General features: G+C 39.8%; 2 protein-coding genes, 2 long non-coding RNA genes and 1 pseudogene across 9 annotated transcripts in view; 4 read left to right on the top strand and 1 right to left on the bottom strand.

Annotated features, from left to right (window-relative positions):
* The window catches only part of LOC145789924 (myosin-1-like), a 5,893-nt gene extending 4,281 nt beyond the window's left edge, over positions 1-1,612 (top strand). The window contains exon 4 of the mRNA XM_082867561.1: positions 1,334-1,612. Coding sequence (XP_082723687.1) covers positions 1,334-1,543 — 210 coding nt within the window. The 3' untranslated portion in view covers positions 1,544-1,612. The remainder of the gene's footprint in view (positions 1-1,333) is intronic.
* Positions 1,613-19,706: 18,094 nt separating this feature from the next.
* LOC145789925 (uncharacterized) lies at positions 19,707-22,079 on the top strand. Its single transcript, XR_014328418.1, has 4 exons — positions 19,707-19,841; positions 20,741-21,272; positions 21,459-21,557; positions 21,867-22,079. It is a non-coding gene; the product is annotated as an uncharacterized LOC145789925 (long non-coding RNA).
* Positions 22,080-27,100: 5,021 nt separating this feature from the next.
* On the top strand, positions 27,101-30,208 carry LOC114312850 (uncharacterized). Its single transcript, XR_003646978.2, has 3 exons — positions 27,101-27,438; positions 28,371-29,627; positions 29,720-30,208. It is a non-coding gene; the product is annotated as an uncharacterized LOC114312850 (long non-coding RNA).
* A 26,691-nt stretch (positions 30,209-56,899) lies between these two features.
* Positions 56,900-57,908, top strand: LOC114312880 (putative LRR receptor-like serine/threonine-protein kinase RPK1; annotated as a pseudogene).
* A 12,477-nt stretch (positions 57,909-70,385) lies between these two features.
* LOC114312849 (uncharacterized) overlaps positions 70,386-72,089 on the bottom strand; it is a 4,742-nt gene continuing 3,038 nt past the window's right edge. For 3 of the 6 annotated variants that reach the window (XR_014328417.1, XM_082867563.1, XM_082867562.1), the window contains 2 exons: positions 71,035-71,100; positions 70,386-70,655 (listed from right to left, as the gene is read on the bottom strand). Coding sequence is in view for 2 of the 6 variants with exons in the window: in XM_082867562.1 (XP_082723688.1) it covers positions 70,473-70,655; positions 71,035-71,100 (249 nt within the window). In the remaining 4 variants the exon portion in view is untranslated. Of the gene's footprint in view, positions 70,656-71,034 lie in introns of all 6 variants that reach the window. The other 3 variants (XR_003646977.2, XR_014328415.1, XR_014328416.1) reach the window with 2 other exon arrangements.

The following is a 72,089-nucleotide window of genomic DNA, read 5'->3' as shown; positions in this document are numbered from 1 at the left end:
TCCCAAAGACTGATCATGGAATTTCACATTGTCGCCATTTATGCTAATTAGAATAGCATGAATGTCTGAGAGGCATTATGTGACATTTAGGGCACTTAAATTTTATTTCTTCTTTTATTTTTTTGCTTTCTGTGCGTATGTCTTTTGATTTGCAATTGAAGTAGCAAAACAAAGAAAAGGGTGTCTGGGCCATTTACATGGATAGTAATTTTCTTTAACAACCCATTCTATCAAATTAAAGAGGCACAACATGACTTATTTGAGGACATAAAATTTTTAAATACAAGATAGCGAATCAGAAATGTCACCAAGTAATGAGAGTATTAGTAGCATGGACACTTCTAGGGAGGACTTGTTTCCATTTTGACAACAGTTTTTAGAGTCTCTAATAAGACCTATGTGGTGAATCTCTTAGCATGGCAAAGGTTTGACTTTCTTGGGAATGCAACCCACCACCCCAAATATATTTTGAAACATTTCTAAGAGGTGTACATTATATATGGCATTTGTGGGATTTCGTCTTTCATATTTTGCATCAAATTTTTCTTACATTATATGCATCAAAAGTATATGAATAGTAATATGATTTGGTGTCCTTATCGTGTGCATGTCCTAGTTTCTTAGGAATTGTTGTGTTAGCATATTTGTGATGTTGTGTTTGTCCCATGTGTGCGCTACATTGATGAGAGAAAAACAGATAGTATTCCTAAGCTGTACTATAGTGGGTACCAATCCTGCATGGCTAAGACTTTTGGTTTCAACTCTTGTTAAGAATGCTTCAAGAATCGAAAGTGGTGTTAACTCAAAGGCATCATAAACCATAAAAGGAAGTTTTTGGACAAAAGCTTAAGCAGTGGCAAGGATGGATTTGAACTTCTTAGGTGAACTTCAATCATATTGAAAGCGATATTTTACTGAAGTTTAAAATAGTGGTGACTGATGAACCACTTATGGGGTGTATTGTTAATTAAGATCATGTACAAATTGATTACAGAGGTTTGGCCCATGTTTCTATGACTAGTCTTATTTATGATCCAGATGTAGATTCCAAAATGTAGGAATATTTCTTTATAGAATGTGAAATATGAATATTTTTCTATGTACATAAGAGTTGGAGGTTACATATGTTGTAGCCTTGAAATAAATAATCATCAAATTTGTGTCTTAAATTTGGGGTCTCTTGGTTTTTCATATGCACATGGGTTTGTGTCTGATACAAATGATGGATTAGAAAATTGTAGAAAATTTAGGGCCAATTGTTCGAATATCAAGATCTGGCTTTCAAGATGAGTTAGCTTCTTTAATTTGATTCATGTTGTTTGCTGATATTTAGGGCCAATTGTTCCAATTAATGCAACGTTTAGAGAGTACAACACCACATTCCATTCGTTGTATCAAACCCAACAACGTTCAATCTCCTGGAATGTATGAACAAGAACTTGTGCTGCAGCAACTAAGATGCTGCGGGGTCCTAGAAGTTGTTCGAATATCAAGATCTGGCTTTCCTACCAGGATGACTCATCAAAAGTTTGCCAGAAGGTAAAGAAATATGGTGTCATTTTATTTAATTTTTTTAGTTCTATTGACATGCTAAAAATTGTGTAATAAATTCTCAAGCATTTGATTTTTCTTGTCTCAATGATCCTTTTATTTTTATTTTTATAATGCCATCTTTTCATGAATCCTGCATTAGGTATGTGTAACAAGCCCGCGGGGGACCTCGCTACAGCTCGGACTCGACTTTTCGTTAGTCACGGTTCTAAGTCTGAACCAAAGAGTCCAAATCCGGCAAATCGTTTTGAGAAAACAGATTTTTGAAAGAAGTGCCAAACATGGACTGCTTTGCCAGATACAGAGTCGCCACCTAAATATTTTAATTTGGGAAATTTAGGAAACCCTGACTCGGTGCCAAAAGGCCACGTGTCCGTCATTACCAAAGTTGCCTCGGCTCGGGAACTTGGGTACGATTGGGGAAGGTCACTTCGTGAGCACCCCCGCTCGCCCGGTCATAGACCGGCCTCTACTAATCATGATATCAATTTTTGAAAACATTGTGAATTCTTATTTCGGTTTATTAGCCTAGGTTACTATGTGATGCGCACAGCATATAAATATAGACCAGGTCGCCTGGATTGGAATAAAACACTTCTTGTTTGTTTTTGAAAACGATTTGCTACCCGCAGGTAGGCTTGAAACATTTGATGATTTATTCCAATTCAGATAACCCAACCTTCACCCACAGGCATTCAGGCAGTTATATCAGATAAGCACATAGCCTCATGGTAAGCATGCTATTCATGGCAGTCACTCACACGCATGCAAGGATGCTAAAGCATAAAACTTACCGAGTACTCCAAGCCAAAAAAAAGGAAGTTAATTAGAAATCATGCATGATCCTAAGTATACAAAAATGCCTAATGCAACACATGCAAAATGCAACTATAGCAGGCTCGGCTATTCTAAGGTGGTATATGAAATGCTACAACTATCATGTATTCAATTTAGATTTGAAAGTACAATGCAGTTAGTATGATGTGCCGAGCCCGGTGCATGCAATACAGATGGATGATGCAAACATGCTGTCATACTGTATGCTAATTTAAATATGCCCTAATCTAACCATCATAAACGGATAAATAAAAGGGAGAAAGACGTGGGGTTGGAAGACATACATCACACTCACGCACACTTATTACAGTTATGCCCTCACTCGGAGGGTCCGAATAAATAATACAGTCCAAATATTACAGTCCCCAAAATAAAAGAATATTACAGTCCAAAATATTACAGAATTCTAATTAATTAATGAATTAACTAGAAAGCAAATAAACTGGCGTGCAAGCCAGGGACTGCCTTGCTTCTGGTGGATGATGCATGTCCGGACTGTCTTGCGCGGAAATCCACCGAAATGCCCCGATTAGCCTCTGTTTACACCTGTTCTTGAAATGCGTGCCAAGTTCCAAAAAGTTGCTGATTCCTCGTTTTGCTGCAATAGAGAGCAGAAAAGGGGCATAGCAATGTATTTGCACAAATATATGCATGTCTCGATCCTCGTGCCACCAATCACGCATACCGAGGCATGATGGCCGAGGAGTCGAAATGCACAACTCAATATAGGATGAATGCACATGAAACTACAGCTAAAACCTAACTCCATCATGGATAATCCGGAGTGTCGGTGACTGGGGAATTGAGACACATTCCGTCACTCGGAGTACGAAATGTACCTCGTTTCCCGTGCCCGGGCTAACTCTTATTCCGGACACGATGCAATATGCATGATATGCATGAAATGCAACTAAGATACAATCCTAACATACTCAATGCTATGAAAATGAGATGCCTCGAAATACGTGCACACGGGCACGCAAATCGAGAAAATGATATGTCTCGAAATGCGTGCACACAGGCACGCAAACCGAGGCGATAATATGTGTCTCGAAATGCGTGCACGCGGGCACGCAAACCGAGGCGACGATATGTGTCTCGAAATGCGTGCACGCGGGCACGCAAACCGAGGCGACGATATGTGTCTCGAAATGCGTGCACGCGGGCACGCAAACCGAGGCGATGGCGGAATGCAATGTAATGACATGAAAACGTGATGTGGGCTTATACCAACATGAGTGAGCCTCAGCCACACTCACATCGGATGCCGATGGCAGAAAATGAAGTGCCTCGAAATGCGTGCACACGGGCACGCAAACCGAGGCGATGATAAGATGTGATGAAATAACATGGAAATGACAAATGGGCTTATACCAACATGAGTGAGCCTCAGCCACACTCACATCGGATGCCGATGGCAGAAAATGAAGTGCCTCGAAATGCGTGCACACGGGCACGCAAACCGAGGCGATGATAAGATGTGATGAAATAACATGGAAATGACAAATGGGCTTATACCAACATGAGTGAGCCTCAGCCACACTCACATCGGATGCCGGCGGACGAAAATGAAGTGCCTCGAAATGCGTGCACACGGGCACGCAAACCGAGGCAATGATAAAATGATATGAAATGACATGGAAATGATATGCAAGCATACTAATGGAATTTCAGCAACAAAATATGAGGGAAAACAGTCCCGAAATGAAGCGAAATGACATGAAATGCAAGGAAATGTCCCGAAATGCAACATTAGGCATCCGAAATGGCCTATAGCCATACTAAACATGCACAACATGGACATGCAATGCAAAGACAGAAGCTAGACAGTCCCAAAATAAGCACTTTTCCAGTTATAAACATGGCCAAACAGCAAATATAGGTATGGCAAAAATAGCATACAAGAATAGGGGCCAAGATAGGGGTAATGAAGCAAGTGGTATAAGCTAAACCCAAACTGAAAAAATTCCTTCTACAACACTGAAGATGGACCAAAAATATGAACATTTACAGCATATGGCAGCCTCAAAATCAGTATACAAACATGCTAAAAATATGATGCAAAATAAGGCTCAAAAGGTGCTAAAACATGAAGTGTATAAAATAATCACCAAACAGAAAAAAAGTGTGAATGAAACATGAAGTATAGGCCAAAATAAGACCACTTTCAGTTCGGACCAAGGTCCAAAAACAGAAACAAAGAGGGCTACTAATTTATGCAAAAAAAGGGCCAAATAGGGGATATAACTACAAGTGACATATGGAAACACCAAACAATGTTGAGCCCTTCTCCAATGTTGAAGAGGGGCTCAAAATAAGCCCTAAATCAGTTTACCACATGCTCGAAAATAAATTACTCATGGGTCAAAAATAGCATGCAAAATTATGACATACAAGATGGTCAAAGAAGCAAGTGTATTATGGAGGGCTCAAACAGGGTTGAGCCCTTGATGAGAAGTGAAGATGAGCTCAAAATATGGCCCTTTTCAGTTAAGGCCGAAGCTCAACACAAAAAGCATGCATGGCTTACATATTGATTAAGAAAAAGGGTCAAAAGGGTAAAAGTGTAACTTACCCTTGAAGATCTAGACTTTGGTTGCTTCTTGGATGGATTTGCTGCTCCTTTGGCCTTCAAGAACCCTTCTTTGTTGCTGGAAATGAGATAGTGGTGGTAGGGCTTGGTGGTGTAGAAGAAATGAAGGTTAAGGAGTTAGGGTTTTTTGAAGTTTTGAGAGTTATAACAATGGAGTTTAGGGTTGAGCCTTGGAGATGAATTTTTCTAACCTCTATGAAGAAGACCCTCAGCTGGTTTATATGGTCAAGAAAGGGGTGTAAAAGGGGGGTCAAATGGAGAGGAAAACTCTCTCCCAAAATATCCCCCGGATACAGAAAATATCTGGGGGATATTGCCCCACAGCTGGAAAGGGCACAGTGAGGAGAGCACGGCCGGCCGCTCACTTTGGCCGGAGGTGGCCGGCCGGCCACACCCCCTAGCCGGCCGGCTAGGGGTCAAAAGGGTCAACCAGATTTACTGGCCGGCCAGGTATTGGGGAGGTAGCCCTATGTGTGTACAACACAACCATGTAATTGAAATTCCAAGAAAGTGGGCCCAAGGGGTTCAACAATGGCTCGGAAAGAGGGGGTCAAAAGGGTCAAGTTGACTTACTGGCCGGCCATGAACTTTTAGTGGCCTCCCAGGTGTGTAGATCACAGATATGTGGTTCAAAGTTCAAGAAAAAAGGTCCAAGGGGTTCAACATTAGCCCGGAAGAAAAGGGTCAAAAGGGTCAGGTGACCTTAATGGCCGGCCATGAACTTTTAGTGGCCTCCCAGGTGTGTAGATCACAGATATGTGGTTGAAAGTTGGCAACGCTAGCTCTAAGGTATTCAACATTAGCCCGGAAGTGCGAAAAACGGGCGCCGGGAGGCTCGGGAAGAGAGATAACTGGTTGCTGCAACAATTGCTGGCCTCCCACCCTTCAGTGACCTTCCTCGGGATAAAACAGAGGTACCTGCCAAAAATGAGCGAAAACCGTTGCAAAACGAATGTTCCGGAGCCAAAACACGCAGTTCGGGGTCCCGGAAATGGGCTGTTAAGCATCGAAAATGGCATTCGACCTCGAAGTGGGTTTCTCAACCCCCAGTGTCCCTCAACAGGGAGCAAATAGGAATTATGCCGAAAATCAGAGCAAACGGAGGTGGTTAGGCGGTCCCGAACCGAGGTACACGGCCTGACGGCTCCGAAAACCGGGAACCGGACTCCGAAATGGGCAAAATGGCCTACGGCCACCAAATGTAGCCTACGGACATTGAGAGATGGTCTACGGGACCTCTCCCTCCCCTCAGGAATAGAAACAGAGAAAACCGAGTCTGGTTCGCAAACCGAGACAAGGCACAGAAGAGGGTTCGGAAGTCTGGAGGCAGGGCTCACGGCCGCGATTCTGGAACTTCTGAACAAGCACATTATGCAATATCACCCAGCGCTCAATCGGTGACGTCTGAGTCTTAGGGTCGGTCAAAAATGGGGTGTCTACAGTTGCCCCTCTTTGACAGAACTCGGAAGTCACAAGTGACGGGAGTGAATGTCAAAGCCCAGAGACGACCCATTTTTGACAAGGCCGAAGGCTTAGACAAACATACAAGATAAACAGAAATGTGCCCGCAGGCATGCCCGCAGGCAGGGGGGGCAAGATGCAAAATGATATGCGAGAAGATTTTGAAGATTGGACTTATACGCTACGCGAAGCCGATTTTTGAAAGTTGGACTTATACGCTACACGAAGCCGGTTTTGAGAGTTGGACTTATACGCTACGCGAAGCCGGTTTTGAAAGTTGGACTTATACGCTACGCGAAGCCGGTTTTGAAAATTGAGGATTCATGCATGCAATGCACTGTAATGTAATAACTAAAATGCAATGTAATAGCTAAGAGGTAAAGGTACCTCACAGGGGCATTGGCAATGACTTACCTCATGCTGCTGGGGATCTTCCGCTTCTTCTTGGCTGAACTGCAGGTACTACTTTTCTCCCTGACCATGGTCGCAGCTTTCCCTATTCTCCAACGGGGTGACAGACTAGGTTGGTTCAGTATCCAGAATTGAGGTGCATACAGATGCTATCTCAATCTATGGGGCTGCCATACAGATTTCAAGCCGAGGATATACCCCTGGGTATTTAAACCAGACTTTAGTCTCGGAAATCCCGAACCTTTGCGTTCTAGGCATAAGCCATTCAAACTCTAGTTTCCACCGTCTCAGTTGGTCTCCTAGGAACTCCCCGCAAACACAGGCAGGTGGCTATACCAGACCACCGAAAGTCGTTCGGGCACGACAAACACCAAAGGAATTGCACCTTCAGAAGATTTAAGGTCTCCTAGACCAGGGGTGCTCAAGACAGTGCGAATAAAGATGCAGGATTTAAGGTCTCCGCAGACCGGAGGATTTAAGGTCTCCTAGACCAGGGGGTGCACAAGACAGTGCGATGCAGAGTGAATGCACAAAACAGTGCTAAACATATGCACAAAATAGTGCGATGCTAAAGGTGTACAAAACAGTACGAGCAAGGTGAATGCACAAAACAGTGCGATACAAATAAGGTGCGCAAGATAGCGCGATACAATGCACTAACAAGTACAGGTGAGATGCGCAAGATAGCGCGATGGAACGCATGCAAAATGCAAGTAAGGTGCACAAAACAGTGCAATGCGCAAGAAAGCGCGAGTTATTCTGAAATGCACTAAACAGTGCGAGTGATGTGCGAAATGTAAACTACATGAAATAGTGCAATGCGCAAAATAGCACGAATGATAAACTGCACAAAACAGTGCGATGCGCAAAACAGCGCGAGTGATTTTGAAATGCACTAAACAGTGCGATACGCTAAACAGCGCGATTGATTTTGAAATGCACTAGACCGTGCGATACGCTAAACAACGCGATTGAATGCACTATCAGTGCGATACGCTAAACAGCGCGATTGAAATGCACTAAACAGTGCGATACGCTAAACAGCGCGATTGAAATGCACTAAACAGTGCGATACGCTAAACAGCGCGATTGAAATGCACTAACAGTGCGATACACTAAACAGCGCGATTGAAATGCACTAAACAGTGCGATACGCTAAACAGCGCGATTGAAATGCACTAAACAGTGCGATACGCTAAACAACGCGATTGAATGCACTATCAGTGCGATACGCTAAACAGCGCGATTGAAATGCACTAAACAGTGCGATACGCTAAACAGCGCGATTGATATGCACTTAACAGTGCGATACGCTAAACAGCGCGATTGATTTGAAATGCACTAAACCGTGCGATACGCTAAACAGCGCGATTGAAATGCACTAAACAGTGCGATACGCTAAACAGCGCGATTGATTTGAAATGCACTAAACCGTGCGATACGCTAAACAGCGCGATTGAAATGCACTAAACAGTGCGATACGCTAAACAGCGCGATTGATTTGAAATGCACTAAACCGTGCGATACGCTAAACAGCGCGATTGAAATGCACTAAACAGTGCGATACGCTAAACAGCGCGATTGATTTGAAATGCACTAGACAGTGCGAGTGAGATACAACCACAAGATGCACAAGACAGTGCTAGTGAGATACAAAGTGTAAGTGCACAAGATAGTGCGAGTGAATGCATGTTCTATGCAAATGAGGTGCATTTTCTATGCAAATATGGAAGAGTGCATTTTCTATGCAAGTATGGAAGAGTGCATTTTCTATGCAAAAGATACGAGCATTTTCTATGCAAGAAACAAGAGCATATTCTGTGCAATATTGAAAGCAAATTCTATGCAGAATCGAAAGTAGGCATATTCTATGCATGAATCATAACGATGTGTGGCACGCATGCAACAGAAGTGTATATGAAAGTGCACATTCTATGTAGTAGAGGAGCATCAAATATGTACTCTGGTGCCTCTGATTTATCTCTTAGAGGACTTTGCAACACACTTAGCTCAAAGGGGCACACCCTGTTCATACTGGCGAGAGGTAACATCTGCTGCCGCTGCTTTAATTGCCATTCTGACTTGAAGCATGCTTAAGCTTGGAGTAGAGGCACGCTCATTCTTCAGGGCACTGGCAAGGCCTGAAGAGGTACATATGGAATGCAATCTCAGAATTTTCCGAAGGTGAAACACACTCAGATGCTCAAAATTTTCCCTATTTTCTTTTGTTTCGCAGTCCGGAACTTATATAGCTTCAGATAGGTCCTGGTTTTGCTGTTCTAACATGACCTGGGCTGAACCCTGCGGTTTTATGAAAGAATGAATCTTGTTTTGCACAAATGTGGAGAATGGCACCGCACTCTAAGCACAAGATGATTTTTTTTTTGGAAATTGAGAAATGAGTTCTCGACCGAGTATTGAGCCTACAATTGAACACAGCAAGACAACTCAACACGGAAATAAAAGGCACACAACCTAGACACATCGGGTAACACTCGAAACGACTCAAAACGAGAATCGAGATAAAACAAAAAGACACGACACTCAAATGTGCACAGGGAGCCTGTTTCACCGGGTAGTGTTTCCCACCCTTTCTTATTTGTGGTTCTCATATCACTCGGCCCTCAAGCTCTGTTTTTTCTGAAAAAGCCCCTTTCTCACTTTTTCTCTCATCGTACATCTCTCTATTTTTCAATCTCTCGTTTTTCATCCCTCCCCTGGGTGGTTGATGGATAAACAGCAAATTGTGGGCTCGTGCCCTTAGCATTCCGCTAGATTCTTCTTCTTGTTCACAACAGTGAGTTTCTCCCACAGAGGGGTTATGATCAGATCTGTCCAGATAAGGGAGTGGAATGTCTTGTCCCATTTTTGTTCGTGCTTCGCACTTAGCTTGATACCTCGTTGCTTGGAGGATGAGAGAGCTTTCAGCCCTTTGTTGTTAACTTCAGTTGTGCCCTCTTCTGGCAGGTAGAATGCCCTTCTTGGCAAGAATGTTGACAATGGGAAAGACAGGAAGCCTGACTCAACTGTGCCCGTAGTTCATCATTTTGACCATTTTTTGTTTTAGTTTTCTCCTAAAAAAATTTGACCAAAATGAGAGTTAGATTAATCATGCTTGTTCAATTTTCTGATTTAAAATCATGCAAGTTAGGCTATGAGCACTGAAAATTTTCCTCTTTTGGGTCCAAGAAATGGTCCAGTTTTGAAAATGGAATACTTTTCGAGAAGATTAGTCAACCTCAGTAAAAATTCTCAAAAACTATTTTCGTAAACGACCACTGCTCAACGAGCATGGGACCTACTCTTGAGATGCGCAACCTCGGATCCATGGCAATGGAAAATTGCCCCTTGTCTGAAGGACACTGCATGGCAACGGAATGTTGCCCCTTGTTTGAAATGGCACCGCGGCGTTCTGAATGGCAATGGAAAGTTGCCCCTTGTTTGGATAGCACCGCAGCGCATTGAATGGCAACGGAAAGTTGCCCCTTGTCTGAATGGCGCCACGGCGCATTATAATCAGTCCTCGAAGTGATGATTGCAACCGAACTCTCGGATACAGAGAAGGCAAAGATTATCAGAAACATTACATGGACATGATTGAGTTTGAAGTGTTTTACGGCTGGACTTCAGAATGAAGTTGCCTACGTATCCCAAAGATGGGAATCAAGCCTCACGTAGTTCGGGGTTAAGGTACACTCGGGTATTAACCTCTCCTTTTTAGGCTCTAACTTTTGCCAAGGCGCCCGTTGCGGGTTTTCGACCTTGCGAGCTTTGTTCTTCTTTTCTTTTCAATTCTTTTCATTTCTTTTTCCTTTTTTGATTTTTTCGTTCTTTTCTTTGCATCTTTCTTTTTGTTCTCTTTTTTTCTTTTTGCATTTTTTGCTTCTTCTTTTTTGTATTTTTTTCTCTTGCTCTAACTTTTGCCTGGGTCGCCCTTCCGGGTTTTCGGCCCAACGAGCCTCTCAAGGGTAAAAGTATAACAAGTCCATGCCAAATGGTTTTGAGATCCTGGAGTCATCTGAATCCAGGAGAATGGCTGCTGCTTTGCTTTGTAAGCTTCTTCTGATGAGATCTGATCTTCTTGACCTGACTTTGGTGCCTCTTGTTCGAGGGCTGCTTCAAATCTAGCCACACAGGCCTCACATCGTAGTTGACCGTCGAACCTTCTGATTTCAAGTTCAAGGTTTGGAAGCGAAGGGGTTGAGTCTCGAGGCTGAGAGTGATCCTAGGCTGTACAATCTCAAGAGCGATTCCACACAGGTCTTCGCAAGACCGCGCAAAACATTTTGTTTTTGAAAGTTTTTAAGAAAGCGACAAATTGCTCGCGCTGAAGGTAGTGTGAAACCAGTCTGGATCAAGCCAGGGTCCTTCTCAGTACTCACGCTAACAAGCATGATTTCATTCATTAAGGGCTTAGCATGCCTCTCTTTCTCTCAAATGATCAAAGTTTTGCGAATTCCGAGGAATTCCTTCCTCTTCGTTTTCACCGCAGTGTTCAAAAAGTTTTGAAAAATTTAGGTTAAATGCAATGATTTTGGGGTGCAGAAGAGTAGGCGAAAAGTACTGCCATTTCATTCAGATTCCGTCACAACTAGCACACGGCAGAAGCGAACATAGAAGTGCAAAAATTACTGCTGTTTCATTCAAATCTGTTGGTACAACTGGCTCCCTGGCAGAAACAGACTCAAAATAAAACGAAAAGACAAACACAAAACAAAATGGTGACGCCCGAGGTAACACCCCCCGGAATCACCCGACTCTTGTACAACAGGACTGACTCGATACAACAAGACAGATCCAAAATAAAAAGAGACTGACTCAAAACAAAAGGACAGACTCAAAACAAAACAACAAGACTGACCCAATACCCGAGTCGGAAACCGGCATTCGCAAATGCTCAAAACAGTGCATGCCATCCACCATATCTAGAGTAAACTGAGCGCTGCCCGCAGGTGGTTCATCCCTCCAATCGCATCATATTATCCCCTACAAGTTCACTGATCAAGTGCCGATAGACTTCGCAGGACCTGGTATGGGGATGACCCCATTGTCAAATAGATCCTGTACTTCATGGCGAAGACGGAAGCAGGCGTTGGTAGTATGGCCAGTTTGTTGATGGTACGCGCAGTACTGGGTAGTATCATGTGTAGCCGGAAGAGGGTTCGGGAGAGGCCGAGGCTCAAGGGGTTTGAGATGGCCTTGTCCAACAAGGATTTGGAGAGCTTTGGACAAAGGCATATAGAGGGCATGGAAGACCCTCCGACCTCGGGGTTGGTATTTCAAGGTTTGTGGATTTTTACTGGGCGCACCAGCAAAGGGATTGGCAGGCGCTGACTGGGTTTGCTGATCTCTTCCGAGTGGAGGATTAGGGCTGAAAGGAACATTCCTCGTACAAAGGCCCTTCTCTTGGCTTGCCCCTTGATTCAGACTGCTCTCATTCTGAGTGGCGAAAGTGTCATCCACAGCTTTTGCAACAACTGCGAGGACTTGCTCTTTGTTCAGTCCCTCAGCTTTCAAAGCCTCAATATCCCACCGAAGGTGTTCATGGGGACCAATGCCTGCCCCTACCTTGCTCCTCCCACTCGCCTCCACTTTGCCAAGAGATTGGCCTTCCTCAAATGCAGCCCGTCCCAACATCGGGGAGCCTTTTGACATGAAGTTCCCGGTATGTGGTGTGGTCGATGATAGAGCCAATGTCCCGGAGGCCAGATCCGTCACGGTTCTTTGAAGATCTTTAATCATTCCCATCAACTCAGAAGTAGTGGGTTCACGGGTTTGAGATGGTTGAGGTTCGGGTGTACCCATCATGCATAAGTCCATGCTTTCTGGGATAAACACCTCAGGCTTGGGTAGATGGGCCGGGGTGATGTATATGCTGGGGTCAAAGGTGGATGGCAGTATGTGGATGTGATTGAGGTAGGCAGGAGATGTTTGGTCATTGGGGTCCGAAGGTGGAGCTATCGTCCGGTTGTCGATGAGATTTTGGATCTCATGACGAAGGCGGTAGCAACGGTCGGTGCCATGACCGCGCTGCTGATGGTACACACAGTACTTGGCGGGGTTATGTCTGGCTGGGAGTGGGTTGGGAAGAGGTTGAGGATCGAGGGGTTTGAGATGCCCTTTTTCCATCACGGCTTTTAGTGTGCTAGTCAGGCTCATATAGAGGGGAGTGAAAGTTCTACCCTGAGTTCGGGCTGGGCCAGCTGTTTGTAGGCTCGGTTTGCCAAAAGGGTCGGCTATGGTGACCGTATTGATTTCAGTGGGTTTGGGAATGCTACTACCAGCGTTGGTACTCCTTGAAATTGCCTTCCTTGTCAGTTCCCTTGTCCTGGGAATGATCCCGCTGTTGAACGCATTCTCGACTTGAACCCCCAGTTCATGCAAATTTTTGAAAGTGAATAGTGGAACGACTATCAACTTTTGCAACATATCATGCTCGAGGTTTCGGACCATCATCTGCACTTGATCCTTCTCAGAAGGGCGACGATCTGTCATTTGTGCTGCCTTGGCTCTCCACCTTGCAATGAATTCCACAAAAGGCTCTGTTGGGTTTTGGCGAGTTGCTTCAAGCTCTTGGATGGTCATTTCAACTTGGGTATTGTAGGAATACTGATCGACAAAGGCCTCAGCCAGTTCTTCCCAGTTTTGCTTCACTGTATCCTCCAGTTTGGTATACCAAGTAGCTGCTACACCCGACAGGGTTCTTCCATACAGAGAGAGTTTCTGTGGCTTAGTCAGACCCATCGGCTTCAGGACATCCAAAAAAAGTCGGATATGTACCATTGGATCTCCAGACCCATCGAAACGGTCGATGTATGGCATTTTGAATCTGTCTGGGAGCCGGATGGCATCCTCGGTGTGCCCATCCTCAATGCCAGGAATGGAATTAAGGCCCTGTGCCCTTTTGAATTGCTTCTCCAGGTTTGCAATTTTCACTGCAGTCGGATTGAACTCATCAACATGAAAGGGTTGAGTTTTTTCATTAGGCCGCACCAGGGGTCTGAGCACCTGAGCTTGAGCCAAGCCTTCTCGAGGATTCAGACACTGCAAGTCTTCAACTGGCGGAATTGGATCAAAGTTCGGCTGGGGTCCCAAAGCTGGATGTGAGGCAGATGCCCCAGATGGGCGCTGCGTTTCAATACTGGTCTCAGCCTGCATGGCAGTTCCCCGATTTAGCGCTGCTGTCACAGCCGCAAATTCTTCCGAACCTTGTGCCATCACGGTCTGCTGAGTCCGAACAAAGGTGATGTGACTGGCGACTGACGGATTAGATGAACAGATGAGCCCTGCCGGCTTTTCTTTACCTTGCCTCAGCGAAAGAACACTGATTACCCTTGAACTGAATCTCTGACCTGGCAAAGTCTATCAGCACAAGTTCGATGAACCTCGGGGGATATCGGAGCCTTCTGAAGCGACAGTTCCAAGACTACCTAGCAAAAGAGAAAACAGATAGCACCTCAGCCTGATTTCACCTGAACAGATACGAGCATAGTTGAATGAGTGTGCCCTCTACTGAATTCTGCCCAAAATTCGGCCTCAAAATCTGAGTTTGATACCCACAGGTAAAGCTGACTCCCAAATACTGATAGTAATGCCCGCAGGCCTGATGCCCAAACTCGCAAACTGGTGCCCGCAGGCCTGATGCCCAAACTCATATACTGATACATGCATTCCTGTAGAGACGCACTCTAAAGCACATAACAGATAAGTGAGAGCCAAAACACCCCTATGTTGGGGTAGGGTTTCCCTGTCCTATTTTGTCAGGAGCTAGGGTTTCACTACGCACGCAGCGGTTTCAAACAACCTATAAACGGGTAAGCAACCTGTCCTAGTTTGGAATGGTCACTATGGATCCGAATATGCACTAGGTCGAATGGTCAAAGAGGGTGCCCCGGTAAAACCGGGGTTTGTGTTCCCATACTGGCAGAGCCCACAACCGGTCAGCCTTATGGTCATGCCTTGACAAGACAAGCCTCCGGCAAACCGTTCAGGAATAGCAGATGGCAAACACGGTGTCCTAGGCGCACCAATGCAAATGCAATGCAAAGAAACACACAAGTGTAGTCAAAAAGACAGATATCATGAGTTCGAGTCAAGCTCTCTAAATCCCCAGCAGAGTCGCCAGAAACTGTAACAAGCCCGCGGGGGACCTCGCTACAGCTCGGACTCGACTTTTCGTTAGTCACGGTTCTAAGTCTGAACCAAAGAGTCCAAATCCGGCAAATCGTTTTGAGAAAACAGATTTTTGAAAGAAGTGCCAAACATGGACTGCTTTGCCAGATACAGAGTCGCCACCTAAATATTTTAATTTGGGAAATTTAGGAAACCCTGACTCGGTGCCAAAAGGCCACGTGTCCGTCATTACCAAAGTTGCCTCGGCTCGGGAACTTGGGTACGATTGGGGAAGGTCACTTCGTGAGCACCCCCGCTCGCCCGGTCATAGACCGGCCTCTACTAATCATGATATCAATTTTTGAAAACATTGTGAATTCTTATTTCGGTTTATTAGCCTAGGTTACTATGTGATGCGCACAGCATATAAATATAGACCAGGTCGCCTGGATTGGAATAAAACACTTCTTGTTTGTTTTTGAAAACGATTTGCTACCCGCAGGTAGGCTTGAAACATTTGATGATTTATTCCAATTCAGATAACCCAACCTTCACCCACAGGCATTCAGGCAGTTATATCAGATAAGCACATAGCCTCATGGTAAGCATGCTATTCATGGCAGTCACTCACACGCATGCAAGGATGCTAAAGCATAAAACTTACCGAGTACTCCAAGCCAAAAAAAAGGAAGTTAATTAGAAATCATGCATGATCCTAAGTATACAAAAATGCCTAATGCAACACATGCAAAATGCAACTATAGCAGGCTCGGCTATTCTAAGGTGGTATATGAAATGCTACAACTATCATGTATTCAATTTAGATTTGAAAGTACAATGCAGTTAGTATGATGTGCCGAGCCCGGTGCATGCAATACAGATGGATGATGCAAACATGCTGTCATACTGTATGCTAATTTAAATATGCCCTAATCTAACCATCATAAACGGATAAATAAAAGGGAGAAAGACGTGGGGTTGGAAGACATACATCACACTCACGCACACTTATTACAGTTATGCCCTCACTCGGAGGGTCCGAATAAATAATACAGTCCAAATATTACAGTCCCCAAAATAAAAGAATATTACAGTCCAAAATATTACAGAATTCTAATTAATTAATGAATTAACTAGAAAGCAAATAAACTGGCGTGCAAGCCAGGGACTGCCTTGCTTCTGGTGGATGATGCATGTCCGGACTGTCTTGCGCGGAAATCCACCGAAATGCCCCGATTAGCCTCTGTTTACACCTGTTCTTGAAATGCGTGCCAAGTTCCAAAAAGTTGCTGATTCCTCGTTTTGCTGCAATAGAGAGCAGAAAAGGGGCATAGCAATGTATTTGCACAAATATATGCATGTCTCGATCCTCGTGCCACCAATCACGCATACCGAGGCATGATGGCCGAGGAGTCGAAATGCACAACTCAATATAGGATGAATGCACATGAAACTACAGCTAAAACCTAACTCCATCATGGATAATCCGGAGTGTCGGTGACTGGGGAATTGAGACACATTCCGTCACTCGGAGTACGAAATGTACCTCGTTTCCCGTGCCCGGGCTAACTCTTATTCCGGACACGATGCAATATGCATGATATGCATGAAATGCAACTAAGATACAATCCTAACATACTCAATGCTATGAAAATGAGATGCCTCGAAATACGTGCACACGGGCACGCAAATCGAGAAAATGATATGTCTCGAAATGCGTGCACACAGGCACGCAAACCGAGGCGATAATATGTGTCTCGAAATGCGTGCGCGCGGGCACGCAAACCGAGGCGACGATATGTGTCTCGAAATGCGTGCACGCGGGCACGCAAACCGAGGCGACGATATGTGTCTCGAAATGCGTGCACGCGGGCACGCAAACCGAGGCGATGGCGGAATGCAATGTAATGACATGAAAACGTGATGTGGGCTTATACCAACATGAGTGAGCCTCAGCCACACTCACATCGGATGCCGATGGCAGAAAATGAAGTGCCTCGAAATGCGTGCACACGGGCACGCAAACCGAGGCGATGATAAGATGTGATGAAATAACATGGAAATGACAAATGGGCTTATACCAACATGAGTGAGCCTCAGCCACACTCACATCGGATGCCGATGGCAGAAAATGAAGTGCCTCGAAATGCGTGCACACGGGCACGCAAACCGAGGCGATGATAAGATGTGATGAAATAACATGGAAATGACAAATGGGCTTATACCAACATGAGTGAGCCTCAGCCACACTCACATCGGATGCCGGCGGACGAAAATGAAGTGCCTCGAAATGCGTGCACACGGGCACGCAAACCGAGGCAATGATAAAATGATATGAAATGACATGGAAATGATATGCAAGCATACTAATGGAATTTCAGCAACAAAATATGAGGGAAAACAGTCCCGAAATGAAGCGAAATGACATGAAATGCAAGGAAATGTCCCGAAATGCAACATTAGGCATCCGAAATGGCCTATAGCCATACTAAACATGCACAACATGGACATGCAATGCAAAGACAGAAGCTAGACAGTCCCAAAATAAGCACTTTTACAGTTATAAACATGGCCAAACAGCAAATATAGGTATGGCAAAAATAGCATACAAGAATAGGGGCCAAGATAGGGGTAATGAAGCAAGTGGTATAAGCTAAACCCAAACTGAAAAAATTCCTTCTACAACACTGAAGATGGACCAAAAATATGAACATTTACAGCATATGGCAGCCTCAAAATCAGTATACAAACATGCTAAAAATATGATGCAAAATAAGGCTCAAAAGGTGCTAAAACATGAAGTGTATAAAATAATCACCAAACAGAAAAAAAGTGTGAATGAAACATGAAGTATAGGCCAAAATAAGACCACTTTCAGTTCGGACCAAGGTCCAAAAACAGAAACAAAGAGGGCTACTAATTTATGCAAAAAAAGGGCCAAATAGGGGATATAACTACAAGTGACATATGGAAACACCAAACAATGTTGAGCCCTTCTCCAATGTTGAAGAGGGGCTCAAAATAAGCCCTAAATCAGTTTACCACATGCTCGAAAATAAATTACTCATGGGTCAAAAATAGCATGCAAAATTATGACATACAAGATGGTCAAAGAAGCAAGTGTATTATGGAGGGCTCAAACAGGGTTGAGCCCTTGATGAGAAGTGAAGATGAGCTCAAAATATGGCCCTTTTCAGTTAAGGCCGAAGCTCAACACAAAAAGCATGCATGGCTTACATATTGATTAAGAAAAAGGGTCAAAAGGGTAAAAGTGTAACTTACCCTTGAAGATCTAGACTTTGGTTGCTTCTTGGATGGATTTGCTGCTCCTTTGGCCTTCAAGAACCCTTCTTTGTTGCTGGAAATGAGATAGTGGTGGTAGGGCTTGGTGGTGTAGAAGAAATGAAGGTTAAGGAGTTAGGGTTTTTTGAAGTTTTGAGAGTTATAACAATGGAGTTTAGGGTTGAGCCTTGGAGATGAATTTTTCTAACCTCTATGAAGAAGACCCTCAGCTGGTTTATATGGTCAAGAAAGGGGTGTAAAAGGGGGGTCAAATGGAGAGGAAAACTCTCTCCCAAAATATCCCCCGGATACAGAAAATATCTGGGGGATATTGCCCCACAGCTGGAAAGGGCACAGTGAGGAGAGCACGGCCGGCCGCTCACTTTGGCCGGAGGTGGCCGGCCGGCCACACCCCCTAGCCGGCCGGCTAGGGGTCAAAAGGGTCAACCAGATTTACTGGCCGGCCAGGTATTGGGGAGGTAGCCCTATGTGTGTACAACACAACCATGTAATTGAAATTCCAAGAAAGTGGGCCCAAGGGGTTCAACAATGGCTCGGAAAGAGGGGGTCAAAAGGGTCAAGTTGACTTACTGGCCGGCCATGAACTTTTAGTGGCCTCCCAGGTGTGTAGATCACAGATATGTGGTTCAAAGTTCAAGAAAAAAGGTCCAAGGGGTTCAACATTAGCCCGGAAGAAAAGGGTCAAAAGGGTCAGGTGACCTTAATGGCCGGCCATGAACTTTTAGTGGCCTCCCAGGTGTGTAGATCACAGATATGTGGTTGAAAGTTGGCAACGCTAGCTCTAAGGTATTCAACATTAGCCCGGAAGTGCGAAAAACGGGCGCCGGGAGGCTCGGGAAGAGAGATAACTGGTTGCTGCAACAATTGCTGGCCTCCCACCCTTCAGTGACCTTCCTCGGGATAAAACAGAGGTACCTGCCAAAAATGAGCGAAAACCGTTGCAAAACGAATGTTCCGGAGCCAAAACACGCAGTTCGGGGTCCCGGAAATGGGCTGTTAAGCATCGAAAATGGCATTCGACCTCGAAGTGGGTTTCTCAACCCCCAGTGTCCCTCAACAGGGAGCAAATAGGAATTATGCCGAAAATCAGAGCAAACGGAGGTGGTTAGGCGGTCCCGAACCGAGGTACACGGCCTGACGGCTCCGAAAACCGGGAACCGGACTCCGAAATGGGCAAAATGGCCTACGGCCACCAAATGTAGCCTACGGACATTGAGAGATGGTCTACGGGACCTCTCCCTCCCCTCAGGAATAGAAACAGAGAAAACCGAGTCTGGTTCGCAAACCGAGACAAGGCACAGAAGAGGGTTCGGAAGTCTGGAGGCAGGGCTCACGGCCGCGATTCTGGAACTTCTGAACAAGCACATTATGCAATATCACCCAGCGCTCAATCGGTGACGTCTGAGTCTTAGGGTCGGTCAAAAATGGGGTGTCTACAGTATGGTTTTCTTTTAGTGGACAATGTTGCATCGCAAGACCACTAAGTGTTTCAGTTGCAATTCTTCATCAGTTCAATATTCTGCCTGAGATGTATCAAGTTGGCTACACAAAATTGTTTTTCCGCACTGGCCAGGTAAGATGTACACTTTCAATTGACTCTGCAATCTAGTTTATTCAATAAAGATGCAAATATTTAGTTAATCCTACTAAGGCCTTCATCCTAGCAGGGTAAAAGTTGAAAATTTTCTATGCATATGGACGGGTTGGCCCACATTGAGTAAAAACAGCTTGAGTTGAGCTGCCTTTTTGCATAACTAAAGTCAGTAGTAGCTTGATGATAAAATAGATATCACACCTTCAAAAATATCCAAATGGATACGTTGCAAAATATTGGTATTTGCTTTGGAAGACCATAGAAAAATATATAAATATCAAAGTAAAAAATCAATGAAAAAGGATATATTCAGGTCTTGAACGTACAGATATATTGCAAATTTCATGGATTGAATTTTGATTTTTTTTTTTTCTGATTTTTTAGATAACCAAATAAAAGTTTTAAAATTTTTTAAAAATTGAAGTCAGAATTTAAGAATCAAACATGGTGATAAGTTTTTGTTACAGTATTAAAATTTATAATTTTTTTTGTATTTGATGTTATAGTAGTTAAATTTTTATTTTTGTATTTGATTGAGATGTTTAATTATCCATCTGGGATTTGATGACTAACAAAAAAAATATTATATTTGATGCTATAGTAGTTAAATTTTCAGAAAAGATTGGTAGCTCGAATCTGTGGCTCGAAAAATGGCTCAAATTTTATATGCACTCACATATCTTTCTACACCTCCATTGTTCATCTCAGTTTGCCTTTCACATATCTTTAATGCTATGAAATTGTACTTTGTAGTTCTAATTTAAGCTCATTTACTTGACCATGTTGGTCTCATTTATAGGGGCTGCTATGGTTTTCCATGGGTTTTAATACTTTATTGCAAGCCAGTAATGGAAATTTCAATTTTTCATTTATTTCAGTGACAGGACAAAATATTATTTGTTGGCATCCTTTGTTCTACACATAAAGCATAGTGAGTCCAAGGATTCCACTATAAGCCCAAGAATTTTGCTGTCTGGTCCTGCAGGTGAACAAGACCATCTCCTTGTCCTAGAACATTTTACGATCTCTCTTACTCAAAATAAGTTTGAGTCTATGAGTGGAGAGGTTTTTGAGTGATTTTTACCCAAGTTTAAATTTGATATAGGTTTCAGTCAAGGGTTGGAGATGCCATTATATCACTGTGTATTCTATATTTAATTTTCGTTTTGAGACTGAATAGTTATTGTTTGTCTTTTATTTGTAAATATTTTAGATTCATCATGATATGACAGCTCATTTATCTCACTATTTTGTATATACGGGCCATAATTTGTATCTAACGGGAAATCAACTAAGGAGTGACTGCAGTGATGTCCCGATCATACAAGCATTGCAGAGAGGTGTTAGAGTATTTGAACTGGATATCTAGCCGAGTTCCACAAAAGATAATGTCAATGTTCTTCATGGAAGGTAATGGTGCTAATTTGCAAATGGTAGTCAATTCTAATATGGGAATTTTGAACCCCCCAAGTTATACTTTAGGATTATATCTCTATGTGACTTTGTATATGATGGTATCTAGAACATTTTTTTACAAATGTGCAATTACTAGTATGTGTATACCCAAGGAGCTGAGTTTTTTTTCTTCTTTCTAAGGAAACTCTGGCCAACCTCCCAAGCGTTTAGAAGAGTTTCTAGGAGCTCAAATGGAGAAGATGATGAAGAATGGTCGCTGATATTTGAAATGCACTCAAGGTATTTGCACAATTAACATTCAATTGCATTTCTTTTGTAGAACATTAAATATTTGAGATTGGTAGAGCCTCTTAAGCTAAGTCGTTGGTTATAGTAAAATTTCTGTTGAATTTGCAATTTATGTGGGTAAAGTGACATTTTATTTTTACACGCTTCATGTCATGCTAGAGGTATTTAATGTTAAGACATTTGAAGGGGTGTGATCAGTCGGACTTTATCTTTTGTGAGACTAGAACAATCTCTACAAGTAGTTAGTTTATTCATATGCTTCTAGCGGTTTCTGAATTAATTTGTGTTTTCATTTTTCAGGTTAGAAATTTCTTGGAGAGATGCAAAATATGGTCAAAGAATTCAAGAACTTAATTTTTCAAGTTTTTTCATTTTTTAATATATGTAAGCACAATGTAAAACTTTTTATTTAATCCCTCTGTATATAATTTTGAACATATTTAACTTTCATTTATGAAATATATGACGTTATTCCATTCAATATGTGATTGTGATTCAAAGTTTAGTATATAGTGTGTATTACATTCTTGAAATGCGCATATAAAAATAATATTGATTATTCTTCAAATATGTCAAATTCTTTTTTTTATTGCAGATTTTATTAGTTATTAATCACACTTAAAAGATGTGATCTAAATATTATTAATCACACTTAAAAGATGTGATGAAATCATTTTTAATGACACTTAAAAAGTGTGATTAAAAATGACCCCCTTTTAATCACACTCCCAAAGACCACACTTAAAAGATGTGATTTAAATGTTTTTAATCACACTTAAAAGGTGTAATCTAAATATTTTTAATCACACTTAAAAGATGTGATCTAAATGTTTTTAATCACACTTAAAAGATGTGATGTAAATATTATTAATCACACTTAAAAGATGTGATGTAAATATTATTAATCACACTTAAAAGATGTGATGAAATCATTTTTAATGACACTTAAAAAGTGTGATTAAAAATGACTCCTTTTAATCACACTCCCAAAGACCACACTTTAATAAAACTTAAAAGGTGTGATTAAAACACATTCATCACACAAAAAAAGTGTGATCTTTATCTGTATTTGTAGTAGTGATAAAAGGGATGTCATGGAGATATTAAGTGCGCCTAAGTCGCAGATTTAACTAGTAAGTGCTAATTCCCTGCACCTTCAAGTCAATTTTATTCTCCATACACTTTACTGCATCTAGTTGAAAGATGACGATACTCATCTTGCCATATCTATTTCTCGCTTCATAGTTACTTGCAATTAATTCTACTATCCACAAGAAGGAGAGAATAAGCTATCAACTATGACAGCTCCAAAGTAACTTAAGCGCGAATTAGGCTAAAGAGTCTAATTCAACACAATGCTCTCACAAGTGATGCGTCAAATTCTTAGAGTCATAACAACCTTGTCGGCCTTGACCTTTTCATCACTATGCCGCAACGTTTGCGCTTAGTGTTAAACGTTATTAAAAAACGTTAGCCTAGCTAAGGAATTATACAAAGAAGCCCCTCCTCATGTCTCACACTCAAGTGTGGAAACAGTAAGTGTCCAGATTTAGACAAGTTGGCAATGCTAATAGATTTTGCAGCCACTAAGCGCTAATCTTTTCACTTAGTGTTAATAGATTTTGCAGCTACTAAGCGCTAATCTTTTCACTTAGTGTTAATAGATTTTGCAGCTTCTAAGCGCTAATCTTTTAACTTCACGTGATATTTCAATGCACACTATTATAGTGCATGAAATTTTGCTCCATCCAACTCCCAATAATTGGGTAGAGAGCAAAACACTGCTCATACTGGCTACTCGTCTTACACTTAATGACTAATTTATTTAAGCTCGCATTTCTTGGATGACGTGACTCTTAAATGTTACTTCATCCAATGATGTAACATTATTTACAAATCAAATTACAAAGTCAATTCGCGCAGCTCATTAGTCAAGATCATATACTGATCTATTGAGGGCTTACTAATTTCATAACTCCAAAACTCGCCAACCAAAACTACGTAGTATGCCGCTAACCATAGCGCACACATTAGTTTTTATTGTGCCAAACAAGGCACCAAAACCACGGCGACTTTGAGTTATGTTTCCTTACTTTGGCTCAATTAAGGTTTGACCTAAAGTCTCCAAGACTTTTGCTCATCTAAAGAATGGAATTAGTTTGTTCACATTTGAACATCTCTACTAAGTCTAGGTCAATCAAATTATCTTCCATAAGTTAAATCAATTTAGAGAGAAATTCGCATTAGGATTAATTTGATTAGCATAATATAATTTTGCCGCAAAAAACTAAATTAAATAGTGACAATATTACACAAGTCGCAAGATCGAAAATCTGCTATGCTCGTAATCATCTCTTGCGCCACAGGTGACAATTATCTAAAATTTAATTTAATTTATGCGCAAAATATTGGTTTTCGGGAGTTAATCTACAAAGATTTCTCTCAACCGAATAACCTCCCACTGACTATGGCATATACGAAGCATGATAAATTCCATACAATAGCATCTTAATGTAAATTTACAAATAACTCATGCTATATTCATTTAATAATGGAATTCTAATAAATAAATAAATAAATAATCATACTCCTCTAATTACAACATATTACAAATTCTAAAAAAAATATGCTGTATTAAATATTTAAATTATGCCATAACAGAAAGTACATTATCCTGAAATTTTCTGGAATTTTCTGGTATTTTCTGGAATTTTAAATAACTAATAAACACACATAAAATCAGAAATAAATATTCCAGAATCTGATAAAATGCTATAACTATACCAGTAAACAGTAAACTATATCAATAGTCTACAATAAAAAATTCAGCCCCAGAAATTTAATCATGCAACACCAGATGCATTTTAAAACAAAAATAATGCATTATTATTTCAGGAAAAATATTTTTTATTTTCATAAAATTTTCAAAATTTTTCAGAATGTAGAAAAATTAATTCTGAGTCTAACGGTACCAACCATGCTTAAAACAAAGCTATAACGAATAAATTATGGCCAATTAACGCAATTTAGAATTAAAAACAAACAAACAGAGCCTAAGGCATAAGCAGCCAAGCCAGCCAAGCCGCAGGAGGAAAACGGCGCGGCTCAGCACCGGCTCGGAGCGGCTCGACGCACGGCTCAAAAGCGGCTCGGCGCTCGGCTCCAGCACGCGGGGCGCGTGCGAGGCGCGAACGGCGCGCGTACGTGGACAGCGCCGCCGACGCGCGCGTGATGGCGCGTGCAGGCGCGTCAGCAGGGCATCCGGCGCGTGGGAGCGCGTGGCTGCGCGTGGCGCTGCTGGGAGGCGCCATACAGCGCGTGAATCACACGGGCCGCCTTCCCGGGTGTTTTCTGGTCCGATTTTTGTACTGCCGGACTCCTTTTTTCAAAATAAAACCGTTTATGGTAAAAAAAAGACATTAATGAACATAAAAAAAATATTTATGCTCTTAATCTAATCAAAGTAGATTTTTTTCCTCCTTTAAAAACATTCATGTATATAATGTAAACATACACATGTAAAAATATACACATGATTAAAGGAAACACGAAAATATCCATCAATGGCTCTGATACCAATGTAAATCAAAGTATAAAACATGCAGCGGAATAAAATGTTTAGATCATACCTTTATTGATCTAAAACCTCGTGGATAAATCATGTGCTTCCTGAATCTAGTCAATTAACCCAGCAGTGAAGTGATATTACAATATTGAATATCACCCACACAAACCACAGTGCAAATGGCTTTTGATCGTTATTTTGGGAGAGAGTCAGTATCTTGAAAAAAAAAAAAACAAACATACGTTGTTTTTTCACTTAATCACCCATATCCCATATATCAGATATATAATCTATTTATCTCATTTATCCATTTGTTAAATGAGATAATATCTGATATCTATATCATCTATCCATATCATGATATGATAGATATATATCCTGAGTGGCTATCCAAATAGGTTTGAATTCAAATTCAAAACCCATTTGGATGAGGTCCAAAAGGTTCTAAGGGTCATGCCACATGGGCGCCCAATTTCTAACATTTAAACACAACACAGTAAAGTCTTTTCATTGACATTAAGAGAACCTTAATACAATCACTTAATAAAAAGTGGTATTTATTATTTGTAAAAAAAAATTTCAGATTTTCGCTGATATGTTTGAATTATATTTCTAACCTTCGAAATGTCAAAAATAACCAATAAATATTGATAAAGTTTATCATTATTTTGTAATTATTTTTCTAGTTTTGGACTAATATAAATTTCTTCCTATTATTATTATTGTTATTGCAGATCTCAATTCTTATGAATTTGTTTCTTTCTTTTGTTAACAATGTTAGAATTGCCCTATCCCTCTCTTAATTGTATCTTTAATGATATGATAAATAATATTAACTAATTAATTTTTTTCAAAGTCTTTTCTCGTCTTTTAAATTTTTTTAATTAGGAATGATAAAATAAGTGAGGTAGAAAAAGTCTCCCTTTTATTACATGGCATGGCACACAGATTTCCAAAAAAAAGAAAGAAAAAAGAGGCCATTATTTTCTGTTCTAAATCATCATGGGTGGGTTTAGGGTTTATTCTTTATTATCAAGGAAGAATTATTGTCTAGTGCAGAGTATCTTTGGCTCTTTGATATTTGCTTTGTCCAATCTCTTCATTCTTGTAAATTCACTTTTTGTTGGAGAAATATTCTCAACTCAGGTTTTTGATCCACCAAGATTTGCAACATTCTCTAGAATCATCTCAGCTTGGGACACTTCATTACCTTTTGATAATAGTTGACCTTTGTTCATTTGCTTTTTGGTCCAATTACTTATTTGTAATCATTAAAATTAACAATACAAAATAAAAATGCAGAATAAATTAGGGGGTGTTCAAGCAACCGAACCATTCGACAAATTCAACCCGAACCAACTGACCCGAAGACATTACAGACGGTTTCGAGCTTAAATTCGATCGGGGACGAGCCTATTTTCAAATGAATAATGCTTGGGGGGTCACTCCCTCACCCCCTTTTGTCACGTGGCGGGTGGTGATTGGAGGAGCAGAAAAAAAAAGAAAAAAAAAAAGAAAATGTAATCAATGAGAGAGAGAGGGTCAAAGGGGGTAAGGAAAAAGGGGATGAATCATTGTTGTTTTCAAATTTAAACTCAGGTTTCGATCAGTTTTCAGTTTCACATAATTAAAAGTAACTAAACTTGAACCACATATATTACTAATGATGCAGAATTCTGATTCCATTGCCACATGTGTTTATCTAATTGGTTCGACAGATTACACACAACTTCCAACACTCTTATGTCTTTCCCTTCATCACATTTACAGACATCTCTCTCTATCTCAAAAACAAAAATGCTTTAGACCACTAATTAGTGGTGGCTCTAAAGATGTGGCAGTGGATGGGACCCACTGCCACATGTGTTTTGTGCCTTGTTTTTTTTTTTTCTTTTTTTTTTTTCAATTGCCACCTCACTAGTGGTGGTATTAGTGATGGTAAATTAGTGGTCTATGCTCATCTCAAAAAACTCAAAAGACAGAACATGATGATCTCACCAACCTCCCTTTCGTCTCTCTCTCTCTCTCTCTCTGAAACCCTAATGCATCCATAGATTCTTTAATGGTCTCACCTATAAATCTGAACTCAATCTTTAATTTCAAACCCTAAATACTCTATATATTAAAGATCAACTATGAAAACCCTCTTTGATTCAAGGCTATTGATGAAGAAAACCCTGTAACTTCGAAGTTTTGAAGTTTCAAAACGAAGCTTTGTTGTTTTTCCCGACTCTCTAAGATCTTCCTCTGGTGACAGCCATATTTTACGACTCAAAGTTCTTGACTCAATGATCAACCAAACCCCAAGTACAATTTTATGAAAATTTTGTATTTTGTATTTTGTATTTTTTTTGTTAATGGATCATTATTGTTTTAATAATTTTAGTTTTGTGAAGATTTTTCAAATAGATTAGTACTAATTTTTTTTCATTATTATTTTTTTTCTCAAGATTTTGGTTTTTTTTTAGTGCTAAAATATGATAGATATCATATACGTATTTGATTATTGTTTCATGAGAACTGAATATGATGGTGCTAAATTTTTCAATTTCCAATAACAATTTATTTATTTTTGGTTTGTAAGTAATTGGATGTTGCCATATTGGAAGTTGAATCTACTAATCCCTTAATCTAAACACTACTATTTCTAATACCATGGCCACTTGGGAAGAAAACTTGTTTCGGATGTAAAAGGCTGCTTTTTTGTTTTTTGTATTTTCGATCTACTCACTAGACTAGCAAATCATTTTTCCTTCATAGAAAAGACAGATTTAATTACTTAAGTTGACTTGAATTTTGTTTAGATGGTTAGATATTAAAGGTTTAAAATGTTTCGGTTCATATTGATTGTTTAGTTTAATGTGTTCTTTATTCAAATTAAAGTTATTGAAAGTAGAATCTTTGCTCATTTGTTCAAGTTCTGGTTAAAAATACATTCAGCTACAACTTATGCTTACATTGAACTTCATTTATTTTTTGTAATTGGTTTAGACAAATCAAATATATTTATTTGTTGGGTTATGAGTTTTCAAAAAATAGTCTTTGAGTTTTTTGTTTTTTATTTTTTCAGTTTTCAGGAATTGGTTTAAAAAAAAAATTTAATCAAAATGTGTATTGTTTTTTAAATGCTGTTATATTTTTGTTTAAGTTTGTCATGTTTTTGTATCATTGCTTTTAAATTGTTCATGCATTCTTTCACGAGGTTCTTTACTTATTTATTTTTTTAAAATTTCTAATAGATAATAGATCATCCAAATCAACCTACTGCCCAGGATGCTATTGTTATTCCCCCTTCTACTATCCAAGAAGACCCTATTGATAATCCTTCAAAATCACCTAAGGTGCATGCAAAAGGTACTGGGAGAAAACCTTCAAGCGCATGGGATCATTTTGATAAAATCAAGTCTAAAGATGGGGTAACTAGGGTTGTTTGTAAATATTGTCAAAAGGAGTATTTGGCTGATTCAAAGGGGCATAGGACAAGCAACTTATTGAGTCACTTGGCTTTTTGTCGAAAATATCCTCACAGAGATGTGGATAATAATGGACAACAAACTTTCTCTTTTCAGTCCAAAAAAGATGGAGACGAGGGTGTTAATCTTGTGGCAACGAGCGTTAGTGTAGAAGCTGCAAGAAGAGCTCTTGCTGAGATGATAGTGCTTGATGAATTACTTTTTAGGTTTGTGGAAGGTAAAGGGTTTAAGAGATTTTGTGCTGTTTTGCAACCAAAGTTTAACATTCCATCTCGTGTTACCATTGCTAGAGACATAGCAGGGAGTTTCAACAATGAGAGGGATCGGTTGAGGAAAGTATTAAAAGGGCGTAGGATTTGCCTTACCATGAAAGAAAATTTTGAAAAGCATTGAGGTAATGGGAAGAAAATCAACTTACTTGCGTATGTTGTTGTTTTACTTGATCCTAGAAAGAAACTGAGGTATCTGAAATTCTGTTTTGCATAATTACTTGTTGAAAGAGTGGTGAATGAGATAACAGGTTGGGTAAAGGATTGTCTATCTCGTTTATATGAGCATTATGCTTCTCATGATTCGGTAATTATCGAAATGTCTAATGTGTGGAAAGGATCAGCGATGAAGGTTGATGATCCACATCTATTAATTGCTTCTCAATTTAATATTTATTTGGAAAAGGAATGCTCTAGTGTGTGTAAATCTGAGGTTGATAGGTACTTGGCAGACAGGTGTGAAGCTTCCAATGAAGAAAAGTTTGATATATTAAGATGGTGGAAGGTCAATTCTTCCAGTATAGAGTGTTGTCCCAAGTTGCATGTGATGTCTTGGCAATACCCATCTCTATAGTAGCTTCTGAATTAGCCTTTGATACAGGGGGACGCATTCTAGACTCATTTCGTAGTTCATTATCTCCAGTGATGGTGGAGGCTCTGATATGTACACATAATTGGCTTCAAAGCACAGTTCCTATTTCTCTTCGAAAGGTAATGGATAATGTGGAGGAACTTAAACAATATGACCCTACAGGTAATTTTTTGATTTATTTTTATATTTATGTTTTACACTAAATACAACATAACATTGTTTTAAATCTGAATTAATTGTTCTACTGCTTGTAGCTCTTTCTGAATTTGCATCAACCTCAAACCCAAGTTCAAATGTTATCACACTCTAGTATGGCTTGGTAAAGTTACTCAATTCTACATCTTTAATATTTACTTCTTACTTAATTAATAAAATCTATTTGCAACATGTTCTCATCTTCTATGTTTTTTGGATTTGCAAGCTTCAATCTTTTTGGTTTCATGGGGAGTTAACTGAGTTTCTTGACTAATTTTTTTATACAGTTAACATAGATCAGTACTTTTCTTTTTGACTTCATAAACAAATATTTTTGCACATGGATAGTGATTGAGATAACTATACTTGTGAATGTTTTGATGGATGGTGACAAACTAAGTAGTTAACTTATTTTGTTAGTTTTAATGTGGATGGTGACAGCACCTGGAATTTTTTTGGCAGTAGTGCATACTGCATTTGATGTATTTTGGACAGATTCTATTTCCTAATGCTTTAGATTAGTATGCAATTTATTTTTTGTTTTTGGATGAATGCAACTTTTGAGCTTTGGTTGTTTGTTTTTGGATTGATTTTACATAGGTTATTCATTGCCAAATTGTTTTTTATTTTTAGATGAATGAAACATTTTATTTTGGGCTGTTTATCCTTGGACTTATTTTACAAGTTATTTATTTTATTTATAATGGGTTGTTTAGATTGATTTTAAATAAATTATTATTTTTTTTAATGGGCTTATCTCTAGAAAGGGCTGTTTGGGCCATTATCTAAAACAAAACATAACTAAATTATAGAATTGGATTGTTTGAATGTTAAATGGGCTAAAAATAATATTAATTCATAAAGGTCCAAATTTGAAGGCCCAACCCACTCATCTGATCCGAACCTGACCATTAAACCGAAAATCATATAAGAGCGGTTTTGACAACAAATCTGGTCGGCAACGGTTAATTTTTCATCCACCCAAATTATTATGGTTCAATAGTAGTTAGGGATCTAACCCAAACCAAACCAACTCGTATATATCCCTAGAATGAATCACAAAAAATATAAGCAGTGCCCCCGTCCCTCTTCCGTTGGGTTTGTAGTACTACTGTATTATTACCACCACATTGAATGATCAAATCAAATGTCATTCACATTAGAATTAAAAAATAAAAATACTACTAATAATTTCAAAATATAACATTTCACTACACATTTCATATATTTTTAAATATTTATGTATATACATATATTCTTTTTTTGACAAATTTCAATAACTATAAAAACTATTTTTTAACATTAACAAAATTAAATCACTACTTGTAAATGCTGATATGCATAGAACATGTATTAAAAATTTTAAATTTTTTGACATAATCAACATCATGACCCAAAAAACGAATTCCAAAATAAACCAAAAGAAGAATTCCAAAAGAAACCAGAGACCAGCTCACTGAAGGACATGAGATGAGATGCTTTCAGTGGGAAGAGAATGATGATGAATCATCATATTAGTGCTTTGACAAATCTTGTAACAAGTAATAACATACCTCAAAATCCATCACAGTTTCTCATTTTTAGCAAAAAGTTCTTCAGCACACATACCAAACAACAATGGTTCATCCCACTAAAAATATCACCACTAATAGCACTAATGCATTAAAAAAGTAAAAAAAAATAAAAAAAATACAACTCCAACACCAAAACATCACATCATTAATGACGGGACTCACTGCCACCTAATTAGTGGGAGCACTAATTAGTGCTCCCAAACATTTTTCCATACCAAAATTGGCCGACGCAGGAAAATACGAGTAAAGATTCTCTAAAGTTTTTTTTTCTTAAAGTTTTCTAGAATGATGTATTGTGTGATTGAGATTTAATGACAAGTCACATTAATTTTTTAACATTAAATCTCAACCACACAATACACAATTTTAAGAAACTTTAAAAAAAAAAAACACTCTATAATCCTTAGTGGGAAAATACAGCAGCTAGCCCCGACTTTCTAGACTTATCGGATACAGAGGAGAGAGCATTGACTGGTGCAATCAGGTTTCTTTAATGGGTAAAACTAAAGACAGTTCAATGAATAGTCATTAATTTTGGTATGTGTACATTAAATACACATTAAGGTGTTTTTGACAACATAAAAAAAAATATGTAACTTATTAATTTATTGATTTATTTGAGTGAAATCATTTATTTATTTATTTTATACGTCTTTTTATAATAAATAAAAAAATTAAAAAATAAATCATACCCATTTCAAACATATCCAATTCATCCATAATGTCGGTATTTAGGTAAAAAAATTCAATGAACCGATAATGTCGGTTTTATTATTTTAAAAATTGATATAGATCGCTTCTTTCATCAAACCGCACCGAACCAAACCGATTGAAACAATTTGGTTCAGTGCAGTTTAATCAATTTAAAACCTTTCAAACTTGAGTTATTTTTAAATATAATTACTAATCTATGTAAAAAATTAAATTAGTTATTGTACGGGGAGCAAATATTCAGGCAAGGCCGTATTCCTTTCTTCCAAGTTCCTGTCAGTCCGATCGACCTGCGAGCACAACGGCGGTGAGCTATCCGGCGGTGTGTAGCCGGAAAACCCCTCCGACGGTCAAGTTAGCACACACCTTAGGATAAAGAGAGAGAGAGAGGAGTGTTAGAGTGTAGGAGTTCCTTACAAGGTGTTCGTCTCCCTGCGTATGGGGGGCGCAGACATGCTTATATACCCTTTGCGCCCCATATCCACTCCCAGCCATCTCCTGACACGTGGCTCTGCTATCCCATCTGTCAGCATAAACCTTGCTGAACATCACCTAATCTCAACTGCCTGCCTTCTCAGGTGGAGCTCGGCAGTCGAGCTTCTCTATCCACGGCCGTGCTGTGCTTCATACCCAAGCACTTCACTGGCTAAGCCCAAGGAGGACTGAGCTAGGCGACATCTCGGCAAAGCCGAGTCCGGGGCACCTCCTGTGGTCGGCCTTCCTGCTGATCAAACGATTACCTCGGCTGACCATGCCTTTTCGGTCGCCGGTCACTCAGCTTGACTGGCTCCACCATCGCCTGATCAAGCAGCTCGGTCCAACCGAGCACTGCCTTGCCGAGCAGCTTCTTTACGGTCTGGGGCGGCACATACTTGGCCCAACTCGTGCCTGGCCCAACTCCTGGCAGCCCATCTCCGGACGGATCGCCGGTCATCTCGGCCCCATGCACCATTAGGCTCTCAACCTGTTCGGCCGTTACCTCGGCCCAATTCCAGATCATAAATCTCCCTCTCAATTGCCCCTTAATTCCGTCCGCTGAAGTGTGACTGGGATTACCTATATTGACCGGGATAATCTTGTCCTCGGTCCGCGGTTTGCAGAATGGCGACCAGGCCGGTTATTATTCCTGGCTTCAGAACTTGCCCGGTTCAACTTCTCGGTTTTTCATTCCTGTCTTCAAGACCAGCCCGGCTGGTTCCTCGGTCGTCGTCTCGCCTGACCTTCCTGTCGCTTCAACTCTGACGCTGCATTAATGGGAACACGTGTCGTCCTTTTATTCGCCCTCGAGCGGCTAACCCAGCCGTCTTTGCAAATTTGAATTTGGGCGGTTTCTTACCCTTTATAAACATGCCCATGCCCTCTTCCTTCCGTTCTTACTGCCTCTCTTGCTTATCAAGCTTCACAGAGCTATTGCCTATCCTCTGTCGTTCCTGAACTCGAGCTCCAAGGTGGAGAACGCACTGCCCTAACTTGGTAAGTCCTCAAACTCCCCTTTTATTGTCATTTTCTTCGATATTTCACACATTAGGGGAGAGAAACGCAGCTTTTAGGATTCGGGCACCAAAAACCATCCCAAACCCTCCATTACTCATGGTGTTCTTCATTTTTCCTGAAGAACACTGAAGAACGGGGGTGGACCGGGCTCCTGGTCTTCATTTGATCCAAAAAACCTTTGTAACCGAGCAAATAACATGTTTGTCAGAACCCCAGCAAAAATCGAGATAGCAAAAGGAATTGGTCGCTCAACCGGGCTAACATCTGGTTCGCTTGGGCGACCGAACTCCTTAGTTAGCTTAGGAAACCGAGGTGGTTTGGCACTCTTCATAACCGAGCTAAAAAAAAGCTCATTTTGCGCGACCGCGCTCACACTTACACTTGCCATCCTTTTCCTGCAGAGTCCAAGGGGACCACTGTCCATTCCTCAGGCTCTCAAGACCGAGCAACTACCAATTGCCACTGTGCCAAACACCTCAGCCGAGCTACCTTAGTCCGGCCACAAATGGGGAAATTCCACTTCCTAGTGGATACTCCGGCCGCACTAGCTACGTTCAGAGAGGAGTACGGCATCTCGACCGACGTCCATCTCGAACTGGCTGAAGAGGAGACAACACCCTGGGGCAGACTAGACCAATGCCCCTTCACCGTGCTGTCAATAGTAGAAGGTGGCCTCCGCTTCCCAGTCAATCCTCTGATGACCAAGTTCCTACGCCGAACCGGGCTAGCACCAACCCAAGTATCCACCAACACCTACCGGATAATAAACGGCGTGCACAAGCTAAACAACCGGTTAGGCATAAGCCTAGGTTTAGCCGAGATCCTGCGCCAATACACCCTAGGCCACACCGGCGACGGCCTCGCCTATTATCTTAAGATTAGACCGGGCAGAGAGAAAATTGTGACCGGCGCACCAGACAAGGATCTTCACGACGATGATTTCTTCTGGGTGTCAGGCAATTACGAGACAGCCGCGGTACCGGGCTGGATGATAAGCAAAAACTTTGGCAGCACATGTAAGCCGCGCAAATTAGCTCGGTTAATATACTTTCTTCATGTTTCTGTACTTAGTCATTTTCTTTCTTGTTTCTTTTGCAGCAATCCAAGCCTTGCAAGCCAACTATCATTTCCCCAGCGTAGAGGCAATCAGGACCGCGCTCCGCTACCGTGACCGAGATTGCAACCAATTGCTTGGCTACAGTCCCTCATACAGATACTCCGCTCCCCGCCAGAGTAAAGTTACAAACTTCCTCCGCGCTCCAACACCTCCACCAGATCCAACTCTGCCAGACGTTCCACTCATTCGCTTGACAGAGGAGCAAGAGATGGCCAAACGAAGCAGAATCAAGAACCTACTCACCGCTACGTCTGCCGAGATGCCGAGCGTTGTCACCCGCTCGCCAGCCGCCGGTCAATCCAGTGGCGCCGTGGTCGCTCTTGCCTCTCCAGCGACCGGGCAGTCCAGCCGAGAACCTGCTCCTCGCCGTGCTGGTAAAGAGCTCGCGCGAACCCATCTGCCGAACTTGTCGCCGAGCTAAATACCGAGCAGCCATCTGACACTCCTGTCCCAGTGCCGGCCTGGCGTCCACAGCTGAAGCACCAGGGTCAAGACATCCCGGCCACGGCTTCGATCAAGGGCGATAAAGAGCATTTGCTCGCCTTCGATCTTACCAAAGCTCTTCCTCTACCGAGCGACGTGGTCAACAGCGACCACGTCCCTGACACTCGGTTGATAAAATCATCAGTGAAGTCTATGGCTAGGGTAAGTCAATGTGCCTCTGAAATTTTCACAAGTGTTTGCCCGGTTCCTTCTCTAATCAACTTTGCTTCTTGCAGGCCATTCAGAAACAACACCTAGTAATGGAGCGCATCCATAGACTTCGGCAAAAGCCTAATGACACAGCCAGCCAAGTCCAGAGCCTCCAAGCCGAGCTCGGCCGGGCAAAGTCTTCACTTGAGATGGCTAATGCAGACAACAACAGACTGCTCGGTCAGCTGGATGCGGCCGTGAAAAAACAGGATGAGCTCTAGACCGAGCTAAACGCGCTCAAAAAGTCGCGGAAGAAAGACTGTCGGGATGCTAACAACGCCAGCTTCAATGAAGTCGAGGAGAGCTATAAGAAACAAGTCTTTGTAACACAAGACATTTACTTCAAAGCTGGCTGGAAGTCCGCCTACGAGCATCTCGGCCAGGGCTCTAACACCGACGTATTTGCCCATCCTCTTCCTGCGTTCCTACCGGTCTACCTCGTGCCTTACGCAAACGACGTCTTCAGCGGGTTGCAAGCTGAGGCCGAGGAAGGGCTTGAAGAGGGAGACGCCGAGACCGATACAGAGACAGAGGATGCCGAGGTGCAGGAGCAGCCCGGCCATGACGAGCCTGGTACCCAAGACAAAAGTCCAACCATCAACCTTGAGGCCGCCGAGGACGAGTTTACCAATCTCTCCCCCTTAGTTTAGTTTTCTTTTCTTTTTGTATGTTTGATTTCTGCGTTTCTGATGTAACCGGGCTCTGTCCCCACCTTTTGTATTGACTTTCTATCAATGAAAAACTCTAATTTTGCCAAGTGTTTGCACGGTTGTCATCAATTCCATCTTCAGCAAAACATCTCAGTATAAATCATAGATTGAACAACCGGAATACATAACTCGGTTGAAGTACTTAAGCAAAACAAAACAGCAACTTCATAAACCGAAATAACCATCTCGGTTGGTAATAACAAAGTTGAACAAATCACCAACTCTTCCAACCGGAGTAAATCATCTCGGTTGGGAATAACAGTTGAACAAATCACCAACTCTTCTAACCGGGATAAATCATCTCGGTTGGGATTCCCAAGTTGGACAAAACACCAACTCTTCCAACCGGAGTAAACCATCTCGATTGGGAATACTAAGTTGGACAAAACGCCAACTCTTCCAACCGGAGTAAACCATCTCGGTTGGGAATCCTAAGTTGGACAAAACACCAACTCTTCCAATCGAAGTAAATCATCTCGGTTGGTAATCCAAAGTTGGACAAAACACCAACTCTTCCAGCCGGAGTAAATCATCTCGGTTTTTACATTAAAACAACAGTCCAAATGCTAAAGCAAAATTACTTCTATATATTGACAAAAAGAATTACATTTTGAAGCGCAAGCCAAAAAATTCCTTTGCACAAGAAAAGAAAGCAAAAGCTTAGAAATAATACAGTTTCAGGTTGGCCGCATTCCATGGTCGAGGTATTGTTCTGCCCTCTAGATCCTCCAAGTGGTAAGCCCCCTTGCCCGCCAGATCGGTGATCTTGTAGGGTCCTTCCCAATTTGCCCCTAGTTTTCCTTCACCTGGCACCAGGGTGTTGCCCATAACTTTCCTCAAAATCCAATCACCAACTTTGAACGGTCTGGGGTGTACCGTCTTGTTGTACTTCTTTGAGAGCTCTTGTTGGTATGCCGCCACATGGATGAGGGCCTTCTCCCGACGCTCTTCCACTAGGTGCAGCTCCAAGGCAATAGCCTCGGCATTCAGTTCGGGCTCGAAACTCTCACTTCTTAGGGTGGGCATGCCAACTTCCAGAGGTATGACCGCCTCCATGCCATAAGCCAAAGCAAATGGAGTTTCCCCGGTATATCGCTGCGGGGTTGTTCGGTATGCCCAAAGGATGCTGGGTAGTTCCTCAGCCCATTTTCCCTTTGCCTTCTCCAGCCGTTTCTTCAACCCATCCAGTATAGTCTTGTTCGATGCCTCGGCTTGACCATTACACTGCGGGTAAGCCGGGGTGGAGTTGTAGAATTCAATCTTCAAATCTTCACAAAATCCTCTAAATAGGCGACCGTCAAACTGGGTGCCGTTGTCAGAGATCAAGATCTTGGGGACGCCAAACCGCGTGACCACGTTCTGCCAGACAAATCGCTTCACGTCTTTCTCTTTGATTGTTGCTAAGGGCTCAGCTTTAACCCATTTCGCGAAGTAATCTGTGGCCGCAATGAAGAATTTCCGGTTGCCCGGTGCTGTTGGCAGTGGCCCCACTATATCTAGCCCCCACATGTCGAAAGGCCAAGGACTGGTGAGGGGAAGAAGTTCCCTAGCGGGCCGATGGATCTGATGGGCGAATTTCTGGCATTTTTCGCACTTGCGGACGTACTTTTGTGCGTCGACCTGCATGCATGGCCACCAGTATCCCTGTGAAATAGCTCTGTAGGCCAAGGACCTGCCCCCTATGTGGCTGCCACAAATGCCTTCGTGAATTTCGTACAAGAAGGCCTCCACACTACTCGGGTGCACGCACTTTAGATAAGGACCAGTGAAGGACTTTTTATACAATGCACCAGATGGAGAGAGCCAAAACCGCTCTGACTTCACCAGGACTTTGTGTGCTTCTTTCTTGTCAGTTGGTAGAGTCCGGTCTCTGAGGAACAAGATTAAGGGAGCACAGCGCAGAGTACATCTGTCTGCCCGGCGTCTTCAATGCTTGGCCGTGGAAGAAAGTCAATTAACAGGGGGTTTGGAGACGTACCATCTACCATGGAAGCGAGGCCGGCCAGCTTATCAGCTCAGCTGTTTTCTTCACGGCCAATCTGTTGGACTCTGATTGCCTGAAACTGCTTGATGTGGTCCCTGACCAAAGCTTGATACTTCATCATTCTGTCATCCTTGGCCTGGTAGACCCCAGAAACTTGGTTAACCATAAGCTGGGAATCACTGTAAACCATTAACTCTGATGCCTGCATCTGAAGCGCGCTCTTGAGACCGGCCAAAAGCGCCTCGTACTCGGCCTCATTGTTGGATGCAGGGAAGCCAAGGGTGATAGAGTGTTCAATTGTCAACTCATCTGGTGATATCAAAACTATACCCAGCCCGGCGCCGTGACGGTTCGAGGCACCATCAACAAAAAGTTTCCACATCTCCCCTACGAAGAGCTTCCAGCATTCTGAGGGGTCTTGAGAGGCTTGAAGGTTGATGGGGTCACAACTGCTCGGCTGTGCGGTTTCAAGTTCTGTGTTGGATGGTTCCAATTCAGTCCCCCTTGATGATTCGGCACCGGACTCAGCAAGTTGATCTGTAATGCTCAAGTCCATAGGCGAATCATCAGGTTGCGGTGCTACGCCGACCGCAGGTTCTAAGCTGTGTGGTTCCATTTCTTCCCCCTTAGTGATGCGGGACCGGACAGAGCAGATGGGTCGGTGATACTCAACTCCGTCATCGCATCATCGGGTGGTAATACCGTGCAAACTGAGGGTGCTTCAATGGTGCGCGCAAACTCCGCGTTGCTACCTCCACCAACTGGTTGTATCTCGGATGGTCTTGCGTGCATCTCATCATCTGCCACGGTAATATCAACCGGGCATACCGGATGAGTGCCAGGTGAGAATTTTGCGACGAAGTCGGCCAAAGTTTGGGCTTTGATAGCAGTGCGCGGCTGGAACTTCACATCAAACTATCCCAACTCGACCGCCCACTTAAGAATCCGACCGGAGAAGTCTGCTCGTTCGAATAAGGCTTTGAGGGGGAACTCGGTCAAGACGATGATGGTATGTGCATGGAAATAGTGCGCCAATTTTCTTGAAGCCATCATTAATGCCAAAGCAAGCTTCTCCAACGGCAAGTATCTCGACTCTGCCGGTAGCAAAGTTTTGTTGACATAAAAGATGGGGAGGTGCTTGATTCCATCAGCCCGGACGAGCACCGCACTGACTGCATGCTGTGATACGGCCAAATAAAGATAAAGTTCTTCTCCAGGCTCCGGTGTGACCAACAGTGGTGCTGAAGAAAGATACTCCTTGAGCTCAGCCAAGGCTCGGTCACATTCTTCATCCCAGGAGAACTTTGATTTTAAGGACTGAAAGAAAGGGCGACAGCGATCTGATGACCGACTTATAAATCGATTAAGTGTGGCGGCCATTCCGGCCAGATGCTGCACGTCTTTTGCTGAGCTAGGCCGTTTTAACTCTTGCACGGCTTGGATTTGTGTAGGGTCTGCTTCGATACCTCGGTTCGTGACTAAGAATCCCAAAAATTTTCCGGATCCCACGCCGAAGGCACACTTGGACGCATTTAGGCGTAGCTTGTGCTTTTTGAGAATGGCGAACATCTCGGCTAAGTAGGACAAATGATCTGCCTGATGTCGGCTTTTAACCACCATATCATCAATGTAAGGTTCCATTGTCCGGCCGAGCAAAGGAGCAAACATCTTGGTCACCATCCTCTGAAAAGTTGCCCCGGCGTTCTTCAAACCAAAAGGCATGACCCGGTAGCAGAAGAGTCCCCTTGGTGTAGTAAATGAGGTGATTTATCGGTCGGGGCCATGCATGGCAATCTGATGATAGCCGCGATAAGCATCCAAGAAACTTAGCCTATTATGTCCGGCCGTCAAATCCACAAGCTGGTCAATTCTAGGCAAAGGAAAGCTATCTTTTGGACAAGCTCGGTTGACGGTCTTGTAGTCAACGCAAACCCGCCACTTCCCATTCTTCTTCGGTACCACCACTGTATTTGAGATCCACCGAGGATAGTGCACTTCTTGAATTGCTCGTGCCTCCAGCAAATTCTTGACTTCCTCCGCAACTACCTCGGCGTGATGCAGTGCCGATCTCCTTGTCCGCTGAATAACTGGCTTGGCACCGAGGAAGACTTTGAGATGATGGCAAATAAAACTAGGATCGAGGCCGGGCATGTCGTATGGCGACCATGCAAAAACTTCGATGTTGGCCATCAAAAATTCAACCATCTCGGTCCGTTCTATGGCCGTAAGGCTTGAGCCGAGCAAGAAGAACTTGTCCGGCTGTTCTGTATCAATTCGCACCTCCACCAATTCCTCGACGGCTTTGTCTACAGCCTTGGTGCCCACATCATCCAAGACGCCCTGGTCCTCCGGTCTCTCAATCATTTGAACAAATCCTTTGGCAGCCCGGCTCCCGTTGACTGCCACGAAGCACTGTTTTGACATGACCTGATTGCCCCAAATCTCCTCGATTGCCCCCATAGCCGAGGGGAATCTCATTACTTAGTGAAAATTCGATGCCACGACTTGCATGGCGTGAAGCCACCCCTTTCCAAGGATCAAATTGTACGTAGATGGCACCTGTAACACCCAGAACTCCACCTGTTTGACCACGGATCCCGCTTTGACCGGCAAGATAATCTTTCCCAAAGGCTACTCCGATTGTGAGTTAAAACCAACCAATGGCGAAGTCGCCGGGGCCAAATCCGTATCTCGGAGCTTGAGCTGTTTGAAAGCGTCATAGTACATGATCTCGACCGAGCTTCCCTGATTGATCAAGATCCGTTTGACTTCAAAATCTTTGACGTGGAGTGTAACTACTAAGGCGTCATTGTGCGGTGTCTGAATGCGCTCCAGGTCCCTTGAAGAGAAGCTGATCACATCTTTCGCTTCTGTCTTCCCCCTCTTGAGCGCAGGCTGAACTGACAAGACTTCCCGCATGTGCTCTGCCTTCTTGATCATACCACGGAGCTCGCAAACACGCGCCGGTTCCACTATGCCGTGGATGACATTTACAACCCCTTGAGGAGGTGCATCTCGGTCATCCGGTCCCCGCGGATCAGCCGGAACCTGGTTTGCCTTGACCCCCTTATCAATGTAAAGATCCAGGTGCCCAGCTGCGACTAGCTCTTCCAAGTGTTGCCTCAAAGGAAAACAGTCCTCTGTTCGGTGGCCCCGCTCCCGATGAAATGTGCAACGATACCGTGGATTGTAGCCCTTTTGTCCATCGCCCAACTTAGCAGGAAACCGGACATATTCCTCGTCTCGGATTTCGCTAAGTATGCGATAGATTGGAATCTTGAAGACCGTGGTTACACCAGTTCGTGCCTTCAATCTTCTGTTCACATCCGCTACGTCATCTCGGGGGTAGTCATCCCAGTCATTTCGACGTCCTCTACCCCGGTTTTTGCGATTCGAGCCACGGTCCGATTCCTCTGCTCGGTCACTTGAGCGACTGGACTCTTGTCCAACTGCGTGCACTTTGCCTGCTGTCTTCTTGTCCGTTGCTACCGGAGTTGCCTTCACGGTAGATACTGACGCGGCATCCTCTACTCGGATGTGCTCATTGATCCGCTGCATGAGCTGGCCCATGGAGGTCGGTTGGTGCATGGTAAGCGAGTCCCGCAGTCTATGGCCGACCGGGAGACCACGCTTATATTGCGTGATTGCGAGGTTGACCGGGCAATCCAAGATCTCGTTGAAGGTTTCCCAATACCTTGAGTTGTATGCCTTCAGTGTGTCGCCCGGTTCCATCTTGACACTTAGTAAGTGATCGACTTCCTTTGGTGTTTTTGTGTTGGTTTTGAAGCGTGTAACAAACGCCTCAGCCAACTGATGCCACCTTTGTATGCTCCATTCCGGCAACCTCTCGAACCACTTTAAGCCCAGTTCGCCTAATCTTGACGGGAAGATTAAGTACATGAGTCCGTCATTTCGCCTATGTCCAGCCATAACCTGTCGGAAGTGGCTCACATGCATGTAAGGATCGGTTTTTCTGTCGTAGAGTGTGAACTTAGGCTGGTGGAAGCCTGCCGGAAGCGGTGTTGTTTCTATTTCCAGGGAAAAAGGGGTGGCACTCAGCCTGGCCAAGTCCGTATCTTCAAAGAGTGGCACTTCTTGGCGGGGTGGAGGCATTCCGACCTCCTCGCTGGCGTGAACCCCGTAGGATAGCCGCTGGAACGCCGGTATTCTCTGAGCTTCGCGTCGGCGAGCCCGCTCCTTTAAGACCGCCCGCAAATCATCTGAATGAGCGGAGTAAGAGTACCTCAACGTCGTCACCGGACGTGAGGGTTTGTAGGTGCTGTGTTGCGCGCTAGACTTTTCTGCATACGCGTCGGAATCACCAACCTGGTAACTTCTGGTAATAGATATGGACTGAGTGCGTCGCTGACTCTGACTGCCTGAACGGCGGGATGGGGTGCGCTCACTGTGGTCACCCACTCCAGCTACACCTTTACCTTTGACATGCCGCTTCAGATCCTCCATCTCCGCCGCCATTCGCCGGATGACAGCGTCTTGGTCCCTCAACTTATTTTCCAGACGTCTGGCGTGTGAGTCTCTCCTCCGCCGGTGACCATCTGGACTCCGTGAATGACCATGACTTCTTCCGCGCTTATCCCGCGCTTCTCCTTACTGTCCTCCGGTGGGCGTCCCCAAGTCCGCCATTGGATGGATGGCGGGAGGGCCTTCTCTCCTTCGGGTGAACTCCGGGGTGGCTCCGTCTATGGCAGACAACGGAAACTCGTCGTTGTTCACCATGGACGGCGATCAGATGAACCTGGAAGACAAGGTTTTGTCTGTCAAGCTTCCCACAGACAGCACCAATTGTAGGGGGAGCAAATATTCAGGCAAGCCCGTATTCCTTTATTCCAAGTTCCTGTCAGTCCGATCGACCTGCGAGCACAACGGCGGTGAGCTACCCGGCGGTGTGTGGCCGGAAAACCCCTCCGACGGTCAAGTTAGCACACACCTTAGGATAAAGAGAGAGAGAGAGAGGAGTGTTAGAGTATAGGAGTTCCTTACAAGGTGTTCGTCTCCTTGCGTATGGGGGGCGCAGACATGCTTAGATACCCTCTGCGTCCCATATCCACTCCCAGTCATCTCCTGACACGTGGCTCCGTTATCCCATCAGTCAGCATAAACCTTGCTGAACATCACCTAATTTCAACTGCCTGCCTTCTCAGCTGGAGCTCGGCAGCCGAGCTTCTCTATCCACGGCCGTGCTGTGCTTCATACCCAAGCACTTCACTGGCTAAGCCCAAGGAGGACCGGGCTAGGCGGCATCTCGGCAAAGCCGAGTCCGGGGCACCTCCTGTGGTCGGCCTTCCTGCTGATCAAACGATTACCTCGGCTGACCACGCCTTTCCGGGCGCCGGTCACTCAGCTTGACTGGCTCCACCATCGCCTGATCAAACAGCTCGGTCCAACCGAGCACTGCCCTGCCGAGCAGCTTCTTTACGGTCTGGGGCGGCACATACTTGGCCCAACTCCTGCCCGGCCCAAGTCCTGGCAGCCCATCTCCGGACAGATCGCCGGTCATCTCGGCCCCATGTACCATTAGGCTCTCAACCTGCTCGGCCGTTACCTCGGCCCAATTCCAGATCATAAATCTCCCTCTCAGTTATTTATACACCATTTCAAACATATCCAATTCATCTATTTAATAAATACTTTTCAATTCCTAAATTAACAAAAATAAAAAATAAAAACAAAAAGTTAAAAAATACTAAAGTTTCAAAAATAATGAGTTAGAATTAAGAGTTATAAAGATGATAAGATTAATTAATTAATGTTAATAATTTATTATACTTATTAATAGCATTATATTATTAGATTATATATATATATATATATTATAAAACCAAAGCAAACCAAGCCTCAAGTCTCATCAAATGGGATCAACTCGATTATATATATATATATATATATATTACAAATACAATATATGTTAAAACGGTCGATTTCGATTTAGTCCGGTACACAAGGTGCTTGAATCGATACCGAATCGAAAGTCAAAAGAATCAAATTTAAAAACCGCATAGACCGATTATTACTAAAAAACATATCAAATATAACTAATTTAGTCCGATTCAATCAATTTGGTTGATTTTTACAATTTTTCATGCATCCCTACTTTTAGTAATAATAATAAAAAAACCAAAAAATAACATTACAACTTTGCTTCTCATCACATGTCTTTTCTTAGCTTCACTTCCCCAAATCAAAAGCCCATAAACAAATTCATACAATAACTTTACAGCTTTTTGATGCCACGTTGATTTGGTTGCCTTAATTAAGTTGCATGATATCTGTATATTGTGATCAGTTAAGCCCCAATGCAGTATGTGTCTCTCTCTGTAGAACACAACAAAGTCAAACCTTAACAGATTGAAGATATTCTCATCAAACACCAATTTCAAGCCTTGAAACTATATAGCATGTCCTCATGTTGTGAAATGGACTCTGTGAAGGTTAAACGGAACAATCTTTCAACCAAGATAACAGCTAAATCTCCTATGAGTGGCCAAATTACTCGCTCGTCCTCTGACCCGTGTTCTGAATTCTTGTTCGATGAGAGCACAACATTGAGTTCATCTTTGTCTAATTCAGAAACTCCAGGGTCTAGCAACACCCAAATGGAGGGTAATATTAATGATACTAAACCAAACCACATGAATTTGACAATGTCAATCAAGGCTAAGCAGAGAACTAGCCGGTATGCATCTCATAATAACATGTAGAGGCATATGATGGTGAAAACCATGCAGCTTCCTAGTGGGGATACAATGAGCAATGCTGATTCTGATCTCTACTCGGTTACATTGTGCACGGATCTTTACCCGCCGATGCATTGGGAGAGATATGATTGGGTGAAAAATCGACAAACTAAACATGATTCATTTTTGGTGTGGTGCACTTTTTTGTGCACCTAGCATTGTTGCAATTGATACGATGATTACTTAGGTTGGGCCACATTTTCCCGTTTTCAACAGCTTATTTTGTGCTAGATAGGTTTTGGGATTGCTCTTTACTGATATGATGCATATACATATAAAGTTAATTTCAAAAGAATTAGAAATTGTTAATTAAATTTTGGGGCAACTACACAACAATGGAGATTAGAAAAATTATTTACAAAAAAAGTGATAAACATTATAAATATTAATATTTAAAATCATAAATTTTTTAATTTTTTAAAAATAATTTTCTCAATCACACTAATGTGTAATTCTCCCTTAAAATTTTCACTTTATGTACTTACTTGTTTAGAAGAGCATGAAAATATATTTTTTGAAAAATCCAAAATAAAAAAATTGATTAAACACCAAAAAAAAGTTAATGTAGCATTTTTATGGATTGTTTTTCAATTTATTATTATTTTTTTTATTTTGAGAACTTTCAAATCTAGAAAAACTTTAAAAGAAAATATTGTTAACACAAATTTCTTTAAATTTTTTTTAAAAATTACGATTTTTTTATCTTTGCCAAACAAAACCATAATATGAAGAAATTTTATATATTTTAAAATTTTAAAGCATATTTATAAAAATTTCAGAATACTTGTGTATGTAAAATTAATTTTTATTAAACTAAATAATTTAGATATAGTGATGAATATTTTTACTTATAACCATTGGACTGAACCTAGGGGTGCTACTTGGGTGGGCTCAACTCGAGCAACCCAAGCTCAATCCAAAATTTTTTAAGACTTAGAAAAAAATATTTTTAAATTCGGTACGAGTTTGGACAAAAATTAAATTTGAGTGAGTTTGGGAAAAAATATCAAATAACCTGAGTAACCCAAAATCCGAATTATATATATAATTGTATAAAAATATTGATTATACATATAAATTATTGTAGGCATTAGATGATATTTAGATTGTTAAATCATATTAAATATGTTATGCACATATGTAACATAATACAAAATTTTATTTATTTATTTTTTCTCACTCATAAATTGTAAATACCATCATAACGGTATCTCTCTTACATTATATAAATTATTTATTTTGATGTTATTAATGATTTTATATTTAAAAAAATGTAAATAGTCTAATTTTAACAAATTAATTAGCTTAGCTGCACTAAAAAAAAAAAATTGAAATTTATATGCAATTTAGGTAATTCGGGTGTCACGACCTGCTCCCCATACCCAAGGGTTAAGCAGCGTAATGGCCAGTAACTGAGGTTACCTCCGGCCAATTCTTGAACAAATAAATAAACGCGAGCGGAAGTAATATTTAAATAAAGGTACCAAAATAACCATCGAAACTTTTATTATTTTTCCTTTCTTTCTTCCTTCCCTTCTCTCTTTCTTTTCCTTTTCTTTCTTCTTTCTTTTTCATCTAGGTGAAACGCCTCCCTATTTATAGGAAAATAAGGCGCATACGTGGCCTTGAATCTTCCAATAGATTCGATTATCAATTATAAAGATTCAATCTTATCTTTAATAGATATTTAAGATAATTATATTTTGGCCCAATTTTTTAATATAATTACATAAATTAATTAATTCCTAATTAAATTACACTCTATCTTATACTAATAGAAAATTAATTATTTATTTTACTACTACACCCATTATTATTATTATTATTATTATTATTATTATTATTATTATTATTATTATTATATTTTGACCCCTAAATTCATAATAATTATATTATTTTACAAAATTACACATAATAATACAAAATAAATCGTATATTTTCCCAACTATAATTAAATAATATTAGTATAAATTTTACAAAATAATTAACAATCTGGGTTGTTACAATCTTCCCTCCTTTTAAAATTTCGTCCTCGAAATTTGTCATGTGTGTAAACTATCCGCTACGCACTCTGATAAATATATATTAGATTATTAATCTAATAGAAAATATTACCTCAAAAAAAAAAAAAAAAAAAAAAACTTACCAAAACAACTCACTGTGTAGTTTTCAAAAATTGTTTTGGGCCAAAATGAGAAATAATCAGTAACTTTAAAAACTTTTCACTCGTTTTGTTTACGATAAAAATAAATAAAAATAAAATGAGAACACAATGACAAAATCATATGTAAGAGTTGAAAAAAAAAATTTGAGGTGAATTTTCATTGATGAAAAATAGTTTCAAAATTCGTATCTTTATGATTTGAACCCACTTTCAAAAAACATCGAAATAATTTTTTTTTTTTTGAATACTGAACTGAAAATTATATATATTTAATTATATTATAATTTTGGTGGGTGCTTGAACCCGACATCCTTTGTTTCTTTTCCTTCTTTTGCTATAACAAATATAAGTATATCTATTATCCTTCACCAATTATGCACAAAAAAAAATAAATTAATATATATATAATCATATAAAATTATAATATAATTAAATCGACTAACAAAATATAATATTTATGTATTAATTACCCGTTATCCCACTTCTTAAATGTGCGTGTGTCATATGCTCCAATAATGAATTTTTTTTTTTTTGACAAACCATTGCTCTGATACTATTTGTCACGACCCGCTCCCCGTACTCAAGGGTTAAGCATCGTGATGGCCAGTAACTAAGGTTACCTCCGGCCAATTCTTGAACAAATAAATAAACGCGAGCGGAAGTAACATTTAAATAAGGATACCAAAATAATTATCGGAGCTTCTATTATTTTTCCTTTCTTTCTCTCCTTTCTTTCTTTCTTCCCTTCTCTCTTTCTTTTCCTTTTCTTTCTTCTTTCTTTTTCCTCCAGGTGAAACGCCTCCCTATTTATAGGGAGATAAGACGCATACGTGACCCCGAATCTTCTAACAGATTCAATAATCAATTATAAAGATTCAATCTTATCTTTAATAGATATTTAAGATAATTACACTTTGGCCTAATTTTTTAATATAATTACATAAATAAATTAATTCCTAATTAAATTACACTCTATCTTATACTAATAGAAAATTAATTATTTATTTTACTACCACACCCATTATTATTATTATTATTATTATTATTATTATTATTATTATTATTATTATTATTATTATTATTATTATTACTTTGACCCCTAAATTCATAATAATTATATTATTTTACAAAATTACACATAATAATACAAAATATATAATATATTTTTCCAACTGTAATTAAATAGTATTAGTATAAATTTTACAGAATAATTAAAAATCTGGGTTGTTACATCAGGCAACTCGGATTTAATTTGGATTGAGCTTGGACAAACAAGCTCGAGTTACAATTCAGGCTTGAGAATTAAAATTTGATGAATTAAGGCTTCATTTAGCATCATAGGTTGGGCCTAATTTAGCCACAAAAAAAGAAAATAAACTAAAAAGTTAATGACAAAATATCATATCCAAATTATAATCATTTCATTTTTTCTCTCATAAAAATTAAAAAATCAACACAAACGAATTTTTTAACCAGAGCTAAAATAGCCAACATGTCAAAAAGTCAAAAAAATTAATCCACATGCCAAATGACAACTAAATATCCAAATAATATGACCTATTGAAAAATAAATATATGTTATAAACTAATTAAAATATAAGTACTTGAAAAAAGTGCTTAAAATTTTTTTTCTAATAAATTTCTCTATATATAATAATTATAGCATTAATATTATTTTTTGATACTATGAATTGTTTGTTTTTATTTTAACTTGGACTTTCACTATGGAAAACGAGCAGCATCAGCATCAATTCACATCATGTGAGGATCTTGACATTTATGAGTGGTAGATCCCACGTAATTTACATGGACATGTCAAATAGGCATTCGGTCATCTCCTCGGTAGTTTATCCGAGGCCCATAGCATTATTGTTCAAATATATTTTAAACAAAAATGTTAGAGGTCCCAAATATTCTATTAAAAATTTTACCAAATGTCTCACATGGGGTGAGACCCACATGGGACTCACATTGTGTGGGTCCTACACCCATGTGAGACATTTGGTAAAATTTTTGGTAGAATATTTAGGATCTCTAGCATTACTCTATTTTAAAAATTTTATATAATTTAATAGTTAACTGTGCATAGAGATATTAAATAGAAAAATTCAAGTACAAAAAATCATTAATCGAGGAAGCCAATTACCAAAGTAATTTTACGTTGGATAACTTGAAGATTTTCGGTGTAGATTTTAATAGGATGAAGTATCAATAAATCTTAAAATGTGATCTTGTAAATTGTTTAATCTTTTATTTTTTCTTATGAACCCAACTATCTCATTAAAGTGAAAATTACATAAAAGAGTAGTTACTTACATGTATGGGTTTAATTTTTTAGGGATAAAAGTGGATTTTTCTAAATGTAAAATTACATATTTAGGTAATCCGTACTACAGAGATTTTGAATTTTTCCTCATTTTGGAACAAATCTCTCATTACGCACAATAATGTAACACTCTATGTAACACTTCAATAATGTAACAACTCAATATAACACACTAAAAAATTTCTTTGTGTATTTTTCTCAAACGTAACAACATAACACTTCAAAAAAATCCCATGGTGTATTTTTCTCAAATGTAACACTTCAATGTAACACACCGAAATGTAACACTCTAATCAATGTCTTCTCAAACGTAATACTCCAATATATCACACAAAAAAACACTAAAAAACTCTTCATGTACTTTTTTCAATTGTATCACTTACAGTTTGAAATTATACATTTGCCCAAAGGTCACTACGGAATTTTGTACTCCTTTTGGAATGGTTTAAAGAATCCCACATCATTTTTTTGAAATGTTACATTTGAGAAAAGTACACTAAGAAATTTATTTATGTATTACATTGGAGTGTTACATTAACGTTGTGTTTGGTTAGAAGATTTTGGAAGGGATTTGAAAAGAGAAATGGAAAAAGTGTGTGAAACTAAAATGAAGATATATTTTATTCACATTTCACCTAACTTTTCCCTTTTCATTTTCAAATCTCTTTCCAAATCCCCCAACTGAACATAATGAGTTTTTTGTAGTATTATATTAGAGTGTTACGATTGAGAAAAGTATACCAAGAATTTTTTTTGGAGTGTTATGTTTGAGTGTTATATTATAGTGTTCCAGTTTGAAATTATACATTTGTCTAAAACTTACTAAAGAGTTTTTGTACTCCTTTTGAAATGTTTGAAGAATCGCACATTGTTTTGGAATGTTTAAAGAATTTCATATTTCAAGTCATTTTGTACTCCTTTTGAAATGTTTTCCAAATAAAAAAAATTCACATATAAAAATTCATCCCAAATTTGATTTTCATATATTATGTGCCTTACCTTTCTAGTACAAAAGGAAAATATATATATATATATATATATATAATAGAAATAAGGGTATAACCGTAAATCTAATTTTTAAATAATATATTAAATCTACCTTTCCAAAATCAATGGGACTAATTGATCTAAAAAAAAAAAATCTTTAGGGTTAAATAAATCACCATTACTCAAGATGAAATTTATAAGTAAATTTTTCATTTTAATAATTACTTATAACCAAACCAAATCAAATGGAATTAAACTTTGTGTATCAATCAATTGGGTCTACTAATTCGTATATTTTTTTTAATAGTTATTTATATTCTTAAAAAAACAAGAATATAAAATGCAAAATTTAGTCAGAATTTTTTAACAAAAAATAAAATCTAAAAACATCCCACTTTCTTAAATATTATAATTAAAAAAAATAAAAAAATCTCACCATTTCCTGGGACATACTTTTTTAAGTTTATTATAATGAGATTCACTTATTCCTTCTCTATAATTCTTGTCATCCAAACATAATCAAATAGAAAGAATTGGTCCATGAAAGAGATATCAGATAAATTCGTGAACTTATTTTTATCCATTCAATGCTATTGTTGGCTTATTTTTCCTAAGAAGGAAAATATCATAAATATGAGCGTGCCAGCAAGGATTGAGAAATCCTTACAGATTAAATTCAAGCCAATTATCAAGCAATTGTGTTGACGGTTCTTTTGCCTCAACAAAGAAGACTTCAAAATTGCCAAAGTGTAGAGAAAAGAAAAATTAAAAGAAGACTAAGGGAGACGAAGAAAAACGATTGAGTGAACAATCAAAGGAATAATTACTTACCTCTACTCCTATGCTTTGAAAAAGAAGTACTGAAAATAAATGCTTCGAACTATAAATCTATGTTAAACTACTCCTAAGATAAGGAAAATGACAAGAAATATTGAAATCAATTGTCTTTGATTTGAATTCTAGATCCTTTACAATGTAGTCATGAATGACTATTTATAGGCAAATATTTGTAGGAAATAACTACCCAATAACCACCTTAAACTACCCACTTTTCCATCTTCATTCCCACAATGCCATATATCCCTCCATGTCTTCATAACTTCCTTTAACCTCCAATTCATTCTCCATGTTCTCTATTTAATTCTCCATCATCTTTTCATATTTCATAACTTCTCATAATCTCTAAATGAGTAAAAGGATGCCACATGTCCTACAATTATATAAATAATAATAAAATTACAGATTTATGGTGCTAACATTACCCCTCGCGGCCCTTAAAAATGATGTTTACTTGAATTTTTGAAGGGCCGAACCAAGCACATGACTAACCTAAACAGCAAAGTGCTTTGAATGATATAACAACACCAATATAAGTGCTTCGAATGAGCATGAAATTATGGCTAGATGACCCACCAATAAAGTGCTTCGAATGAGCATGAAATTATGACTAGATGACCAATAACAAGTTTCAAAGGTGGTATAAAAGACCAAATTAATCGTTCGAAGGTCTTGCGGTACAACTTTGAAGGAACAACATCACCCCTCGAAGGTTGGAAGCATTGATATAGGATGATAATACTTACAATGAAGTTTCAAGGTTAGGCTTGATACTTTGAATGTATCTTCGAAGCTTTATATAGTTTCGAAGGTGAAGTAATCAACCTTCGAAATAACTCTTGATGCTTCGAATGTATCTTCAAAGCTTTATACAACTTCGAAGGTGAAGTAATCAGCCTTCAAAGCAACTCTTGATGCTTCGAATGTATCTTTGATGCTTTGATTGTGTACATACAAACAACTGGCCATCAATTTGAAAAGATAAGTCATTCTCAACCACTTATTTAAATGCATAGGCTTTTCCTAGCCTAGTTCATGCATTTTAAATAGTCATCCCCTATTCTTAGTGCTTCAAACTCATAAGAACAATTTGTTAATTTTATTAGCCATATCATCAGAATTATATTTTGGTGTGATCCACAAATCCAAAGCAGGTTTTGAACAACACGAACCATAGTATAAGATGGCCTTAAAAATACAAACAACTTGACATTTTGAACAATTTCAAAAAATTCAAATTCATGAACATTAAATTGTTCATCATTCTTAGCCATGTTTGGGTTGAGAACATGTTCTTTAGCCAAATAATTTTCATCATTTATTGACAAATGGGGCTGTTTTTCCATTTTAGCCACTAAAGGCTTATGATAACCCTCTTTGTGAGTTTCATCATTTTTTGGCCTAATGGGTTGTTCCATTTTAGCCATTAATGGCTTATGAAAATCCTTCATAGACATGTTGTTTCCATGATTTGACTCTCTAAGAATGATTTTTTCAACCCCCCGAGCTCTATATGGAACATCATTTTTAGCCATGTTTGACTCAACAACATACTTTTTATCAAAGTTATTTTCATAAGTTGGCTTTTTTAAAATGGGTTTTTCGACTCCCCGAGCCATTGATGAAATTATATTTTCACTAATTTCAGTCACAAATGACTTAAAAACATTTTGTAAAACCCCACAAAATTCAGTCATTAAAGACTTGACAAAAAGGGTTAATAACTCATGTCTCTATTGGCAAATTTCTACATCAAGTTGATAAGTTACTCAATTTAAGTGGTGTATTTTTTGTTTTACCAAATAATATGGTAATGAAGAAACAACTTGGAAATTTTTTTCATCGAGAAAATGGATCTTTTCTTGAAGATCCAAAATTTTTCTTTCACGCCAATATATTTCATATTGACAAGTTCGAATGGCGAAATCCAAATCGTTTGTCATTTCTTACACTTGGCAGTCCCACCGGGCATGCCAAAAATTGTTGGCTTATTTTTCCTAAGAAGGAAAATATCATAAATACGAGTGTGCCAGCAAAGATTGAAAAATCCTTACAGATTAAATTCAAGCCAATTATCAAGCAATTGTGTTGACGGTTCTTTTGCCTCAACAAATAGGACTTCAAAATTGCCAAAGTGTAGAGAAAAGAAAAATTAAACGAAGACTGAGGGAGACGAAGAAAAATGATTGAGTGAACAATCAAAGGAATAATTACTTACCTCTACTCCTATGCTTTGAAAAGGAAGTGCTGAAAATAAATACTTCGAACTATAAATCTATGTTAAACTACTCCTAAGATCAGGAAAATTACAAGAAATATTGAAATCAATTGTCTTTGATTTGAATTCTGGATCCTTTATAATGAAGTCATGAATGACTATTTATAGGCAAATATTTGTAGGAAATAACTACCCAATAACCACCTAAAACTACCCACCTTTCCATCTTCATTCCCACAATACCACATATCCTTCCATGTCTTCATAACTTCCTTTAACCTCCAATTCATTCTCCATGTTCTCCATTTAATTCTCTATCATCTTTTCATATTTCATAACTTCTCATAACCTCTAAATGAGTAGGAGGATGCCACATGTCCTGCAATTATATAAATAATAAATAATAATAAAATTACAGATTTATGGTGCTAACAGCTATACAATTCAATTTGAGAATATTCCTAAAATTCAAGTCTCTTCATTTCTTTAACCATTGAAAAAAATAAAAATAAAATAAAATAAAAAACCTTAATTTTTACTTCTTCTATCTCTTCATCTCCTCTCATTTGTGTCATACTAAAGAGCAAAAAATAAAAAAAAAGATAAAAAAGCAAATATAAAAAAGAAAATAGAGCAAAAGTTATATATATTATGTGAAGGAATTCATCATTCATTGGGAATCAAAATTGTTTGTCTCAGTTGATTCCAGACTTTGTTTGGGAAAGTCTCATGGACCTTGACTTCAATTCCACACCAGTGGTTCATCATCGTCTATTGCACACTTTGCACAAAAATTTATATATTATAAACATTTAATATACTATTTATAAGCTTCATACTTAATGTTTCATTTTCATGTTATTTAGGTTATAAATTTAAATATAGATTTAAAAAATAAATAAAATTAACTTATATTTCATTCATATTGTTTATATATTTTCTCTTTTTCTTTTTAAATTTCTAGTAAAATTCATAATCTAAACATAACATTCAAGTGTTCTGGCATTTATTGACGTTTCATTTGGCTTGTTTTGACCAAAAATATTTTCGAACTAAAACTATATTTTACAGAATTGATTTTGTCAAAAAATATCTTTCGAAGAAAATATTTTCATGTGTTTGGCTATGTGATGGCAGTCGTGGTGTGGTGTTAGGGGGTATTTACAATCGGAAAACCATAGCACCAATTCTTCTCCTCCTCCTCCTCCTAATCTTTATGTTGTTTTTCAACGGGGCTAACAACCCTTTGATCTACATATATATAGATATATATAAATCCTAAGGATATGAGATGGGACTGGGCCTAAATAAAATAACTACTAAAACGGGCCTAAATAAAATAACTACTAAAACAGGCCTTATACTTCCATATCACATGTTCACCTATAAAATAATAAACACACCAAGATAGACCATGGCCCAAAACTTTATGAATCACAATCATAATTTTGGACTCATACCAGCCAATCTTTCTGAATCACTTTCAACCTATTTTTTACAAACCAAACAAAATATAATCAATGACTGCCTAATTAAGAACAAATTCTTGCATTACCTTCTCTCTAACTGGAACTGGAATTGGAACCCTAACTCTAGCTCTTCTTCTACCAACAACAACAACAACAACAACAACAACCATTGCAACTGGTATGGTATCCACCGCGACTCTACCTCTGAAAGAGTTATTGCTATTAACATCACTTTCTCGCGTTCCCTTATTTCCCTCCCTCTTCGAAACCCTTTCCATTTGTATTGGAAACCTACCTGAGCTTCACACTCTCTCCCTTCCCCACAATCTACTCTCCGGTTTGATTCCATCTCAAATCGACAACATTCGGTCTTTGCAAATCCTTGAGCTCCAAGGAAAGAATTTCTCCGGATGCATTCCTTATCAGATAACATACCTCTCCTATCTCCACTTCCTTAATTTATCTTATGATACGTTCTCTGATCTTATTTCGGATACTTTGATTGGTTTCGCCAAAGTAAATACTCTTGATTGCTCCAATAATCAGCTTTCAAGTCCAATTGATCTCCATAAATTTGATGCTATATCTAAATATGAGTCTCTCAATCATTTGAAGCTCTCTAATAACTATTTTGTCAGAGTTGTTCCTTCTATTATCGGCAAATGCTCCAACTTGAGAACCTTTTTGCTCGATGGAAACATTTTCCAAGGTCCTATTCCTCTCGAGTTAGGCCAAATTCACCAACTCCAAATTCTTAACGTTTCCATAAATAGTATCACCGATAGGTTTCCTACACAACTAGCCAACTGCTGAAAGCTTTCTTTTTTCATGTTGACCAATTTGGCTGATCCCCAATCCGACCAAAATAGTTCCTCCGCTGCCAATGGTGGTTGTAGTGTTGGAGAATTCAATGCCTTTGACCATGGTATACCTTATGAGGTGTTGTTGCTTCCAAACCTTCATATATTTTGGGCGCCAAAGGCAAATCTCAAGGGTAGGTTGCCTGATAACTAGAGGAGCGATAACAACAATAATACCTTTTATTGATCCCTGAGCGTAGTCAATCTGGAGCAAAATTATTTTACTGGTGACCTACCTCAGAATATGGTAGAAGCGTGCAAAAATTTCACTGGTATTTGAGTTAAAATGGTTTACAAGGGTACCTTCTTTGGCAGCTACAAGTTCTATGTATGGTGTATTTCAATATCAGCAGAAATTCATTGTCAGGTCTTCTTCCAAGATTTAGCAACAACACTAGTTGTGATATTAGCAAGATTTCATGTGGGAAAGATCCTAACTTGTTATACGAGGAAGATGTTTAGAAAGCCTACTCTAACATACCTATTTGAGGTTCTTAGATGAACATCTTCTTCGAATCCGACTTAGATGATCATTTATCTATGGTCGTTCATGATTTTAGTTGGAATGGCTTCTCTTGTTCTCTGTCTTTCTTCTCATTTACGAATAAGTTCTTCCTGGCCATTGGTAAGACCTCATACAGATTGTTGGTGAACAATAATATGTTTAATGGGTCTCTTCCAGGATTACTGTTTTCAAACTGTAATGATCTGCAGAGCTTTTTAGTTAACTTGAGTACTAACCAAATATCTGGTGCACTATGCCCAAAGTTGCTCCTTGATTGCATATATTTAACTGTTTTTGAAATAGCACGGAACCGTATTGGTGGGTCAATACCTCCCAAGATTAGTATCTTGAAAGATGCTTCAATTTCTCAATTTAAGTAGAAACTTGCTGTCTGGATCCCTTTCTATTCAGTTGGGAGAGTTTAAGGATTTGGAGTTGATTTCTCTCCAAGACAACAATTTGACTGGAGAAATCCCAACTCAACTTGATCAATTAACTTCTCTTATGGTTTTAGATCTCTCTCAAAATGCCCTAACTGGATCCATCCCTGGAAGCTTAGCCAATGCTTTCAAGTTATGTTGCTGGATCACAACAGGCTTTCTGGGGAGGAACTTGCATCTTTTTCAAAGCTTCTTATTCAACTAGATCTTTCTTTCAATAACCTTTCAGGTCATATACATCATCTTTAGCACGCAAATGATTCTAATTGTTTTGGAAGGAAATGATTTTTAAGTTTGTGCCGAACTGGTACTCAGCACCACTAACTGGGCTTCTAGTCCCACTTTAAGTTCAGAAGTGGCACAATCTAAGTAAACTGAAGTCTTTTGTAATAGTGATGGCCATTTCTGCATCTTTTGTGCTTTTTGTCTTAGTAGTTATAGTTCTTTTCCTCCTTATTGGAAGGGGAAAGCTTAGTAGACTCACTAGCCTGAAAAAGAAAGTTGTAGTGACCTTTGCATATGCTCCAACTAAACTAAATTACGACAACGTGGTTAGAGCAATTGAGAATTTCAGTATCCGCAACCTAATTGGCACAGGAGGCTTTGGGTCAACTTACAAGGTAGAATTGGACCCAAGCTTCCTTGCAGTTGTGAAGAGGCTCTCAATTGGTAGATTTCAAGGCATTCGGCAGTTTAATGCAGAGATACGACCTTTAGGAAGAAAATTCGGCATAAGAACCTTGTGAATCTCATTGGGTACTACGTGGGAGAAACTGAGATGTTCTTGATTTACAACTATCTTTCTGGTGGAAATCTTGAAACCTTCATACATGAAAGGTCAGGCAACAATGTAGAATGGTCAGTGATCCACAAGATAGCTATTGACATGGTCCAAGCTTTGTCTTTCCTTCATTACTCTTGTGTTTCCCGCATAGTTCATCGTGACATCAAGCCTAGCAACATCTTACTTTATGAGGAGTTTAATGCGTACCTGCTAGACTTTAGATTAGCTCAGCTTCTAGAAGTTTTTGAGACCCATGCTACCACAGTTGTAACAAGCGCATTTGGGTATGTTGCACCAGAATATGCAACCACTTGCAGGGTTTCTGACAAGGCAGATGCTTATAGTTTTGGGGTTGTGCTCTTGGAACTGATGTCATGAAAGCAATCCCTCAATCCATCATTTTCTAAGTATGGTAATGGGTTCAATATTGTTGCATGGGCTAAATTGCTAATCAAGAAGGGATGTTCTTCTGAGCTCTTCTCCCTAGAATTGTGGGAAGCTAGGCCTAAAGAGAGTTTGTTGGGGATTTTGAGACTTGCATCATTTGCACAGTGGAATCGCTTTCTATTCGCCCATCAATGAATCAAGTCCTTGAGAAACTAAAGCGGCTTAATTCCTAAAAAACGATCACCTTTTTATCAACTCCTGGTATTGGACAATAATAAGAAGGTCATCATGCGTTGTCTATTGTAACAACCCTGGCCTATGATTAGCATTAATTCATGATTAAGCATGCTAAGTAAATGATTAAAATGAAATCTCAAATTGATTATGTGAGTGTGTTGTCTAATTGTATTTCTATTTGTTCGATATAGAATGATCTGTTCATGTTTTAATTTCGAGTTGCGAATTGAAAACCTTATCAGCGACAGATTCAGAAATTGATTGGTGTTATATGATAATTAGGAATTATAGAATTTTATGGTAAGTATAATTGAAATTCGATTTGGGATGATTAAATTAAAATTTATAATGCTAATTAATTTAAGTTAAGTTAAATTACATGGTTACCATTAGTGGGTCTTACAAGACCATTTGTCTTCATGCTTATTTGACACACCATTAGCCTCATTTTTCTTGCACAAACCGTGAGAGAGAGAGAGAGAGAGTAGAAGGAGAATTGGATTCAACTACGCAATTGTTTGAAACTTAGAAGAAATTGAAGAGGACTTGCAAAATTGAGCTACTACACTTGGGAATTCAAGACTTAAGGTAGGAATTCACCCTCTTAATTGTGAATTTAAATTGTTCATGCATGGTTCATGGAGAAATTGGAGACTAAAGTCAAGAAATAGCCTAAGGAGTAGATTTGAGAATCAATTCATCCATGCATGTCCATGGAATGGAATTTTGAAGTTGTTTTCATGAAATTCACACATGCATGTTCATATTATAGTTGTAATCTAAGAATTCATCATGATTTTGGAAATAATAGCTCATATGATCATGTGTTGGAAGTCATGAATTCAAATAAGTACATGCATGACATAATTACACCATGTTCTTCCATCTCAAGTTGATTTTGTGTACAATTGGCATACTTTTGGGCTTTGATTTTATGAAATGATCTTCAAAACATGTTGTGTTATGAGTTTTTAAGTATTTTCCGGAGAATTGGCCTAAAATGATGAGTTTTGGCATATTAAACCCATGGCTTGAGGTTTGGGATCAAATCTGGAAAACCCAGAATTTGGCTTCCTCGCTCAAGCGAGGGATTCCACGCTCGAGCGACCACCCTTGTTTTCAGACTTGCGCTCGAGCGACGGGATGCTGGCTCGAGCATAAATTGCAAGCTCTCAAGTTTTTGCGTGTGCAGAAGCAGGCTCGAGCGACAAGACTTGCGCTCGAGCGAAGAACTGTGTCTCACGCTCGAGCGAGCATCGAGCGGAGATTTTCAACAGCCAGTACTTTCCATATTTTTGCAGATCGCTCGAGCGAAGGAGTCTACGCTCGAGTGACCAAGCACATTCTGCATGTCCACTCGAGCAAAGGAAGCCACGCTCGAGCGAGACCCCTGTTTTCAGCAAGTTTTGAAAAATGTGTTTGAGTACATCTTCGTATCCGCATTCCATCCTAGGCATTCCTAGGCTATGTGTAAGACATCATAATGAGGATAATGATTTAGAACCACACCAAAACAAGCAAGGCACTAAGTTATTAATTCCGGATGTGTGATTAGGTGTGTGTCCATCCTGTAACTGTGTAGGGTGCGCACCTCAAGGAAGCTGAATAGCCCGCTTACAGCCCTATTATCTGTGAGTAACATTGTTGTAAAGATATGTTCAATCGTATTTATTTTCTGATTGATAAATCATATTGCTTTCTGAAATGATACTTTTTATTGATTGAATGATGATCCTATTTTGAACTGTATTCGTGGCATCCATAGTATATTGCTATTGTTATTGATATTGTTATCGTTATTGTTGCAGAGATCTCTATCAGTTCCAAATCTTGGAACCATTGTTATTGTATGACCGCCATCAATTGATTGTTCGGTCTTTTAAGACCTAGTGTATTGTTGCTATTGGATGTACCACGTATAACTTAACGAATATGATGGATCAACTTGATCGAATGGAGTGATTGAATGACAAATGATATTGATTGAAAATGTTCTAATGCTAATCGGTTGTTTTAAAGATTGTAAGGACATCATTTTGAACCTCTTTATACATTTGTTATTCACTGGGCTTTAGCTCACAGTTTATATATATATATATATGTAGGTGGCCACTGACCAGACCAGAGCTAGAGGCGCCGACTTAGATTCATGTTTTGTCAAGCCAACCATCGCACCTTATGTCGAGGCTCCGAACCTACACGAGTCAAGGCTGTTTTGCGGTGTTTCAGATTTACCCTTTTTGTCCCTGTTAATGTAAAGAATGTTTAAGACTTTGACTGTACAATTATTTCAAAGGGGTTATGTCCCTAACCCGTATGCTACAATGTACATGTATTTTTGGCATATGTCTATAGCTATGTGCATGGAAGCTTTTTCCCATTCAGGTTTTCACAGCTCATTGGACATCTTTTTTTTATTATTGATTGGCTTCCGCCAGCCCCATTATACTGTATTATTTTCATTACTGTTAAGCAGGCCTTTGGTAATAACGGATTACTGGCCGGTTACGATGTTAAACCCTTAGGGGCGGGTTTGGGTCGTGATATCTATGCTACTGAGGTCAGGTCATTCGTTGATGGGTTTAATCATTATCATATCTTTCTTCTGATTCTAGAATTGCAAATATATTTCTTGGCTTCAGCTTAATACTTCATTATTCATATCATCAAACTTCATTTTCAGAAATATAATCTTGCATATTTATTTTTTTTGGTTTCAAAATTTCTGCAGAATTTTAAAGTGTGAAACACAGTTAAATGCATCTTCTTGGTCAATAGCAGAGAATCAGAAATTTGCATCTTTGACTGGAACCTATAACTTGAAATCCATTTCTGCAATAGTGCCCATAGATATGATAATTAATGTATTACATCCAATTACTCTGGAGACTACGCAATTTTCTCAATCTACCAAACAACTATTCTTGACTTGTCCTGTCCTCAATTTTCATGTTTTGCAATCTATATATTTTGCAATATACGTAATGTGTATGCATGTGACCTCATGGGCATGCTAGCTAGAATGTTATCTGAGAAGCATGGCTAACCTCCAAGAATGCAACATTTAGTGTAGTGTTAATCTAAAGCCCTGCTTGATGGCTTTTACATTAATCATTGATATCTTGTTCTCTAGTAACTTTTTGTTTTTTACAGGTAACGTAACTCACACACATGGAGCTTTCATCACTAAGCATCATGGTTTGGTGGTTCTTCACATGACTTAAAGTTGCACACAATTTGCATTAAACTTTCCCATTTTCTTTGCTTTTGATCAAAGTGATAAGCTACCTCATGCACCTTTTTCCTTTTGCAGAATCAATCAGCATGTTGTTGACGCAGCAGAGCATATAGGAAGCCTTATGTCGGTATTGGCAGTGTAAAACCAATTACTAGTTGGACATTCTGTTGTCATGCTGAATTCAGTGGGGCTATAAATATACTGCACTTGTTCGTTGCTGCTTAATTTGAGCTGCCAATTCATGTGGTTTAGCAATTTTGAATTGATAGTACACTGGAAACATTGTATATAATAACACATCTTATATTATTCAATTTGCATAACTTTCTTGGTATAATTTATGAGTTGGAAAACAATACTCTCTCAACACCATCTCTAAACCACCAGAGCAATAAATATGGATGCTGGCACCTACAATCCCTCTCCATAATAAAACCTCAGCTTTGAAGTTTGAGGGATGGGATTGTAAGAAACTGGACCTTTTTACTACTACCAACTCAATCACCACCATATATCAATATCATTAACCATCTGACAACAGGATTATGAATCCATTAGGGAAAGCTTGGTAGTGGGCCGCATAATACTTGATACAACTAATTAATTTACTTCCCAATAAAAACAAGAAAAGAAGACTATATTTACACCTTGCAGGTAAAAACTTAATCAAATGCTCTTGAATCTGTGTTATTGAAAAGGTTTTCCCATAAAATGGCAACATAAACATTTACATTATTTAGGACACCTTGGAAAGTCAAGTAGACAATGTAAACGAAAAATTAAATGATAAATAAATTTATAAAGAGAAAAAGGAACGAAAAGCTCACTCTAAAAGCCTTACATATACTAATGGACTAGTGAAAAAGAAAACAAACCCTAAGCACACATCCATCTGGTGCTCGAGAGCAGGATGATTGTTGCATTGCATATGGAGATCTTAGGTAGAGAATTTCAAAGCACTCTCTCAGCCAAACATGGGAGCAGCAGCAGTAGCAACAACAACTTAGGTTCCCAAAATAACATCAAGGAGCAATAGCACTCTGATTACCCTTAAGAACAAGGTCCTCAACGGTGGTGCCAATGATCTCATTAGCACGCATAAGACTGATACAGTAATATCTTCCAATTGAATCCTATATTGAAATATTACACTCTCATCAAAAGAACAAAACCACAAAAAAAAAAAAAAAAAATCTAACAACGATATTTAGGTCAGCAGGTATCAATTAGGATTTGCATATAGAATGCTTTACTGAAACTCTATCTTGCGGAGAGTAATATTATCAAATTATCTGTATCTAACTACAAAAATGTACATCGTACGTGTACCATAGGCAGAGATAAAGCATCACACTAGGGCCATAATTCATCCAGTTCAATGAACAAATCACATGTCTAGCAAAGCTAGATCCCTTAGGAGGGTAGCGTTTCCGCTCAGTGCATCCCCTTACTAGTGTTAAACTAACAAAAATTCATTTGAATTGAAGAGAGAATAAACATATTAATTCCAATATCACCCACGTTACCAGGAAGGAGAAAAGGATGATCTCACCCGAGCAACAATGCCTAATTTCTCTTGCTTCTGAACTGCATCATCCACATCAAAATTACATCTCTCACCAAATTCTTCCTTGATTAGTTCTTCACACCGCAGGTCAAGATCCTATTTCACAGTATCACGAGTCATGCATCAACAATTTTGCAGAAAATACTGGAATCGGTAAATGAACATTGCAAAAGGCAACGAGAAAGTAATGTAAAATACCTGTCGAGTAGCTTTGCCCTGTTCCATTAATATAAAAAATGAAATGATTACCTCTTTTACCTGTACATTCAAATAACAAGATTTTATGAGCAACTGGCTTTGTGCAATAACTTACATCAAGGTTGAGAAATTCTTGATTGACTAGCAAGCCTTGTTGAATCAGATTCAAGATTCATCCAATGATCCATATAATTAAAAGCTTCAATGAAAACCTAGTAATGATGGAACACTGATCTAAATTCCCTTTTAAACCACAGTTTAGACACTATATATTTATGAACCAGCTTAGGTAAGTTTCAGATAGTTTACTAGTTGACTGTGTGAAGTACTAATAATTTTGACACAGGTGATGCAAATTAATTTTGGAGTGAATAACACTTTACTCCTCGTGGTTTGATTTGTAACACTACAACCTAGGGAGTAAAACACCAAAGTTGAAAATTTGATGTTTTCTATCTCAATCATTCGAAAAACTAATACTTGATATTTTTTATTTTTATCTGAATTACTTAATATTTAAAATTGCATTTTTTCCCTTACGCATTTCTCCCTTTCTGATTCTTTTTTTCTCACTTTGCTCTCTGTAACTCTGTAGTCTCAATGTGCACTCTGTAGCCAAAGCTAGAATTTGAGTTTTGACTTTTCTTTTCTTTTTGATTTGGGTTTTGATTTGTACTTTTATAACAATATGAGTTGAGGAGGAGGGAGGGAGGGAGGGAGGGAGGGAGGGTGGGGTGTGGGGGTAGCAACAGGGTGGGGGAGGGGAGAGGGAGATACACAGGGCCGGAGAAGGGGAGAGGAAACTGCGACAGAGCTTGAGAGGAGGAAGGGGGAAGCGACTGGGCTATGGAAGGGCTATGGCAACGAGGGTGGAGGGAGGAAAGGGAAATGACAAGGTGAGGGGAGGATGGGGGGAGGGCGATGCTGGAGGGGGAGAGGAGGGTGGTCCTACAGTAGGGGAGGGGAATCGATGGGGTGAGGGAAGGAAAAAGAAAGGTGGAGCTGCAAGAGGAAATCAACAGGGGTTGGGAGAGAGAAGGGAGGAGGATGGTACTGCCGGGATGTGGATCTAGTGTCATGGCGGTTTCAAGTGATGGTAGTGGTTGTAACAAGCCCGCGGGGGACCTCACTACAGCTCGGACTCGACTTTGTAGTCACGGTTCTAAATCTGAACCAAAGAGTCCAAATCCGGCAAATCGTTTTAAGAAAACAGATTTTTGAAAGAAGTGCCAAACATGGACTGCTTTGCCAGATACAGAGTCGCCACCTAAATATTTTATTTTGGGAAATTTAGGAAACCCTGACTCGGTGCCAAAAGGCCACGTGTCCGTCATCACCAAAGTTGCCTCGGCTCGGGAACTTGGGTACGATTAGGGAAGGTCACTTCGTGAGCACCCCCGCTCGCCCGATCATAGACCGGCCTCTACTAACCATGATATCTAGTTTTGAAAACTTTGTGGGTTCTTATACCAGTTATTAGCCTAGGTTACTATGTGATGCACACAGCATATAAGTATAGACTGGGTCGTCCGAATTGGAACAAAACATTTCATGCTTGTTTATTTGAAAATGGTTTGATGATGCTACTCGCAAGTAGGCTAAGACGTGGATTTGCCACCCTCAGGTGGGCTTAGAAAACATGATTTTGCCACTATCTAGTGGGCTTAAAACACACATTTAATGAATTATTCCAATTCAAATAACCCAACCTTCACCCACAGGCATTCAGGCAGTTATATCACATAAGCATATAGCCTCATGGTAAGCATGCTATTCATGGCAGTCACTCACACGCATGCAAGGATGCTAAAGCATAAAACTTACCGAGTACTCCAAGCCAAAATGGAAATTACATTAGAAATCATGCATGATCCTAAGTATACAAAAATGCCTAATGCAACACATGCAAAATGCAACTATAGCAGGCTCGGCTATTCTAAATATGGCATATGAAATGCTACAGCTAACATGTATTCAATTTGGAATTGAAAATACAATGCAGTTAGTATGATGCGCCGAGCCCGGTGCATGCAATACATATGAATGATGCAAACATGCTGTCATACTGTATGCTAATTTAAACATGCCCTAATCTAACCATCAAAAGCGGATAAATAAAAGGGAGAAAGACGTGGGGTTGGAAGACATACAACATACACACGCACACTTATTACAGTTGTGGCCCTCGCGCAGAGGGTCCGAATAAATATACAGTCCCAAATAAAAGAATATTACAGTCCAAATATTACAGTCCGAATATGAGAATATTACAGAATCCTAATTAATTAATGAATTAACTAAGAAAGCAAATAAAACTGGCGTGCAAGCCAGGGACTGCCTTGCTTCTGATGGATGATGCATGTCCGGATTGTCTTGCGCGGAAATCCACCGGAATGCCCCAATTAGCCTCTGTTTACACCTGTTCTTGAAATGCGTATCAAGCCCCAAAAGGTTGCTGATTCCTGGTTTTGCTGCAACAGAGAGCAGGAAAGGGGCATAGCAATGTATTTGCACAGATATATGCATGTCTCGATCCTCGTGCCACCAATCACGCATACCGAGGCATGATGGTCGAGGAGTCGAAATGCACAACTCAATATAGGATGAATGCACATGAAACTACAGCTAAAACCTAACTCCATCATGGACAATCCGGAGTGTCGGTGACTAGGGGAATTGAGACACATTCCGTCACTCGGAGTACGAAATGTACCTCGTTTCCCGTGCCCGGGCTAACTCCTATTCCGGACACGATGCAATATGCATGATATGCGTGAAATGCAACTAAGATGCAATCCTAACATACACAATGCTATGAAAATGAGATGTCTCGAAATGCGTGCACACGGGCACGCAAACCGAGAAAATGACAGAATGCACTGAAAATGAGGTGCCTAGAAATATGTGCACGCGGGTACGCAAACCGAGGCGATGATAGGTGTCTCGAAATACGTGCACGCAGGCACGCAAACCGAGGCGATGATAGGTGCAATGAAAACGAGATGCCTCGAAATGCGTGCACACGGGCACGCAAACCGAGGCAATGGTAAATGCTATGAAAATGAGGTGCCTCGAAATGCGTGCACACGGGCACGCAAACCGAGGCAATGCATACGCAATGCAAATGACATGGAAAATGAAGTATGGACTTATACTAACATGAGAGAGCTTCAGCCGCACTCACATAACATGCCGATGGCAGAAAATGAAGTGCCACGAAATGCGTGCACACGGGCACGCAAACCGAGGCAATGACGGAATGCGATGAAATGACATGGAATGGATAGCAATCATTCTAATGGAATTTCAGCAGTAAAATATGGGGGAAAACAGTCCCGAAATGAGGTGAAATGACATGAAATGCATGGAATTGTCCCGAAAGGCGAATTTAGGCACCCGAAATGGCCTATAGCTATGCCAAACATGCACAATATGGACATGCAATGCAAAGACAGAAGCTAGACAGTCCCAAAAGATGCACTTTCACAGTTATAAACATGGCCAAACAGCAAGCATAGGTATGGCAAAAATGGCATGCAAGAATAGGGGCCAAAAGAGGGGTAATGAAGCAAGTGATATAAGCAAAACCCAAACTGAAAAATTTCCTTCTACAACATTGAAGAAGGACCAAAAATATGAATATTTACAGTATATGGCAGACCTCAAATCAGTATACAAACATGATAGAAATGTGATACAAAATAAGGCTCAAAAGTGGCTATAACATGAGGTATACAAAATAATCACGAAACAGCCAAAGACCCTTAATAAAACATGTAGAATGGACCAAAATAAGCACTTTTCCAGAACTGTAAAATGGCCAAAAACAAAATCATGGTAGGCTAACTAAACATGCAAGAATGGGGAATAAAAGAGAGATATAACATGAAGTGACCTATGGAGACCCCAAACCATGAAAGGACCTAAATGAAACATGAATTATGGACCAAAATAAGAACTTTTACAGAACTGTAAAATGGCCAAAAACAAAAGCATGGTAGGCTGCCATTGCATGCAAGAATGGGGAAGAAAAGAGGAGTATAAAGGTAGGTATAACATGGAAACCCCAAATGGGGTTGAGCCCTTCTTCAATGTTGAAGAGGGGCTCAAAATAAGCCTAATATCAGTTTACAACATGCTCGGAAATAAATTGCTCATGGGCCAAAAATAGTATGCAAAATCATGACATATAAGAGGATCAATGAAGCAAGTGTATTATGGAGGGCTCAAACAGGGTTGAGCCCTTAATGAAAAGTGAAGATGAGCTCAAAATAGGCCCCTTTTCAGTTTTGGTCGGAGCTCAAATTAATAAGCATGTATGGCTTAGAGATGGTGCAAGAATGAGCTAGAAAAGAGGGAAATTGGACTTACCTTTGAAGACCAACACTTTTGTTGCTTCTTGGACCAGATTTGGTGACTCTAAGCTGCTGGAATTCTTCCCCTTGCTACTGGAATGGAAGGGTGGTGGTAGAGCTTGAAGATGATGAAGAAATGGAACCCAAAACTTGAAGGAAATGGGGTGCTATGTATGTATCTCCTCCAAGCAAGCCTTGTAACCCCTTTTCTTGAGTTGGGAGGCCAGCAAAATTTAAGAGAGAGAGAGAAGAGCCTCCTCTAAAGTGTAGTGAAAAATGAGCCTTTTTCTTCTTTCAAAAGGGGCCCCGGATGTAGATATTTTTTGGGGGAAAACCAAGGCACAGCTGGAATGCACTCAACCTGAAGAAGCAGGCCGGCCAGTTACTTTTTCTGCAGATGGCCGGCCAGCCACTTAACATAGCCGGCCGGCTAGGTCAAAGAAAAAAACGGCCGGCCGGCCAGAAAAAATGGCCGGTCACCCCCTAGGATGAAGCCCCAGAAGTTATCTTTCCAATGGCGCAAACCTTGCATTAAAATTCCTCCTGTAGAAAAAGTTATGCCCTTTTCCGTGAAGCCGCGCAGATTCAGTCCAAGCGGACTTCAACCAACCACATCTCTCCCCCCCAGACTTGGACTTGGGAGATTCTTGAGTGCAAAATGAAGCCCCGGAAGTAAGCTTTCCAATGGTGGTGGCCTCATATCTTAATTCTTCTTGTGCAAAGAGTTACGCCCGTTTCGGTGAAGCCGCGCAGCTTTTTCTCCTTCCCGGATTCATGCTGAACCACTTTTGACCAAAAAGAAGTTGGCTTTTCGACAAAATTACTGGCCTCCCACCAACTTTTGGTGTCCTCCCATGTGTGTAGATCACATATATGTGGTTTGGGGTTGGCAACAGTGACTCCAGGGTGTTCAACATTGGCCCAGAAGAGGAGGGGCAAAAATGGAAAGAAAAATTAATGGCCGGCCATAAACTTTTAGGATCCTCCCAAGTGTGTAGATCACAAATATGTGGTTGAAAATTGGCAACACTAACCCCAGGGTGTTCAACATTGGCCCGGAAGAGAGGGGTAAAAAAGTAATTTTACAATTACTGGCCGGCCATGGGTTTTTAGGGTCCTCCCAGGTGTGTAGATCACAAATATGTGGTTGAAAGTTGGCAACACTAACCCCAGGGTGTTCAACATTAGCCCGGAAGTTGGAAAAACGGGCGCCGGGAGGCTCCGGAGGAGAGATAACTGGTTGCTACAACAATTACTAGCCTCCCACCCTTCAGTGACCTTCCTGGTGATAAAACAGAGGTACCTGCCAAAAATGAACGAAAACCGATGCAAAACGAATGTTCGGGGGCCAAAACACGCAGTTCGGGGCCTCGGAAACTGCCCGTTAAACACCGAAAGTGGCGTTCGGCCACGAAGTGGGTTTCTCAGACCCCAGTGTCCCTCAAAAGGGAGAAAATAAGATGTATGCCAAAAATCAGAGCAAACGGAGATGGTTAGACGGTCCCGAACTGAGGCACACGGCCTGACGGCTCCGAAAACCGGGAACCGGACTCCGAAATGGGCAAAATGGCCTACGGCCACCAAATGTAGCCTACGGACATTGAGAGATGGTCTACGGGACCTCTCCCTCCCCTTAGGAAAAGAAATAGAGAAAATCGAGTCTGGTTCGCAAACCGAGGCAAGGCACCGAAGAAGGTCCGGAAGTCTGGAGGCGGGGCTCGCAGCCGCGACTCTGAAACTTCTGAACGAGCACATTATGCAATATCACCAAGTACTCAACTGGTGACGTCTGAGTCTCAAGGTCGGTCAAAAATGGGGTGTCTACAGTGGTACAACAGTTGTGTTTTGACTAGTGGTGTGGTTTCAGGTGGTAACTATAATGATTTTGGCTAGTGGTGATGCTATGGTAGATGAGAGAAGAAAGAGAGAAAAAGAAGACATGAGAGAAATGAGAGAATAAAAAGGTCATTGTTGTCAATTCTTCAAGTAGAGGAAGGCAAAAAAAAAAAAGAAGCAAATTTCTAGCTAGCGCCTTACTTCCTGCTGAATCACGTCATCATATAAATGAAGAAGAGTGCCCTTTCCACTATCCAGTTGTTTGTCATACATGGACTGAGTAATTAAGTTCTGATATGTAGCCATATTTTGTTGAAACCTACAGGCAGTTGAAACATTTGGTAAATTAATACCTATGAGATCAACAGACTTTAAAGGACAAAGAACAAAGCAATGACAAAGGAAAAAGCATGATTATTATGTAAATACAGGTTGCTTGTGGCATGTACAGAGCACATGCAATCACAGCTCCAAGCCCAATGCATGAAGCAGTGGCTCTAACCAAGAAGAAATCCTACAGCAGGAGTTTCCCTGATCTGACTCACTCGTCCACTATAACAGTAGGTGGAAAGAACATGAAATATATAGAAAACTAAATATGCATTTGACTAGATCAACTTGTTATACAAGACAATTCTCAAGCAGATCCATCACATGGTAGATCACGCAGACAACATGCACGTTTGCTCAATGAACAATACATATCCACATGAATCAAAATCAAATACTGCAAACACTTTATGTGAAGTATGTCTTAGCACAGTAACCAATCACAGTTCAAAGGATGGTAAATATGGCCCAAAGATCAGCTTTAGGCATGTCGAGCGAACCCACAATTGCAACTTGTAGAAAAACATGGTATGTTTATCTAAACAAAATGGATAAAGGATGAGTAGGAAACAAGTTCCATATATCACTGCTAGAAAAAGGACATTTAGCGGCGTTTAAAAAACGCCACTATAAGTACAATAAACGTCGCTAATTCTTTTTGTGACGTTTAGTACCTAACGCCGACAATGCGACCGTCGCTATAACTTTATGACGTTTAGAAAACGTCGCTATATTACTATAGGCGGCGTTTTTAAAAATATCGCCAAATGTCCCACCCTAACGGTATTATGACGTCATTATAATTTTAGCGACGTTTTTAAAATGCCGTCACATCCTCTCTTTTTTTTTTTTTTTTAAAAAAATTATGCTAATTTTATGTGATTGAACTAAAAAAATACCTGTAATAAAACTAAATAGCACTAATATGAAATAATAATTCCCATTCAAATAGTAAATGCAACATTAATTCACTTTCCCATTCAATTTAATATCCAATCACCATTATCCACAAAATAACATATTCACAAATGATGTTTTAACATTGCCCCACAAAATAACATATCCAAAAATTGAATTCACAATTCTCAACCAAAAAATCAAATGGTCCATAAGCAAAGGACCTGATCCTTGCTGTATTTAACAATAATGTTTTTATGTGTGTAAAGCACATGCTTCTTGTTATCACTATTCTTGTCAGGATGCAACTCACCAACAAAACCTATAACATCAACAAGATGATAACATAAAGCATTGAATTAAACATCTGAAAAGACTTAAAAATTAAAAATAAGTTTAATAATACAAGAAGTACAATACAAAAAAAAAGTGAGAAATTAAAAACAATGTGACCCAATTCCAAAGATATGTTTGAAAATGTCAAAAGAAACTTCTTGTCAATCAAAAACAACAATATAAAAAAGCTTGAGCAAACATGGTGAATAATGTGGGCGCATTATAACTCAGTAACATGGAAGTCAAGGATGCTTGGCGTGTTCCAAAAATGCATTTTGTCACATGAAAATAATAGTTTTGCATTCAGGCAATAAAAAGAAAATTTATCAGGAATGAGCAGGGCAACATCCAGCTGGCAAGATCACCCAATATATGCCACCACGTGTTTGTGTAAATCCACCTTCATCAGCATTAACTTGGATTGCCTCCACCTGCATATCAAAGTATATGAGAAAACATCTAAATGATGCAAAGCCGGAAGAAAACCAACACTTCTTCAACAGGGGCATCTCAAAAAAATTGCAAATGTTGCACCAATATTCACCAAGAAAACCAGCACTTCTTCAACAAGTTCCTCTAAAGTGTAGGAGCAAGTTATTAATGAAAATTGGATTGTTCAAGGTTTCTATGTTTGGTTGCATAATCATTTTTATCATTAAAGAAGGCAACTCAGAGTTTCTGGGATTTGATCTTTTAATCATAGACCCTTGCATATCAGTGTATTGCCTATCCAGACATAGATGAGATCCATTTACAATATCAGAGTTATGTCATGAAAATATTCCATTTTTGGAAGTTAATAAGTTAATGATATCATTAACTTCCATAGATGAGATCCATGTTTGGTTGCATAACCTTCTAAAAGTGACATACAAAATAACCTTCTGTAGGTATCCCATATACTAAAATCATTGAATTATGTTGTTTTTATAACAAAACTACAAAAGTAGAGACTTCTCGGATTCCCTAGGCTCGGACGAATGCTTCCATGAAAATTATTGATTCTTAAAACAAATATACTTAACAAACTCAGATTCCCTAGGGAAGAGGGAATGTTACCAGACAATGAATTATTGTCGAGATTCAATCTGTATAGATTTTGAAGCTTTCCAATCTCACTTAGAATAGAACCACTGAATTGGTTAAGCTGCATATTCAAACTCTGCAAGCCAACAAGATTTACAATCCCGGGTGGAATGCTTCCGAATATATGATTGTGGTCTAGATTCAAATATTCAAGGTTTCTCAAGAGATTACCGATGTATTCTGGAAACTTGCAGCCAAAATTGTTGATGTTCACTTCCAAAAGATGTAAATTGGTGGCATTGATCAAAGAAAATATAAAGTTCAAGTCATCAGAACTCATATTCATATACATTGTAATATTCTACAAATTTTTTGTCCGCGGAATACAAATCCT

This window comes from Camellia sinensis, chromosome 4, assembly GCF_055761805.1.
Source record: "Camellia sinensis isolate YWXY chromosome 4, ASM5576180v1, whole genome shotgun sequence".
NCBI classification, from domain to species: domain Eukaryota; kingdom Viridiplantae; phylum Streptophyta; class Magnoliopsida; order Ericales; family Theaceae; genus Camellia; species Camellia sinensis.
The sequence above is the reverse complement of the archived record's forward strand: the minus strand, read 5'-3'. Positions and strand labels throughout refer to the sequence as shown.